General features: G+C 44.4%; 3 protein-coding genes across 4 annotated transcripts; 1 reads left to right on the top strand and 2 right to left on the bottom strand.

The window, feature by feature from the left end:
- Positions 1-14,322: 14,322 nt before the first annotated feature.
- Positions 14,323-29,444, bottom strand: DARS2 (aspartyl-tRNA synthetase 2, mitochondrial). The gene is made up of 17 exons (XM_059477996.1): positions 29,247-29,444; positions 28,093-28,192; positions 27,292-27,358; positions 26,942-27,043; positions 25,754-25,849; positions 24,254-24,377; positions 23,012-23,058; positions 22,222-22,328; positions 21,398-21,467; positions 20,672-20,851; positions 20,215-20,322; positions 18,979-19,041; positions 18,658-18,810; positions 17,590-17,808; positions 16,568-16,678; positions 16,276-16,351; positions 14,323-15,225 (listed from the first exon to the last, which is right to left on the bottom strand). Exons 1-17 carry the CDS (start codon positions 29,314-29,316, stop codon positions 15,038-15,040), a joined length of 1,881 nt encoding a protein of 626 aa, XP_059333979.1. The 5' UTR covers positions 29,317-29,444; the 3' UTR covers positions 14,323-15,037.
- Positions 29,445-29,585: 141 nt separating this feature from the next.
- CENPL (centromere protein L) lies at positions 29,586-33,475 on the top strand. The gene is made up of 4 exons (XM_059477995.1): positions 29,586-29,729; positions 29,848-30,099; positions 31,056-31,598; positions 32,434-33,475. The coding sequence occupies exons 1-4, from the start codon at positions 29,607-29,609 to the stop codon at positions 32,503-32,505; spliced, it is 990 nt and encodes a 329-aa protein (XP_059333978.1). The 5' UTR covers positions 29,586-29,606; the 3' UTR covers positions 32,506-33,475.
- A 796-nt stretch (positions 33,476-34,271) lies between these two features.
- Positions 34,272-60,707, bottom strand: KLHL20 (kelch like family member 20). Of its 2 annotated transcripts, XM_059477994.1 has the most exons (12): positions 60,620-60,707; positions 58,641-58,701; positions 51,362-51,935; positions 47,202-47,360; positions 46,054-46,148; positions 44,754-44,869; positions 43,735-43,918; positions 42,338-42,481; positions 41,963-42,096; positions 40,899-41,107; positions 38,276-38,382; positions 34,272-36,724 (listed from the first exon to the last, which is right to left on the bottom strand). In XM_059477994.1, the coding sequence occupies exons 2-12, from the start codon at positions 58,661-58,663 to the stop codon at positions 36,640-36,642; spliced, it is 1,830 nt and encodes a 609-aa protein (XP_059333977.1). In that variant the 5' UTR covers positions 58,664-58,701; positions 60,620-60,707; the 3' UTR covers positions 34,272-36,639. The 2 variants fall into 2 exon arrangements, with proteins under 2 accessions (XP_059333977.1, XP_059333976.1); XM_059477993.1 differs by lacking the exons at positions 58,641-58,701; positions 60,620-60,707 and having other exon boundaries at positions 51,362-51,967.
- Positions 60,708-61,036: the final 329 nt, after the last annotated feature.

Raw genomic sequence — 61,036 nt, 5'->3', positions numbered from 1 at the left:
ATTCATTCCCAGCCACACAGGATGGCATTAGTGCTGGCCCTCTGCTCCCAGAGACACCCCCCGTGGTGGATGGGGCACCCACAGAACACGACTCCCTTGTGCACAAACAAAAACCCGAGCAGGGCAGCTGGGGCAGTGCCACCACTGAAATTAGCAGCTCGTCCTGGCTGTGAAGCTGATGGCTTGGAGCCACCTCGGGTCCCTGCAGGGACAGACAGCTCCCTGCCAGCCATTTCTGTGACATTTCTGTCTCTTTCCACTCACATTCTCTGTCCTACTTAAACCAGGTTGGGAATCCAGCAATGCCCAGGCTGGGAAATGGGAACTCCAGGGATTTTCAGACAGCCCTGCACTTCAGGGGTCTTTCAGCTCCAGAAATCATCATGTGGCACTGCTGGGAAGTAGCACAACACTTCTCCCTGTTTGGCTTTGAATTTGTCACCCTGGGGCTCTGGGAAAGCTCCTTAAGGGCTGAACTGGGCTCACAAATGGCAGCAAAGTCGTTCCTGTAGGGAAACCAAGAGGAAAAGGAATTCTAGAGGCTCCTGTGGCCTCTGACTCCACTATTCCCTGAGCCTAGGGCCATATTCCTGGACACACATCCTAAAGCAGCAAGGGATGAGACTTCCAGAAAGGATGGTGACCCAGGGCTTGGGTACCTGTAGCCAAGTGAGAGGAATGGTGGATTTGTCTTTACAAACAAGCTGTGGGTCTGCTGGGAGATAAAACCAGCACTGGGAGAGAAAAGAAACAATGGGAAGGATTCCACTGATTGATGAATGGATAAAGATATTTGCTTTTGCAAATGAACTTGAGGTTTGCTGATAAGTGAAATTAGACACTGAAAGATGAAAGAAACAATGGGGAAGAAAAAAACCCCTAAATTCCATGAGAATTAAAGATTAAAAGGGAGGGTTGGAAATTAGAGGGGAATCTTTGGTATCAGGCATTCTGGGAAGTCTGAACCTCTCAAGTACCTCAGAAATGGGGAAAGAGAGAAGGGAAATGCAGTTGGGAAATTGGGATAAAAAGGAGGCTGCGTCCTCCAAAAATTGGAGAGACCCCAGGGGAATGCCCCATGTCCTCTCCCTTTATTGGAATAAAGTAAAAGGACTCCTCTGTCTCCTTTTTGGACATAAACCTCTGGTGTTTGTGGGTTAATTTTCCTGACATAAGGGCAGCACTGAGCACAGGCACTGGCTGCAGACAGCAGGATGACTCCTGTCCACCAGAACTCCAGCCTGGGAGGTGAGAGAGGCCACCACAGCACAGACTGAAGGCTATGACTGATATGAGGTGGTGTTTTCAAATACATGGGGACAGAAATTGGTTTTTTGAAACATGCAAGGAAATGCTCTGCAAAACATGAATCCCCTGAGAGCACGCACAGTCTCTGGAGAAGGCCTTTCTTGCTAAAACATAACAGAGAAGTCTCTTGGGAAAAGACTCTCTCCTAAAATAAATGCCCCTGGGAGCAACTGTCTCAGAAAAAAAAAAAAAAAAAAAATAGAAAAAGAAGTGTTCTAAAAGCTGCTATTGATTCTGTATTTACCCTCTCTGCAGCAGCAGCACACAGAGCTCAGAGGTGAGCCATCATCTCCCATGCTCCTTCCTAATCAGAGCTGAGAAGGATCCAGCAGTGATCCTGCTGCTCTCTCATTTCCTCCCCATCACTCAGACCTGCTCACTGTGAGCAGCAGCTCCACAAAATCTGTCCTGGGCTCGTCTGTGCAGCACCACAACAGGGCCATCCCATCTGCTGCTGTTTGTTCAGCCCTTGCATTGCCAGAGGAACATCTGGGAATGCTGCTGAGCCTCTGCTCAAAGCACAGGGACACGTGGGTTTCTCCCCATGGGCTGTGTGACCCCAGCACCGTTTGGCAATGAAGGAGAGGCCAAGAACCAAGTGGTGCCTGCTGGAATTAGCCACTCTCGTGATGCTGGCTGTGAAAAATGTGTATTTTATTATTGGCTTTTCGCAAATATTAAAATGAATATTATATGTGTTGTGTTGGAAAGTGATGCTGTATTAATTCTCTTAAGTAGTGTGTTAAATGTAGTTTTAGGTTCTAAAAATTGTTAAAATAGAAACGATGCTATGTAGGATACTTTTTGTAAAGAAAGGACTTGCACTGAGATAGCAGCCACAGGACACCTAAATCTTTCAGAGAAAAAGAATTTATTGCCCTCTTATCAGAAGAAACAAACTTCGTCCTGCCTCGAAGGCGCTGTTAGAATTCAGAAGAAGAAGTTGACGATGACCAGACAGAATCCTGTGTTTGAATGGAATTTATGCATCATGTATGAGGTGTATGAATATGCAACAGGCTGTTGCTTTTAAGGGTTAATCCTCTGTTAACGTGGGTCCTTTTTCGGGCTGGTGCTGCCCAGAAAAGGTACCTGGATGTCTGTAACTCTTTGTATTTGTTGTCTCATATTGTCCTAATTCAAATTATCCAAATTATTATTACCCTAATTGTATTACTATTTTTATAACCATTTTATTACTATTAAACTTTTAAAATTTTAAAAACAAGTGATTGGCATTTTTCACACTGGCCACCATCCAGGCACTTGGCCAAACACAATCCAGACACTCTGACCCTGAGGATTGGCTGCCATGCCTGGAAAACCACATGCCAGCTCTGACTAAGCACTTGCAGGTTAATTTATCTTTCACATTTCCATTGGTGTAGCTCAGCAAAACCCAGAGCCACACTGGCAGGCAGCAGAAAATTCCTAATGAACAGCCATGAGTGGGGAAGGCCTGAAAATTCTCCAGGAAATATTCATGGAGCAACTGAACACTGAGGATCTGCTGTAGGGGGCATTGGACACCAACCCTTCTGCTGCTGGCAGGAAAGATTCTTTGGATGTCTTTAGGAGAGGAAGGCAGAAGCATTCTAAAGCCTGGTCTAGCAGCCTGTTAAAACCTACCTGCCCTCACTGTGGTTTAAGGCATAAATCTGTATTTATTGCCCAAATTCTGCATGTCCTGCAGTCCCCTTTTCCATGAGCAGATGTGTGCAAACAAGGTGACGACCAGAGAGGGGGTTATATTTCAGGGTGTTCCATCACCAGCAGGAAAATGAGGTGTTCCTGAGACAACAGGAGTTGATGCAGATCCATTCTGAGCTCAGACTGATTGCAAAGACAGCGTGGATGCAATTCCCAGGACTTCAGGCAACACCCACAGAACACAACAAGGTACTGTGTGAATAACATCTCCCTAAAAATCCAGTTCTGGGGACATGGTCATCCTCTGGGACTGTATGGTTAAAACCAAAAGAAACAGGCAATGAGATCAAGGAAAAAAAAATACTGGACTTCCACAGCCACCTAAGCATGAGCATCTCTCTGCCTGGGAAAATAGATGGACAGAAATGGAACAGAAATGGACTAAAGAAGCTGGAGTGGTCACAGAGTGTCACAGCACCTCTGAGTGGCCCAGGGCATCACCATGCACAGCACCCAAAGAAAACCCCATTTATTCACCCACATCAGTCTCTGCCTGCCCTGCTGGCAGGAGGAAGTGTCACCACGTTTCTCTTCGCAGAGAAAAGCAAGGCACAACTTCCCAAGAAATTCCTGAGATTCACATTCTCTGAACCTCAGAGAAAGAAAAACCAGTTCTTGTCTCATTTACTGCTTCTGTGTTTGTTCACAAGTAAAATACATTGTAGAAGATTGTTTACCTAAAAATAATTAGTAATTAGGTTCTGGTGTGAGTATTTTGATTCAGTGACCAATTGAATCCATGTGTGCATGCTGGGACTGTCACTGACAGTCACGAGATGCTGTGCATTGTACAATTAAGTGCTTGGCAGATTCAGTTTAGATATAATATAATACAAAATAATGTAGTATAATAAAGTAATTAATTAACCTTCTAATAAGATGGAGTCCTTCTCATCATTTCTCCCTGCCACAGAGGTCAGCTTGTTCCGATAATGTGAAAAATGCCAATCACTTGTTTTTAAATTTTTAAAAATGTAACAGTAATAAAATTGTTATAAAAATTGTGATACAATTAGAGTAATAATAATTTGGACAATTTGGATTAGGACAATATGAGACAACAAATACAAAGAGTTACAGACATCCAGGTACCTTTTCTGGGCAGCATGAGCCCAAAAAAGGACCCACGTTAACAGAGGATTAACCCTTAAAAACAATAACCTGTTGCATATTCCTACACCTCATACATGATGCATAAATTCCATTCAAACACAGGATTCTGTCTGGTCATCAGATTCTGTCAATCCTAACAGTGCCTTCAAGGCAGGAAGAAGTTAATTTCTCCTGATAATGGAGCAATAAATTCTCTTTCTCTGAAAGATTTAGGTGTCCTGTGGCTGCTATCTCACTGCAAGTCCTTTCTTTTAGAAAAAAAGTATCCTACATAGCATAGTTTCTATTTTAACATTTTTTATAACTTAAAACTATATTTAACACACTAATTAAGAGAATTAATACAGTATGACTTTCTAACACAACACATATAATATTCATCTGAATATTTGCAAAAAGCCAATCATAAAACACGTGCATTTTTTCACAGATAAGAAAGCAGCTTTTCTGTTCCAGGCTGCAGCCAGGCACAAGGCAGCAGTGAGCAGCTCTGCTCCGGCCCAGCAGGGACTGGGATCAGGGCAGTGTGCAGGGTCTCCTCAGGACAACAGCCCCAAAATGGGGAATTTTGGCTGAGAGCAACAGGAGGAGCCAGCAGTGTGTGTGTTTTGCTGTCTGCAGGGCAGCTCACACCCAGCGTGGTGTTTGCCTTTGCACAATGGGCTCAGTTTGTTGACTCGTGTTCAGCTTGTGACCCAGCAGCAGCAGCAGCAGCAGCGTCTGCTGGCACAGCAGCTGATCCTGCTGGGCTGCTCCCTCTAAACCCAGCATCTCACACTCACTGAGAGCTTTCCATCACCATTCCTCAATTTATCAAAGCTCAAAACATTTCCTTAGGTTTTAGGAGAAAACCTACCTTTAGGAGGAAACCTACTTTTAGGAGGAAACTTACCTTTAGGAGGAAACCTGCCTTTAGGAGAAAACTTACCTTTAGGAGGAAACCTAGCTTTAGGAAGAATCCTACCTTAGGTTTTTAGTTTTTCTGTTCTGCTTTTAGCTTTATATTCAATGTTACTGGGATCTTTTCACAGGGTGGTGAAGACAAAACAATCCTGTTCTAGCTGGAGACTCAAGGACAATCTCTTCAAACTTCAGGCCCAGAGCATAAACAATGTGAAAAGAGGAGGGTGGGCAAGCAAGCAAGGAGGGTGAAACTTCGTAATTTGAAGCTGTTAATTGGACAGTTAACTCCTATATGCAAATGGATTAAAACTTATAAAAATGTGAGATCTTGTGACCCATCTTGGAGCCATCTGGGCAGAGCCACAACCAGAGCCAGTGGCTCTGGTACTGCCAGGGTGTGACCTTTGAAGGCACTATATATATATTTATATTTATATTTACATATATATTTATATAAATATATTAAAATTTATACTGTATATTTGTATATTAGGTAAATATATACGTATATAATTATTTTATAAAAATATATATAAATAAAGTTGAAATAGAAATTTTAAAATATACAACAAATATATCAATATAATAGATATAAAATAGTATAATATGTAAATAAAATCTATTATTTCTATATACTGTATAAATATAATTATACTTATAAATATAAATATATTTTAAAATATACTATAAATATATTATATAAATATAACATATAAATATATCTAAAATTATATGTTACATATAAAAATATATATTATTTTTATATTATATAGATATAAATCTGTAAATATTAATTAATATTTATATATAAATATATAAATGAAGAGACAGCACTTGAATAAATATCCACTTTATTCCTCTTAACTCCATCTAGCCTTTGTTCCAGCTCCTTAAGGCATCACACTAGCCTATAGATTCTCAAATTTGTACTAGTTTGCTCACAAATATAGGAAACAACATTTTCTATTCACCATCTCAAACTCAATTAAAGGACCTGAAAATACTAATTTAATTTTCCTTATAGCAGCCTTCCAGTACCTAAAAGGGGTTTACAAGGAGCCTGGAGAGGGACTTCTCACACCAGCACTTTCCCAAAACAACCACATGGTTTTACCTGCCCAGCACCTTCCAGACCTGTGCTTTTTTTTTCAGTTTTTTTGTCCTCCTGCAAGTGAAAATTAAACTGATCTGTAATTACCCAGGTCCTCTTTTTTCCTATTAGAGCCAGGTACTGAGCGAGGTTTAGAGCAGCCAGGTTCCTCACCTATCCACCCAAATTTATCAGAAAGCACCACAAATTATTCTGAAATCACTTCAAAGCTCTTTATTGAAATTCCTGCCACCCAGGCAGCCTGATTTCCCAAGAGCCCCCTTGAATGTAATTTTTTTCCCCTCTATTCCAAGCAAAGCCCTCACTATTTGTCATTATCACCAGCAGTGCTACTCAGCACTTCTTTCTCTTGAACTTTCTAACAATGACAACTATGAAAAATAACCATTTTGGCCTTCCTGACATTTTTTGATAGTTCTTCGTGTCCCCAAGATTATCCCACATGGACATTAACAGCCCGAGGAGGACCAAGGGAAATGCTGACCTCGTTTGTTGTGATTAGCAGGACCACAGAAAGGAAGGGCTGTCACAGTCAGAACAAGTATTTCTTACATTAATGGACCATGATGAAGCAAAATGCATTTTTCCTGCAGGTTTAGAGAATAAAGCAAGCCCAGGGTTGCAAAGGGGAAGTGTTTTTATTCACTGAGTAGTGGCACCTTTAGGTCAGTGTCACAAAAAGCTCATTCCCAACAGCCCAACACTCCATCTATCATGAAATGTTATATGGCAAATTTATCCAGCTCCAAGGAGGGAGAAAAACCTCCAAACAAACCTGCATCAGTTCAAAAGCAAAGCCAAGTGAAATGCAAGAGTTGCCAGAGAGGTCATAATTCAAATTGAGCTCAATTAGAAGCATCCCAGTGTTTTTACAGTGTTAGGTTCTAGTCCTGACTGTGGACAGCAAGGTGAGTGAAGCACCTCGCCCTCCTGAGCACCTAAATCCTCTTTTATGACGGACACAGCCCCCAGCAGAATTCTCCTCCTCAATTTTCCCTATCCTCCTGGTATACTTAATAAATAAATGAGCACCATACATCCACTACTACATAAAATGACGTTTCCTGATTATGAATTTGTTAAAATTACTACAGTTTTCTATAACTGCATATTACATGGTGCCTATTCTTCACTATAGGATGCATAGTAACACAGAATTTATATATTTACACACAATTTGTGTAGATTTGTAGCTTTTAGTTCCCACTTCTGTGAAAGACTAAGGAAAAAAAGCAGCAACCTCTTTTAGGATTTCAAAAGGAACAGTAACCCCCAGGAAAGCACACAAAAACCTTCTGTGTCACTGGCTATTTAAAGAACAGCTTCAGTATTTCCTACTGTTGCATAATAGATTCTGATTATTTTGACACTTTTCAGTATTTTTAAATCTTTTTTAAGCTGGAGCCATGGGGAGGCAGCACGAATTAGCTGAACCTTATTTTATTCCTGTCAGCTAATTTCTAGATCCTCCAAAGCTCAGTTATTTAGTCCTGTTCCTCACCCGAACTGCAGCAGCTGCTTTGGGAAGCCATGCAGTGTTCTGGGTCCAAAATCTGCTCCTGGATGAAATAATGAAAGGCTGCTCATCAGGCACCCCTCAGATGCTTTGATCAGTACTGCCAAAGAAGCAGTGAGGAGCAGAAAAAAGGCATGGAAATGACCTTGATGTGAAGAAAAATATGTCTGCAGGCTCCCAGCTTCAACAGCAGGTTTTTTAGGTAGCATTAACCAAATTATAAACTCACAGAAATTGCCTTTTCAGAAAGCATCATTCCAGCAGAACATTCCTGACTACAAAGCACATTAATTCAGTCAGCACAGTTATTTAACTGGTGAGTCTACATTTAATAGGTGTTTATATTCATTAATATTTATCTCATCTTCCACAAATGAAATTAGTAACAGCATGCCAGAGATTTTCTCCACATGGCTCCTGCAAATGCATTAAACCCAGCTATCTCCAGAGGCAACTGTGGGCAGAGCTTGGCCCTGTGTGTTTCTGTGGCAGCTGTGCTAAAATTATGCTCCTCCCATTAAAAGAATCCTTTTTTTTTTTGCTGGATCTGGCTTTAGTTATACAATATTAACAGTGAAAATAGGAGCTGAGAATTCATGGCTTCATATGCTTTCAGTTTAAATTCTATTTAGAGAATTCTCAGTATTTTATGAGACATCTTAAACATCCAAATCAAGCTCTCACCTTCCATAATTGCTTTGCTGTGAATCTTTTAATAATTATTTTGTTGTTGTTATTATTAATTTATTATTTTAATAATATAATCCTTTACTATGAATATGACAGGGTAGCTTTTATATAAACTCTTGCCTTGCAAAGAAGCATGGGAGGTTAGAGATGAGTGAGATTTAAAGTACTCAGAGAAGGAAATGTATGGGTTGGGAGGGATCTTAAACATCTAATCCCACCCCCTGCCATGGGCAGGAGAACTTCCACTACCCCAGGTTGCTCCAATCCCCATCCAGCCTGGCCTTGGACACTTCCAGGGATCCAGGGGCAGCCTCACAGTGCCTCCTCACATGGAAGAAAGTTCTGGAAGGCCACAATGAGGTCTCCTCCCCAGGCTGTTTCTGGGATGCTCCCTCTGGGACAATGCCTGTGGCACCTCGAGCTGCTCAGCCTGTCATCCACCCACATCTCCTCATGGCTCTCTGGCAGCTTTGTACAAAGATGCAAAAAAGGCAATTCCTCAGTTAGCAGGGCTGTGTCATCCTCCAGAGAACTCCTGGCTCTGGGCAGTGTTTGGCTCTGGCTAATGCCTCTGGTTTTGGGTTTTATATTTTTAAAATTCTGTGCTGTTTTAGTGTGTGGGTCTGGGCTTCATATCAGGGGATGGTGAAGGGATGGGAAACAAAACAATTCCTTCTCTAGCTGGGGACCAAGGACAAATGATCCAAATCTCAGGCCCAAGAGCACAAACAACGTGAACTGAAGAGAGAAAAACAAGAAGGATGGGACTGCATGGGCTAAAGCAGGAATTGGACAATTAACTCCAATATGCAAATGGAGCAGAAATTATAAAGGTGAGAGACCCTATGACCAGTGATCCATTTTTGGGTTCATCTTGGGTGTAGCCCTGGTTAGGCTGTTGTGCAGCCCAAGGTAGATCTAATAAATACCTAATAAATCTCTACTTTAGCTCTGTCCAGCCTCAGTTCTAGGTCTGCCTTCCCAAGGCATCCTGGCCATTGTTGTTGTGCCACTCAGAGTGAAGTGATGCTGCGTGAAAGGATGGGACTCACTCAGTCCTTCTCCTCAGAGCCCTGCTGCTGTAATTGCTGTCAAATTAGTTCTGTTCATGCTGCAGGAAAAAAATCTATTGAAGGCTTTTCTTTCCCAGAATCAGCCTGGATGTCTTTTCTCTTTACATATAAATAAAAATAATGGCAAGGAAAATTGAATAGATGACAAACAAGGAGGCTGCATTTCAAGGGACAACATCAAGGAGCTGAGGACTTCATCTCCAATTCCCTTCAAATTGCTCAAATAAACAATAAAATTCTCAGGACTGAGACAGGGTAATATTAAAAATCCAAGAGTACACTGTGATTGCTGTTTCAGAGAAAACTGCCACCAAACAGGCCCCTTGTACCAACTGTTCTCAGAAATGTTTTTATACTGTTCACTTGGGCAATTAGAAAGTGTTGTCCAAATCTGCTTCTTGTTTTTTTCAGATAGAGTGGAGTGGGATCTTTCTGAGTACTTAATATTATATATATATATATATATATATATATATATGTGATTTAATGCTAGTTTTTGCACTAAAAAATATCTAATCACTGGAACTGAAGGTTGGTAAATACTAACAGCAGGATGTTGGGGAAAAAACCTACAAAAACAACCAATAAGAGCATTCAGCTTTGGCCATCCAGCTGTCCGTGGGTATATGAAAAGTCACTGCACTGAAGTCATGCAGGGATTTCCTCAGGAAAGTAGGTGAAATTACCTAAAACTGTACAGCTTAAAATAAATGTGAATAATAAAAAAAAGAGAAGATATTAATTCATGAAGTTATAAGCAGAACAGAAAACACATAAGAAATTTGAATATCATTACTTCTATAAGCTGCATGGGAAAGTGCAATGATCAGGTGAGAGGTTTAAATTAAGCATGAGGAAGTAGTTTTTAGAATAACACATAATTTAACAGAACTCAAGGCTATAAAAATGCAGAAGGGAGTCTGCAAGAAAGAGGGGGAGGTACTTTTTGCAAGGGCACGTAGTGACAGGACAAGGGGATAGAAGTTTAAAGTGACAGAGAGCAGGTTTAGATGGGATATTGGGAAGAAATTCTGCACTGTGAGGGTGGTGAGGCCCTGGCACAGGGTGCCCAGAGAAGCTGTGGCTGCCCCTGGATCCCTGCAAGTGTCCAAGGCCAGGCTGGATGGGGCTTGGAGCAGCCTGGGATAGTGGAAAATGTCCCAGGGTGGAACTAGAGGGTCTTTAAGACCCAACCCAAATAAATTCTTGGATTCTATGACTCTATAAAATACAAATATTGTTAAAATATAACCAAATTTATGGTGGAACCATCCACAATGCTTTTCTTCTGCTCTGCAGTGAACACCAAGGCTATCAAAACATAACAAGCAAGCTGGCTCCTGATGGGTTATTAGAGAAAAATGTGACCAAGCCATCTGAACAGATCTGTCACGGAGCTCTGCTCGCTGAGAACTGTGCCTGGCACAGCTGGTGACTGCATGGAATCATCATTTTTTAATTACTGAAAACAAAGCTTCCAAAGGAACACAACAAACTGGAGCACAAGCCTGGAATCAGAGCCCAAATATTGAGATGTGAAGTCATGTGAAGCTGACATGGGGGATTTGCATCTGGCACTGTTTAGGTGGCTGTGGTTGTCTCTGCCTGTTCTGTGAGCACAGAGGCTCAAAATGCACCAAGAATGCTCCAAACACACCCCAGGGCAAGCAAAGTTAAGAAATAACTGGGGGGAAAATAAAAATCCATACATCTGAGAGCATAAATTCTCTTGATCCTTCTGCTTGTAGCAATAGAGACTCATTTCTTTGGGCTGCCTGCATTCAGTGCAGCATCATTGCTCCTTTCCTCACAGTGGGAGAGGTGGAATCCAGAGCAGCAGAGGCATTCCTGGGATTGGGAATGTACAAAGCCACACCTCCTGCTCACACCCAGGATAAAAGAGCAGGTACAAATCCAGCTGCAAACAGCTGAAACCATTCTTCGAATATTTCTGACTTTTTACAAATACTAATACTTTCTGTTTTCAGCAGAATTGGGAATTCATCAGCACTCTGAACCTCTGGGTATCTGCAGCACAGGATTACACAAAGCTGCTGTGATACATTGCAATTTGGTAAATTATATTGTAATTTAGCTAAACTAAAGAGAGATACCAGGACAATACAGGATTAAACTCCATATTAAATTCTGGGAACACTTTCTGTCTTTGTGGCACTTTATACAAATAAATTTACCCAAACCACCTGGGATGGCTGAAATCAAGGGCTGCAATTTCTCCCCAGGCTTGGAAACTTTTAAGAAACAAAAAAAAATTAAAGTAACAACTCACACTTTGGCTGCTGAGAATCCCCCCCTGTTCTGGAGAGGGAGGGAAATATCAGCAGAAATTGATCTCTGCTTCCACAAAAGGGTAGTATAAATTTACTAGAGGGTTGTTCTGGTCAAATCTGTTGAAACATCCAGAGTAGGTTCTTCTAGAGGTGAGGAACAATCATTTTACCAGTGTTTTGTTCAGATCCAACAGAAGAAAATCAGTAAGAGGTGGAGTCAAAGAGTGCAGAGGCTCCACAGGCAACCCTGGCTCCTTCTGGAGCACTCCTTGTATAAACCCATTGCCCACCCTGATCTTCACATCCCATCTGTGCCACTTGTGAAGTTGTCTGGAGAGGAGAGGATCATGTCAGGGAACATTCAACCTCACATTCTTACCTAAAGAATAATTCTTAACAGATGAGGATTTGGCATCTTCTAGCACAGCTGACAGAGCAGCATTTCTCCACAGGTTTGTCTGACACACAAGGAAAATAACAAAGAGCAGAAGCAACAAGGGGTCTGTGATGGTTTCAACATCTCTTTTCAAGATCACAGGCTGGCATCTTCTCTCCAGCAAGCAGGAGATTCTGGTCTGCAAGAGAACCAGCCCTGATTTCCATGGATTTCTTTGTACTGCCTGTCTACTCTTGCTCCTACCAAAATATGCAGTGTGCCAAGCAGATTGTGGTTTCAGGGATTTTCTGTAGATTTGGCTTGCACAAGCCCAAGCACAATCTTACACAATGCTCCATAAAACAAAAAAAAAAATCCCCTTAGTATCTTCTCTGTGGCAACATTCACACAAACTTGGCAAACTCACACTTGGAGAGCCTTGGGAGCCTCCTTCATTCACCAATCCAATCACAAATGGTTTTCCTGCATTTGGGACACACCTTTTCATATTTAACCTAATTGTGGCAGGACAGCAGCAGCTCAGACAAGGTGTTTGGCTGCACTTTTGATTTCTACCTGCAGTGATTCCCTCATCTAGCAGTGGGTAAACAACCAGCAGCCAAAGCTGCTTGCACAACAGGGATGTGTATGGCCGGGAGACAGCTCACTCACATGTTTTAACAAGTGCTCTCAAAAAGAATGTTCCAGGCAGGGTTACATTTCTGCCTGAGCCTCCCAGAGCACCAGCTTCCCCTTGAACACTTGATAATCCTAATTTGGGACTCAGCAGAGGTAAACAGCATTTGCCTTTGCAAGCAGGTGCTAAGCAAGCAATATGCTACTCCTGATTTCACAATTAAAAAGCAAAGTTCAGCACATTTTGTTTAGAGTTACTATAAATAATAGCCTGGGGGGAGTGAAGAACTTTTGAGAGTAACTTATTTCCATGACCTCAAACAAGCCTATGACATCCCTGCTTTGGGAACACAGATGATCCTCAAGCAAATTCCATGCAAATCTTAATCACAGTACCAGTAAAGAAACGAAATCAGAAAATCCAGCATCCCATAAAGCAGCAATCTGAATACAACACATAGCCTGCAGTGGCTGCACTTTGCATCACCACTGACAAGGCAGGAGAACAAAAATATCTGTTCTAACTGCCCCAGGGTGACTCTCCTCCCTGCAAAAGCAACAACAAAAATTAAATAATTGTTTTTGAAGTCACAGGATGTCCTCAGCTAGACAGGACCCACAAAGATCATAAAGTTTCAATTGAATCTGCTTAGGGATCTGTTTTTCAGGTCAGCTTCTCTCTGAAAACTGATCCTCACTCCATTACTGACAGCTTCTGCTCAAAGAAAGAAAGAAAAAAGGTTAACTCAAGATGAATTGATTTCAAATAGAAATGAATACCCTATATGAAGAAAAAATGAAGGAATTCAGTGTTTGGCTAAAATAAACGTGAATACAAATCCAGGATTGTTCTGGTTTGTTTAAAGTAATATTTAACCAGCTCTGAGACTGAAATAACAATCATGCCAGAAATAAAGTAATTTCGTTTTACACATGTAACTCCATCATTTTATAATCTGCAAAGCAGCAGCAAGTCAGCTCTAGTGCCACTTTCTATGGATGGTATTCAAAAAAACCCAAAAACCACCCTTAAGGAGAGGAGCTGCCTGCATTACTGATTCTCATCAGCAGGACAGCTCAGTATTTAAATAATAACTGTGAACACCACCACGTAGTGTTACCCCATGATGTGGAGACTGAGAGAGCGGCCAAGCCTTGGAGCAGACCAGGATCTGACAATCTGCAGGACAGGCTGGAGTTCAGTATCAGCTCAGACAAGAACTGAAATCTTCCTTCTGTCCTCCAGCACCTCCTCTGGCATGTGCCTCCTGCTGTCCTTCCCAGCTGGGACACAGGAACTCTCCCTCTTCTTCCTTTGCACCAGCTTCATCAAGGAAACTCTTTTCCTCAGTTTCTTTACCTCCACCTCTCCTCAGAACAGTCACTGTGGATGTTCTAGTGTGGGACAGGGATGATCAGTTCCCTGGGAGGAAATTGCTGCTGCCTCACCACCACTGCAGCAGCAGGTTTGCAGAGCTCACAGAAGCTCATGCTGTGCTCCCACAGATTTCTTGTCATCTCCTGGAAGGGCCAGGGGTCACAAAGCCAAACTGACAGCTTGCTGTTGTAGAGAAAACCCAAAGCTACACTCAGGCAAAACCACACTGCCAGGTAAACTTTATTTATAAACATACAAACTCCTGAATGACTGTGCTGAAAGCACCAGGACCACAGGCCCCAAAGACAGATCAACACATCTTCAATGAGTATTACAAGGACAACTGTTGCAAACATCATCCATGCTTCTCTCCCTCTCCTTTAAAGGGAAAACACAGCTGAGTGAGAATTCCCCATGGCAAAGTTCTGCATGATCTGTATCCTCCATCAGGAGACAAGTTGCTGGCTGAGCTGAAAGTTTGGCTGTGCAGTGTTCAGAGCTCCTGGTCCAGCAGTTTTATTGTCACAGTGCTCAGCTGATGTAATTTAATGAGGATCATGATTTAATTCCTGCCAGGGAAGCTGACTATCTCCTCCAGATTGTAGGAGGAATACTTTACAAGGGACATGTAAAAACTGGGAAAAACCAGAACCCATCTTCCTTCCAATATGACACACTAAAGCAAACAGTCTCAATATCCTATGCTAAAATTACATTCTTTGCTATTGCTTTTTGGCATGTCCTTCCCATTACCTCCCAAAGATAATTCCTATCAGGAAGATCCCTTATCTACCTCCCACTCCATCCAGCCCAGTGGAGTTGGACTGTCCCCACCCTGCCACAGCAGCTGATATTTCCTGCACTGAATCCTGGCCTTTAGAAGCTGTAACCACCTCTGGCTGATCAGATCAGCTTACACCACTGGTGTGAAGTCAGTTTTTCTTTGCTTCTTTCTCCTCAAGAGGCCAGGAAACCTGAATGTGATATGGCTCCAGCTCTTCTGGAGTGACATAGTCTGGAGCATTGCCCATCAGGTCTCGTCCCCTGAAGGATTTTGGAAAGGCAATCACATCCCGGATACTTGGAGCGTCAACAATGAGAGAGATCAGCCTGTCAAGTCCTACAAGCAGAAAACAAATTGGTCAAACATTTGAGTTATGGCTCTGTATTACCTCCCCTGAGTCAGAAAAATCAGAAAGATTGAGGAGGTAATATCACTGAGCTTGAAGAAAAAGAGTGAAGCAAGAAGCAAGTAAGGGAGGAAAAAAATTAATCTCAGCTGGTAGCAGAGAAAGAGATTTGCCTCGAGAGCAGAAATGTCTACCAAAATAAAGCTTTTCAATATTGCAGGAAGCTCTGTAACACACTAAGGGCTTACAAACACAGCATAACAAAACTTGGGCAGCTGAATGGCAGAACACTGGCAGGGCTCTGCTTTACAACTCAGGGCTCTGCATCAAGCAGTTTGGAAGGATTACAACTACTGAGAATTCAAGAGGAACAAAAGGCTCTGGGTGACTGGATGGAGGAAGTCAAACTGCAAGACCCCAGGTTAAAAAGATAACTTCATTCTTTGTAGGCTTTTTTATTTTGGTGAGTGTAGGGAGGGTGTTGTTGGTTGGTTGGGTTTTTTCCCCCTCTTTCTTTAAAGCATGAACTTGCATTGTTCTAGGGAAAAAACCAAACCCCTACATTTTCTAAACTAATGAGCAAAACAGGTGAGGAGAGAAGGGAAGTGAGATGGCAGCAGAGGGGAAGGGTGTGAAACACAAAGTGCCATTTCTGTCCCATGTCTCCAGGCAGGCAGCACAGGGATCCTGCTCTGGCTGCACAGGAGTGGGAACAAAGCTGACTCAACCTCACTGAATACAGGGTTTGCAGATCAGCAGGTAAGGACCATCCTTAGAGCCACCAATGTCCTTGCTTAAGACCTAAACCCCACTGTGACTCTGGAGAGGAACAGCCCAACTTTCTGCTCTTGGTGACCAGACCTCTGTTTCTTTTCACAAAGCTGCTGCAGAGATGGAAGCAGCAAGGCTTTTCCTAACAACCATGAGCCTTGTTCCCTGGATCTAGTATTAAAAAAACCCACCAAACAAACAAAAAAAAAAAAAAAAAAAAAAAAAAATCCCACTGAAGACCTGCATCTGTAGAACTACAGATCACTTACCTAAAGCAATTCCTCCATGAGGTGGAGCTCCAAATTCCAAAGCCTCAATCAGATGGGAAAGCACCTCAGAGTCCTCCTGCAAAATCACATTAAGAGGTGTCACTGGACAAGCAATGCTCCTCCTGTTAGCAACACAAGATGAAGTTACAATGAAAGCATCCATTGCTCAGGGCTAGGAGTTATGTCTTTATCTGAGAAGATGAGTGTTTCTTTCAAACTATGTAATTAATATTTCAATTAATCTGTGCTTTTAAATCTCCAAGAGATCCTTAGAGGCATCTGTAGGTGTTACCTTCAGCACTTTCTCCAGCACAAAACGCTGCTGTTCTGCACTGTGAATTCTGATGGAGCCACCTCCAACCTCATTGCCATTTAGCACAAGGTCGTAGTGCTGGCTACGGACCTGCAGAGAGACAGGGACAGGCACTCTGTGAGGCTGGCCCACAGCTGCACCTAGAAACAACCTGCACAGAGATTCAAAGACACTGGGAATGAAGCCCTGGAAGGTGTAAAACTGCTCTCTCAGGGGTACATTGCAGTTCAGGTGTCAGTCCTGCTGGAGGTATGGGGTGCCTCTGACTGATGTGGGAGGAGAACAAATCCTTTTGAAAGGTTTATCAAACCTGAAGCAAATGAGATAGGTCAGAATATAAGATTTTGGTTTTCTGTCAGCTCCTTTTGCTGGGGCACATGTGAATATTTGCTATTTGCAGTAATCAGGAAGCCATCTCTTCCAGACACATACAAGATCATAGAATCACACTAGGTTGGGAGGGACCTTAAAGATCCTCTAGTTCCAACCCTCTGCCATGGGCAGGGACCCCTTCCTCTACCCCAGGTTGCCCCAAGCCCTGCCAGCCTGGCCTTGAACACTGCCAGGGATGGGGCAGCCACAGCTGCTCTTGGCAATCTGTGCCAGTGCCTCACAGGGAAGATTTTTATCCTGATACCAATCTAAGTCTACCCTCTTTCAGTTTAAAACCATTTCCACTTGTCCTATCACTGCTTGCCCCTGCAAAATATCCCTCTCCAGCTCTCTTGTAGCCTCTTTAGGCACTGGAAAGGACTCCAATGTTGCTCCTGAGCCTTCTCTTCTCCAGGATGAACAACCTCAGCTCCTTCAGCCTTAACTCACAGCAGAAGTGCTCCAACCCCTTGATCATCTTAGCAGTCACCTCTGGACTCATTCCAACATATCTACATCTTCCTTGTGCAGTCAGTCCCATGAAACATCTCTTTTTACACTAAACCCAGCTGCTGCTACCCTGGTTTTCCATGTAAAAGAGCCAGCACGGCAGGCATGAAGCTGGTTACCTTTGTGGGATCAGAATACAGGAGGCTGACATCTGAAGGATGAGGGGCAGTGAAGGGGTGATGAGCAGATTCCAGCTCAGTGGGATTCTCAGCCTTGGGGAGGAAGAGGGGGAAATCCACCACCCAGAGGAAGTGAAAGGCTGTGGGATCACGGAGTGCCAGCCCAGCTGCCTCCAGGAGGCTGGCACTCAACAAGCGCAAGGCTCCTAAGGCAGAGCACTGCAACAGAGAGAAGGGAGAGGTCAGCCAGGGTGGTTTCACCATCAGGAATTCACTCAAACACCCACCAGGCAGAGTGTTCCATGAAGGAAGTACCACAGACAGCATCAGCTGGAATGCATTGCTGCCTTGAACACTTTAGCCTCATATTCTGAAACGTATCACCTTCCTACCAAGGCAGCAGCAACACCAGGGTTTGATAGACACCAAGTAAGGAGCTTGGAAGTTCGTGTTTTTCCAGCTATTTCATCTTCAGAACTTTCTCAGACTAACCTGGATTAACTGGGGGACCACATGTAAGATCCACACTTTGCAGACTGAGAAATGAAGGCACAGAAGTGAATACAACAAAATGTTGGCTATTGAGCAAAGCGTGACACTTTATAATAAAACAATGCTTTGTTTTATTGTTTTATTTCTCTCTGCTCTTGCCAGTAACATCTGCTGGCAAGAATAGAGAGAAGGGTGGAAACAGAATCTCTCACCATTGCTGCTAATAAGTCATGCACTTGTGGGAGACACAATTACCTAGTTGACCTCATTTTCCAATCTGTTTGATGCTTCAAAAATGAAGTTAAAAAAAAAGAAGGCACTGATTTGTTGCAGGGTTTTTTACATTTCAGGCTTCATTTAAGTTACAAGTCCTGCCTAGAATTTGACTGGGGGCCATGAAAGTAATAGGCACATTTCATGCTTTATCTGCTGTTGCTATAGCTGCCGTTCCAGAGAAAGAGAAAATTAAACGATGACCTATTTTAATAATAAGAAGAATCAGACTGAGGTGAGATAACATCAAAACCATCATCAGCAACATTCAACTCACAGAGCCACCCAAGAAAAGCCTCCTACCACTTGCTTGTGCTCTCCAGCTGCCAGCAGCACCACATCACCCTCCTGTATCTTCAGTGCTTGGATGAGCTCTGACTGCTCCTTCTCACTGAGGAACTTGGTAAGCAGAGATTTCAAGCTTCCATCAGGTCTGCAGATAATTTCCATGATTTCCTGGAGAAAGGTTAAGGGTATGTTCAGTGCAGTGCTGCCCTCTCTTGACTTGAAGCATTACATGCTCAGGCTCTCTCAGCTATTAAAAACTGCTCTCCTACCTCCCTCTGCCTTTATCACACTTTGTCACTCACCATTCTCAAAGCCTCAGGAGAGTTTCTGTCTCACCTGGTTAAACTGGGATTTTGCAGACTCCTTCAATGATCCCAAGTCTTTATTTGTGAGATACCTCTAGGGAAAGAGCAAGAGAAGACACAGCAAAGATCAGCTTGGACAACTTGACTAGATATCAAATCTACTGATTAAGCTGTTGCAAACATCTCAATTCTTTTGTTTCCAGTTCAAGTTCTTATGAAGGCTGTGGAACAGGACAGGGTCCTTAGCACTGGGCTGGGTGTCTGCTCTGAGGGCTTCTTTCAGGAAAAGACCCCTCCAGATCTACACATTTTTTCCCCCTCTCACAAATAAATGTATCTGGTCAGCAGGGTCAGGTCACTGCCTCCAGCCTGAAGAAACAAGGCTACACCATCACACTGTGGATGGGGAATGCAGAGCTCAAACTGGAGGAAGAACAGAGAAAAAACAACTGGGCTGACTCTTGCATGCAAAGCCATGCAGTAAATGAGGAGCTGCATCACGATCTTGATTATTTTTCAGCTACTCCAGTGTTTAGGGTGGGTCTAGATGACACTTTTGTGTTGCTCTAACAAACACATCTGTGCCCTCTCGTGGGAAGCCACTAACTTGCACTTTGTGCCAAACTGAAAGGAATCCCAAAGGAAACCATGGCCACAAAGCCCTGCTCCCCAGATAAAACTCAGTTTTTAGAGGACTTGTTTTTTCCATACTACCCAAGCTACAAAGATGTCTACAGCCAGAATTAAATCTGTTTCCTTGCCAAAATGCAGGACTGTGTCAAAAGTCTTCCACATCTATTATAAACTTTGATTTTGGTCCATGACAAGACACAAATTGTACCCAAAAATGCAGCTAAAGCAAACAAGAGAAGGACATGGAACCATCTGATCCTTCTCTGCCTATCCCAGAGCTGTGCCATGCCCAGCCCCTACCCAGGACAAATCTCCTGTCACAAGGCATAATTTATTATTGAGATGCACATCAAAAAGCTGACAGAAAGCAAGGTGATACCTGAGAGGGTTCCCTATCCTCATGAGATCTTGCAGCTCTGTTGTTTTCCTCCTCTTCCTAAGAATAAAATACTCTTCCTGTTCCCTTTTTATTCTAACACCACTCAGCCCCACCTAACACGGAATACAACCAATCCCAAGCTCCCTTAAGAACACCAGAAATAGCAAGGAACATTTCCATACCAACAAAGGAATTCAAATTAGCATTTTATTTATTCCACACAAACCATAAACAGGATGTAAGAGCATCACTTACCACTCCCTGAGGGATACAAATGGCTCTGATGGAGCCATGTGGGTAACTGAGGGCATTCTGCACAAAATGAATGTTTGATCCTCGTAAAACCTCACTGACATCCACAATCTGACAAAGGAGAGAGCACAGGAAAAAGCACTGCTGGTAGGAATACAAAGCAAAAATTCCTGCATCCGTGTCTTAACACCTTCAACACTATTCCCTTTTTGAAGATTTTGCTTTTAAAATAGTCAAGATACGTTGCTCCCTACATCACCTTTAAAATCAAGTTTTATTAGAACATATATTTTTCAGTCAACTGATTAAATCCTCACTTTTACAGCAGCAACAACGGAACAGGCACCTTGGGTAAATTACAGCACTCAAAACTCCAGCCAACCATGTGTCCATGATCCAAAGGTTATTAAAACACTGACTGAAAGGAAAAGCTGCAAGCTTTCAATGGGCAAATCCTCACCTTCATCCCAAAGCGAGTGTCTGGTTTATCAGTCCCATATTCAGCCAGTGCCTCCTCATAAGTCATGGAAGGGAAAGGAGTCACAATGGAGCCTCTTTCCTCAGGCCAGGAATGTTGCAGGAGGCCCTCTATGAGCCTCTGGATCCCAGCTTGATCTATAAATGACATCTCTATATCTATCTTAAAACAGAGAACAAGGGGGGGAATTCCACATTAGCTACAGGTTGTGCTTTCACGGTGCTTCTTGTGAGTACATAGCCAGCAGAACAAGAAACAATACACAAAATGACATCACAGCATGACTGCATTAGGCCAGGAATGTGTTTAGGATCACCCTCCAGGCTGATGACTCAGCCAACAACCTCCTCAGAGAGTGAATGAGGTAAGGATGACAAGGACATAGAAGCGGCCTTGAGTGAACCAGGCTAACTCAGCCTGGGATTTCAAGGCTGAGGAATGGGATGTCTGCCCTAGCAGGACAGGAGGAGATTGTATCATCATAGTAAAATCACTGCTGCAGCGCAATTCCCACATCTGCACCTGAGGCACTGCAGCAGCCAAGGACAGGAACCACGCACTCATCCCACACCAATTTCCAAGGCTGTGCCAGTGAAACACACACCAAAGCAGCACCAGACTGGCACAGAATAAGCCTGCAGAAGGGAAAACAGCTCTGAGCCACTTGGGGTGAGAAGCAGCAGCAAGGCAGCAGAGGCTGGTGATTACCTGGGTGAATTCTGGCTGCCTGTCAGGCCGTGACCCCTCGTCCCGGTAGCAGCGAGCGACCTGGAAGTACCTGCAGTGACACTGTGACTTAGACCATGATTTAAAGTATCCTCAACTCAACTGTGGCTATAGAACTGAGCACACAAAGAGAAGGAAAAAAAGAAGTAAACCAGAAAGAGAGGGCTTTGCTCCCACAGCAGATGATCTTTGTTCCCATCCCTTCAAAAGAATGGAATCATAACAAGCAGTATCCATCTCCATATCTTCCAGAGGCACTGGAGACTGCCAGGTGAGCTGTCCCCCAAGGGCAGCACACTCAGCTCTTTATTCCACCTTCACTCCACTCCAGGACTCTCATAACAGCCATGCAAAGCTCTCAGACAAACCTGGCCTGCAGTTCACTGTGTGAACAATTGTCTGTCTCCCCGTTCATCCATTTGATTTGGAGAAGTAAGCCCAATTAAAAGCTTTGCACTTGGGCACCCTGACATGCTTTTCCTTGTCGCAGTCATGCTCAGCTGCCCAGCCTCACCTCAATTAATTCTGTAGGTTACTCCTGGAGCAGCTTTCATCACACATTAAATCTTCTGCCCTTCAGGAAGGCTCTGCTTCAGATCAGGTTTGCATTTAACACAGCAGTAAAGATTTCAGCTTTCCAGAAGGATACATTTCATCTGACTGTAAAGTCTTAAATACTTAAGGATCTCTCTTCAAGACACAAATCCTTGCCAGTGAGGTTTTTTGGAAAGTTTCTAAACTTCAAAGATAAAGCAATCAAACCCTAGACAGAACATGCAGAGAACAGGAGTTCAAGAAACTCTTACCTGTCCAGGCCTCCAACCATGAGGAGCTGCTTGAACTGCTGAGGACTCTGTGGCAGAGAGTAGAACTTGCCTGCTTCCCTCGAGGGCACAAGGAATTCTTTGGCTCCCTGGCATCAGAAAGAAAATTTACAGAGTTCAGCAAGTAAGTGGCCCCAATTCCTAACAGAGCAAGGGGAAAGGACCTACTTCTCCCATTATGAAATCCCACATGTGAGGAAATGGTTGTTTACACATTACACTTCATATCTGTTAAGCAACTTGGTCCAAAATATCTGAAAGGAGAATTCTCTACCTTCTTCTCTGAGAGCCTAATGCATAATAGACCATCCAAGACTGGGGTTTAAATGCAAGAACTCCAGGGTAGCTGCATCAACAATTCCTCAGCTACAGCTCTCTTCTCTCTGACTATTTTTGAAATGAAAGAAATGAATATAAGATCAGAAATTTAATTTACTTGAGTATGATCTCTACAATAACCTACTGGTTAAGAGATAAATGCTGAAAAGACAGTGCTTTCAAATTTTTTGGGTTTATAATCCCAGGGTAGACTTGCATTCAACATGTGCTCTACAAGGCAGAAGCTTATCTTGTTTGAAGGTTCAAAATTAAGACATGAATTATCATCTCTCCCCTTTATCTCCCTCTACGTTTAAAAGAATTTGGGGAGGATATCAGAAGTTTCACAAGCTGTTATTTAGCAAGGGAAAAGCAACAAATACTGAGTGGCAACTGGAAATGATTCAGCCCTGACTGTGCAGCTGTAGGAGGCCAAAAAGCATCACATACATACCCCTGGCGTTCTTTTAAACAGAGTTGGAGTTTCTACATCCACGAACCCTGGGGAACAAACACAGAATATGCTGAGAGGAGGGAGAACTAACATGACAGAGTAGGCTAGAGTAGGGTTAGTCAGCAAAATATCAGGTCGTGCAGCACACCATGGAGCCTCTCCAAAACCAGCACACTTTACTACTTCTAATAATTATTCCTGTAATGACAGATCTAAAGGCTCTGAGCTACTCTGATGTCCTGCCAGAACTGTTGATGACAGGACTCCAAACAGGCTGAAAATGTGTTAATTCTCTATCTATTCTAAACCAAGCACTGATTTTCCAAAATGCACATCCTGATTTTAAGAGAAGCAAAAGCCCTAAACAAAATCCATCCCTCTGACATGCCTCAACTGGGTGACCAAAAGAGGGCAACTACCTGCAAAGTGTATTTTCTCATTGGAAACAGCTAATTTGAAACAGGCTGCTCAGAGCTTCATCCAGCCTAGCCTTGAACACTTCCAGGGATGGGGCAGCCACAACTTTTGTGGGCAGCTTCTTCAGGCCTGATGAAGAAGTAGCACCCACCCCACCATAAGCAGACATTTTCTTATTAAGTGTGACCAGTTTGGAGCAGCAAGTTGGTTAGGAATCTCTGCCAGCACAAGGAAAAAGCAGCAGGGAGAGCTGGAATGTCTTGAATTTGTGAGGGTCCCAAGGACGAGGTGAGAGATGAGAATCTGACCCCATGTTCTCAGAAGGCATATTATTGTATTATATTATATTATATTATATTATATTATATTATATTATATTATATTATATTATATTATATTATATTATATTATATTATATTATATTATATTATACTAAAACTATACTAAAAAAAGGATATAGACAGAAGGCTTAACAAGAATGAGAATGAAAAACTCATGACTGACTCCTCAGAGTCAGTTGATGACAGAGGACTCCAAACAGGCTGAAAATGTAATTCTCCATCTGAAATGTTAATTCTCTTGACACAGATGATGGTGATTGGTCATTAATTAAAAACAATTCACATGAAACCAATCAAACATACACCTGTTGCATAAACGATCTCCAGCCAAATTCCAAAGCAGCAAAACAGGGAGAAGCAAATGAGATAATATTGTTTTTTCTCTGAGGCTTCCATTTTCCCAGGAGAAGCAATCCTGGTGAGGGGATTTTTCAGAAGACATGACAGTGGCAGGAATGTTTGCTGCTCCAAGCAGCTCCCTCACCATGCAGGTTGCAGAGGTACTCGCGCATCCTCATCACCACGCGGGAGCGCAGCCGCAGCACCCACTGCAGCCGGGAGCTGCGCAGGTCCAGGTACCGATACTGCATCCGCAGCGCCTCCGACTTCTGGGGACGAGAGAGGGGCGGGGTTAAGGACAAAATTCAAACTGCATGGCCAGTGAAGGGATCCTAAAGCCACAGAGAAAAAGGAGAAGATAAATAAACGGTGATGCTCGGTTGCCGCAATGCGCCCGTTACGCACAACCTACACAAATATGGCAATTGCTTGGAAAAAAACCCAAAGTGCCCACAGAAGCTGGGGCTGCCCCATCCCTGGAAGCGTTCAAGGCCAGGCTGGGTGAAGCTCTGAGCAACCCGACCCATGGCAGTGGGTTTGGAAAAGGATGATCTGTAAGGTTCCTTCAAACCCAAAACATTCTGGGGTTCCACGAATCAAATAAAACAGCCCCATTTCAAACTCAAAAACCCAGCATAGCCCTATGTTGAAGATGGCAATGCAAGATGTTTTCAGTTACCATCTATATGGTAATTGAAAACATTTGTCTTTGTCAAGTGGGCAGTTTGCTTTATCTCTCTCTTTGAGTGACCACATTCACACCTCCCTGGGGAGGGGACATTGCTGATAACAGACTATTGAATGTCACTGCATGGCTGATAAGAACTACAGTATCCCATTGGGAGATATGAGCCCAGAGGGAGGAGCCAAGCATTCCTGCCTGGATACAATCTGAGGTTTCAAACATTCCTACGTGGATACAATCTGAGGTTTCAAGCACTGCTACCCAGATATAATCCAGAGGTTTTTGAGACACCAGCACGGCTTCTCCACTGGATTCCCCAGAGGAACAGCAGCTGTCTCTCCTTCCCCTGGATCTTCAGAGGAAGAATCCATCCTTCTCTACAGATCCCTGCTCCACCAGAACCACCCCTGACACTGCAGGAGGACTGCAGCCACATTTCCAATGGGACTGCCACCAACACCCTGACCCACAGGGTGTCAGGCTGGGTTCTGACTCTGTCAGTGTTGTTCTGGTGTACTGCATTGTTTATTTTATTCTTTATTTTTTCTTCTCTATTAAAGAACTGTTATTTCCTGCTCACATATTTTTGCCTGAGAGCCCCTTAATTTAAAATTTATAGCAATTGGGAGATGTGGGGAGGGTTTACATTCTCCATTTCAGGGGAGGCTCCTGCCTTCCTTAGCAGATTCCTATCTTTCCAAACCAAGACACCCCATTTCTTTCACTCTTTCCTTTGCCATCAGTGCTTCCAGAAATCTGGAATCATTCAAGCCCTGTTTTCTGCTTAGCTCTAATTGGAAATAAATCCTCCCAGCAAACAAACACCACCTCTGTTTTAAATACCATCATTCCTCCCAAGTGAAGTGGGAAGAACCAGACACAGCTCTCAGATGTTTTACTATCACCCTGGGCAAATTCCCAATTTAGTGAAAAGCCGCCACTTTGATAAGAAAAACACACCTTGATAAAATCCTTGATTTCAAAAGGCAGCTTCTTGCAGGAGTTTAGGATCTCTGCAGTCTCTGCCTTCACTTCAATATCCCCTGTTGGCATTTTCTAGAACAAAAAGGCAAAAAAATTAAAACTCAAAACAGTTCGACAAAGGTATTTCACAGATGCTCAAAGGGGAAAAAAAAAAACAATGTGATTACCCTCCCTGCCTTCTAACACAGAGTATAAATCAGAGAGTTTCTCCCAAGGACAGATTTCTTCTAGGTTTCCCTTCTGTTCAGAGAAACACAAGCCACCTCACCAAAGATGGCAGCTTCTTTCCCAGTAGCATACTGGTCAATAAACAGCAAAACCACACAGTGTAGGTTTCATTGAACATGAGCAAAAGCAGCCCTTAATATGAGTCAAAAAAAGGCAAATTAGAGGAACTTCTCAGAACTTCCAGTTCTAAACACCAATTCTCAGAACTGGTCTTCTTTTGACTCCATCCCCAGGGAGGACAGGCAGCTCCCCTCACGTAGCACTGAGGCACAGCAAAGTTCACTTGATCCTGCAGGACTTCCACTATTTAGCAAGGGAAAGGACACACAACCTTCCCAAAACAAAGAAATTAATAAAAGAAATAAAGGCATTGCTTGAAGCCTGCATTTTAAGTGGATATCTAAAAGATAGAGCTATAAGGAGCTATGATCATAAATACAATCCTCTTTTTAGACCTGCCAGTTATATGCACAGTCCTGAAAGATCAGTCTATAGCTGATTACAATGACAGCTGAGGAATGCAGAACATTAAAAAATTATTCAACCTCTGTTCCCTATACAGAGGATTTTCCTACAGTAGAATATTCCTATTCTGCTGGGAGACCAGCAGAATCAATAAACAGGTGGAACTCGACACGACAATATTTATTTTCAAGCAAAAGCAATTCCCACCACACTCTGAAAGCCTGGAAAAGCCAGCTTTATCCTTGCAAAGGGCTGGGATCCAGTTTAATTTGTGTGTGCCTGTAATGTGCTCTGAGATTCTCCTGTTATCTGACACAGTGTGAGGTGACATCAGTGCTATCTGAGGATGGGCTGTCACACAAGCAGAATCTGTGACAATGCTCTGACACAAAGCCCACCATAATCCCACCATCCAGAGGTGTTTCCTTCAAGGAATAAAAACTCTGGGAGTCCCCCTGACCCCATCCTCACCGGATTCTCCTGCCCCTGGGGCCGGGGGGACACTGTCCCGGTGACTCTGACCACAGACTCCAGTGGGGCATTGGACAGCAGCTCCTTCACGTGGGAATGTGCCTGCAGGGAGAGGATACAACCTCAGAGGAACTCAAAGAACAGCACAAAGGCACTGAGGCCAAGCAATTAAACCCAAAATCATTCTTAAGGCAGGGGGAACTGATGCTTCTGTTGCAGGGTCAGGTCAGGGCTCTCACGACACCGCAATCTATTTGTGACTCAGAGCACTCAGTTTGGCAAAGTGGCTGCTGAAGCCAAGCTACCAAAGGAAAAATAAAAACACAGATTCATGTTTTGGTAGCACTTACCTCATCCTGAGGAATGATGACCTGGGTGAGTCCCTGGAAATCCCTCAAAACCAGAAACAGGCCTTGTCTGATCCATGAAAAGCACAAAAGGAAGAACATTTTATTCACAGATTTGGTAGTTTCTGCTTTTTAAAGCATATGGCAACCGGCTACACTTTCAGTACCTTGCAACTCATCCCAAAGCACTCACAAGTACTGAATGATGGACACCTTTCCCACACCTGAACAATTCATTTCACCTTGTGATCAGCCTCACACAACATACAAATAGCCAGGAGAAGCAGAATTTTAACTTGAGCTTTCATGCATACAGAGCTGGGGTTCTGGACATGTGAACTTTCCTGCTGGGAAACATCATTCAGCTAAAAACAAATGAGCAAAAAACCCTAAAGTTCATGTGGAATAAAAACAACAACAACAAAATCCAATAAGTCAAGAAGGGGAACACTCGTCCCATAAAAAGTTCCACATGAACAATCCACACTGCCAGCCCCAGAGCCATAAACCTTGATTTGTTCAAGCTGCAGCAGGGACAGCTGCCACTGTGCTTTATCCATCAAAAAACTGCCCAATGGGACATGCTCTGCTGTCTTTAAAAACAAGATCACCATGACCACATTACAATAATCCTAACTCCTTTTCCTGGGTCCCCATTCACAACTGCTCAAAGATGAGACACTCAGGACCTCCTAAAACCAAAAAACTTTTTAACCCATCACTGGAGAGCAATGCTGGATGAAACACAGCTCAGAGTGGATGTGACAAATAATCATCTCCATTTTCACCATGGTTTGCACTTACCTTTGATATTGAACCCATCCATACAGGGTCACCTTCTGTCCCACGTGAGCAGCACGCAGCTCTCCACATGTGTTGGTCCGAGTGACAAAACTGTTGAAGTCTTAAATAAATTAAAAAAAATATATATATATTTTATATATATATACATAATCTCTCATAGCTTTTGTAGATGAAACAGAATAAATGGAGTTTTCCCTCCCAATAAAATTTGTACATATATGGAGAAGTTACTTCTTATCTAGATCCGGACTATGTCTATGTCATAAACATGAAATTAAGCTAATCTAAATGTAACTTAAACAGGGATTTTTTTCTGTTTCTCAGTTCATAAAGATACTTGAACATAGCCTTGCTGCAAACTGTTTCCCTGCACATTTTAGGAGCAAGAGAAGCGAAAGTCACAGATCAATCCTAAGGGGTGCTGACAATTCCACATTTAAATCTAGAATCATAGAATAGTTTGGGTTTCCAGGACCTTAAAGCTCATCTCATTCTACCCCCCTGCTATGAGCAGGGACACTTTCCACTATTCCAGGTCGTTCAGAGCCCCATCCAGCCTGGCCTTGGACATTTCCAGGGAATTGGAATTTGCAGCTCCTCTCAGCAGGACCAGGACCTCACCACCCTCACAGGGAAGAATTTCTTCCAATATCCAACCCAAACTTGCCCTCCTTCAGCTCAAAGCCATTCCCCCTTGTCCTGCCACTGCAGTTCCTAGCGGTGACACAGCAGAACAGGGCTTAACAAACCAAGAATTCAACACACACGGAGGACACTCACCATGGAGGTGTAAATTTATTAGCTCCTGCCTGAAACAACTGGAAGAAGGCCTCAACAATGGTTACAGAAAGGTTTGCACAGACCCCCGTGTGCCTGTAATTATGGCCTAACTCATAGATCCATTCACAACCCCTTACACAATGTGCAAGAGGCTCGGTTTGCAAGGAGAAGCCTGAAGGATACCAATACCTGGTCTTATATAAATAATTCTTCATGATCGCTTTTAGAATTAGAAGAGATTTACAAGACACTTAGTAAACTGATACAGGGAAAATAACTTGTGATATTAATCGATTCTGGGGACTATCCTGACCTGTACCCCGGGAGAAAAAGGACCCAAACCTCGAGGGGACGGGACCAGCGCTCCTCCTCACCTGGAGCCGCAGGTGCGGCGGCAGCGGCCGCCCGGTGCAGCGCTCGCACCAGCAGCCGGGGCAGCGCCATCCCCAGCCGCCCCTCAGCCTGAAACACGGGGAGGAGCGCCGCGGATCTGCGCGAAGCGAAAAACGTGAGCTCCGGAGGGGAAAAAAGGGAAACCAGGGCCGCCTCCTTCCCTCAGCGCCGCCCGCCCCAAAGATGGCGGAGGGGCGCGCCCCCGGCGCTGGGGCCGACGGGAAGAAGTTCGAACGGCGGAGGCGGGCGGGTCGAGGCGAGCGGAGGCGCGGGCGGGCCGAGGGGCGCGGGCGGGCGCCGCGGCCGGCGGGTCGAGGCGCGCGGGCGCCGCGGCGGGCGTCATGGCGGAGGAAGCGCCCGAGGACGGCGCGGCGCGGACCCTGCCCAGCCTCAGGCGGCTCTCCCGGGCTCTGCCCTTCGGACGGAGCCATGGCCGCCTCATTGTGCCAGCGCTGTGCTCTCAGGTACGGGGAGGCACGGGTGGTGGCACCTTCGTGTTCCCTCCGTGTCCCCGCAGCCGCGCTGCGTCGCGCGGGAAAGTCAAACTTGAACCTTATTCCTTCTGTTTTGTTTCCCCGCTAGGAAAAGGCTGACCCGCAGAAAACAGCGTTCCTGCTGCGGAAAGCCTGGACGCTGTACAGCGTGACCCCTCTGTACGGCTTCCGCCGCGCCCGCCTCAGGGACTACGCGCGGCTGCTGGGCGCCTTCATCGCCGCCGAGAAGCAGAAGGGGCTGGCGGTGGAGGTGGGCGTCGAGCTGGACATCAAGGTGGCCCTGTCCAGCCTTGCCGACATCAGGGGCAGCGAGCTGGACCAGGCTGCCCTCCTCGTGCAGGTGAGGGCGCTGGTTTTGTTCTGATGGAACGCTCTGTCTTGAAAGGAAGCCCCGAAGTTAAACCCTAGCTGTGTGGAATAGCTAGTGGGGCATCCACTGTGGTTTAATGAAACTGAATCGTGTCTATTTTTAAGTGAAACTGAACATTTATAGGCTTAAGCTGTGCCAGGGCAGGTTTAGGTTGGACATTAGGAAGAATTTCTTTACAGAAAGGATGATTAGACATTGGAATTGGCTGCCCTGGGAGGTGGTGGAGTCACTGTCCCTAGAGGTGTTTAAGTTAAGACTGGATGTGACACAGTCAAAAGCCTGGTCTAATGACAAGGTTGAGCTTGGTCACAGGCTGGACTTGATGGCCTCAGAGGTCTTTTTCAGCCTAATTGATTCTGTGATCTCCTCTAAGCAATGCATACAATAAAGAGCAAGTTTGAGTTCAACTTTTTAATAGCATCTATATAGTTAAACAGCAGCAATATCTATCTATATTATACAGTACAACTATACATAGCAATCTCTGTCTGATGTTTTAGCTCAGCAATTTACTGCCAGGACTTGGATGGGTTATTTTTCTTCCTGGATAAAGCATAATCCCACTTCTTGAGCAGAACTTAATATTTCTGAAATGCTTTGCTTCAAGTGGAATGTGCTACTGAAATGTCAGGTTCATTGTGGCAATGGTTGTAGGATGTACCATGGGAGTTAAGCAGCAGAAACTCAGATCTCAGGACTGTTCCTAAGCAATTTAAAAGTGCTTTTTCTGCTGTTTTCAACATAATTGAATTCAGCTTTTAGAGATGTCATGGATAGACTGAATAATTGTATATGTTTGACGCAAGGCAAAAAAAACCACTTGTAATAAAGTCTTAAAACTTTAAATCACTATCTGTTTTTAGCTGATAAAAAAAAAAAGCCATACTTGCTTTTCAACATTGCAATGCTTCTTCTCCCCATCACAGCTCTCCTCGAGGTCACAAAGCTCCTCCAGGAACTCTGAGGACAAACCCGTGTGGTTGGGCTGGTTCTGCTCCGTGTTTGGAGACGAGCTTTCCGAGAGCGTGCCCGAGCACTTCACCTGCCTGCCCCTGTTCCTGAGCCACGGCGCCGAGAGCTACACGGCCCTGGTGGGCAGCTGGTTCCAGAAGACTTTCGACTGCTGCTTCCGCCGCCTGGCCATCAGCCCCCTGAACCTCAGCTGGATGGTGGCCATGTGGGCTGGCTGCAAGCTGGACAGAGCTGCCTCTGCCGTGGAACTCGTCTTCTCCGTGCCCCGCCTGGCGCAGCCGCTGGATATTTCCTACGCCATCCACCCGGAGGATGCCAAAGCTCTGTGGGACACGGTGCAAAAAACGCCGGGAGAGATCACCCACGAGGAGGTGGATGTCTTCATGGACTGCCTCTATGCTCACTTCCACAGGCACTTCAAGATCCACTTGTCAGCTGCAAAGCTGGTGAAGATTTCCACAGCCATTGCCTCGGCACACTGTGATGGGATTGTAAAGGTGAGGCCCTTAGTTGTTCTAATGCTGGCCAAATTAAACAGCTGTACCTGAAAGTCTCATGGTTCTTTTGCATGATTTCCTACAAGGAATTGTTAAACCCTCAGCTTTTACTAGTCATACTTATCTTTAGAGGTGGGGCAGCTGCCAGTATAGTATTATATTACTGTGTTGCAGCAGAAGATATGTGCCTGGGGCAGAAATAGGTGTATTAGCTGTGGTATGAACAGGAAAGTTTCTTAGGCCATAAAAAAAGTCATTTTGGACTTAAAAAGATCTCAAACTTCACAAAAAGTTCCTAGCTTTCTAGTATTGTAGTTATTAAGACATAGGCAGAAGACTCCTTCACATGTAAACCTTTTCATAAAGGTGCTGGTCTTTCTACAGAGGTTATCTCCAATATCCTTCAAACCTCAGAATATTAATTCTTCAAGCAATACAGTATTTTCTTCTGGGTTAAAGGACAGTTTGTGTAAATGCAGTTGTTTAAATTTACCCTATGATGAGGAGCACATTGCTTGCTTTTATCTGCAATAGCTTAAAATTGCCTGAAACAACTTTTCCTGTTGCAGTTAAGTACACAGAGATATCTCAGGCTTTCTGAAGGGTGCTCCTGTGGAATGTGTGCTGTGTAAATTCAGATATGGCTTTTCATAATGGGACAGGATTCAAGTATTCAAGTCATATTCAGTATGGGAGAAGTAAAGCAACAACAGAGCAGCTGAATAAACACACAGAACACTTGGTAGTTTCCTTCCAAGCAGGGCTTCAGGGTGTGGAAATCTGGCAAATGCAATTGTTGCTTTGACAGGCTTTTTTCTCTTTTTTTTTTTTGCAGATTCTACACAGCCAGTACCTGCCTGGAGTGCTGATGCTACTGACTGAACTTGCAATCTCTCAGATACAGTGAGAGCCATTTCAGTAGCTCTTCATACTCAAAAGGCTTTCTGTTTGGACAGTCTGTGCTGAGAAACCCCCAGGAAACTCACTCCTGCAGCATCTTCTTTCCTCTCATTCTGGCTGACTTTGGACAGACTGTGACTCCAGCACTTGGCTGTGTAATTCCATGCACAGCCAAGTCAAGCAGACATTTGGCCCTGAAGAAGGGCTGCAATGCAAACTTGTGGCAGCTTCCTGAGCAGCTTTGTTTTCTCAGAGTCACTAATTTCATTTATGAGCAGGTATCAGCTCAGAGACAAACAGTGCAAGTTCTTGGTGCAACTCCCTGGCAGGTATTTCTGTTGTTTCTGAGTTGGTTTTCACTGGACAGCATAAGCTATGCAGACCTTGCCTAAACTGTGACTACTCTTGGGCTACCCTAAATGCAAAGTTCAGCACACCTGAGAAAGGATGCATGCTGTACAATCCAGGGCAGAAAAATCCAGGTTTCTAACTCCTTTTTTAGCTTGTTAAGGGTACTTGGTAATGGTGATAATGTTCATTTATGTTCCAATTGGGCATGAAATTGGAGATGAGGCACTTGTCAGCCTGCTGGTCCTCCCAGGCACATTGACAGATAGAAAAGTGTGGATAAACTTGATAGTTAATGGGCTTTGTCCTGATGTTTGTAATCTTGGATGTAATCCTGTAGGCCAGAGAGCTCTCGGTTGGAGCTGTGTGCTAGAATTTGATGTTGGATTCCCTCCCTTCTGAAGCAGGTAAGAGGTCAGAGGGACATTTAAGGAACAGAAAGTAGCACCTGCTGAGAGATTTTTGTAATACAGTACTAAATAAAGAAAATATTTTCCATCTATTTTTTCTTAAGGAAAGACCACCACTGTCTAATTAAATATATCCTTGCATGGAGCTTATTTCCAATTACAGCTTACCTGATCAAACCACCCCTTGTTACTTATTAAATGTTTCTCTGAGCAACAAAATTCCAAGTCTAATTTCTTGCTTCACACTTGTGCAGCACCTCTGGGAGCTGATTTGTACCATGACCTTCTCCTAAAATAGGGGTGCAAGTTTCCTTTCTCTTCCCAGTGTAAAACTGCCTAACACATGACATAACTGCATGCCTAGTTCCCAACCTGTTTCCAGAATTAAGCAAAGAAACATGCACATGGTTTCAGATTCTTTACTAATTGAAGATGGATTTTTTTTGCATGTTAAGGCTGAAGTCTGTAATTCTTACCCTGGTAAAAGCAGCTAAGTGATCTTCTGAAGGTCCTGACAGCTCAGCAGCTACTTAAACTATCACCTCTGGTGCTTTAGTTTCCTTATTAGAAATATCTCAGACAAAGTTTGCTCTCTGGGGTCAGAAGAGCACTGGACAAAGGAGTAGAAGGTCTGGAAATAACTGGCACCTGTATTTGGTTTGAAAATAGGACTGTTAAACCCAGGGCTAAGTTTTAAATCTAATGCTCAGCTCTTTCCAACAAATTTGCATAAATAATCTCTAAAAACCTAAATTCTTACAGCCTCTTTTAACCCCTTCCTTGAGCTGTCCTCATTGTTAAATGAGCAGAGATGAGATTTAGCAGACAGCACAGATACTTCCTTCCACAAAAAGCTGGCTCAGAGTGATGTGAAGGGTAACAAGAAACAGCAGAGTTTTAAGCCTGTCTTACTGGAATTTATCTAGGGAAAAAAACCTCCTCCAGCATCTTTGTCCATATAAACCACAGAAAAACACCTCCCACTGCTTTCATTCACCCCAAGGAACAAACCAAGAACAGCGTAGAAGAAATTTATTAAGATAGCACTATTTATACAAGTTACTCATGCTAGAAAAAAGCATAAATGATACATGTAAACATTTGTTTACAGAATACTTGTTTTCCTTGTAAAGGTGCAAATGATCTTCATATGTAAACACAAGAATACCGACCTTTAGGGGGGAAGGGGTTTTTATAAAAGTTTTAATGTCCCATTTATGACTGTAGTGTATTTTTTACTATATTCAAGCACATTAAAGTCTGAGTTACATGAATCAAACGATGAAGTTAAAGAACTTAAGGTGTCAGCACTGCCTTTTTCATCTCAAGAATTTACAGTCCTCTTTTTCAAAATGAAATTTAGTAAAGGTCCACAGTTAGATCAGGTGCAAAAGGTCATTCTTCCATACTCAATAGAAATTACTGTAAAAACAGAACTGTTGAGTCTTGAGTTCTTCCCTGCTCTCTCCCCACTCCTGGGTGACCCCACAGTTATTCACAGTGCCAGAAAACAGCCCTTCCCCTCCAAACTCTTTAATGATCTTCACACCTTTCCCTGCTCTAACCACACACAGGCAAAGTGCACAAAGACCACTCAAAGAGAGGGCTCCATCCATCAGGATCAGGAATTCTACAGACACAGACAAGAGGGCAGCTGAGCTGAGGCTGGTCTGAGGTTTTTTTTCCCCAGCAGGAAGGAGCTGGCTGTGGGTCTGCCCTTCCAGCAAGAACACAAGAAGTGGTTATCAGAATGAACAGATGATACCTGCACCCTGCTTCAGACAAGAACTGATATCAAACAGGCAACAGGAAGAAAAAGGCTTTTAAAGGTGAGCTAGATTTAAGTTCTGTCAGTGGTTGCAGGATAAAGTACCAGTGTGGGTGTAGCCAAACTGTATTCCACACCCAGCTGCATTATTTCTGACATTATTCCTGGGAGTGGTGGGTCCTTTGTAACAGCTGGGAGCTGAGTGCAATGTTCTCTGTCCTCACAAAGTGACAGCTGCACCCAGCCTAAGGGGGGCTCGTCTGCCAGTGGGCAGAGTCCTATCAGGGACTCCCCAAACAGCCTATGACTCGGGATTCCATCATTTCATTGGGAAATCCCTTGCTCTGGGGGAAGGATTCAACATTCCTGCCTGGATTTGAGGGTCCATGATCTGGGGGTTTGGGGATCTGGACACAACAACCACTACTGGACATCCAAAGAAGGACCAGGCCTTTCCACAGGACCAGAGCTTTTAACAAGACCTCATCCATCACACTAACAGGACTGCAACCACTGTTTGATCAGGACTGGTTTTAAGCCACTCTTTGTGTACTCATTGCATTTATTGTCATCTCTCTATTGAATTGCAACTCTGACTTGAAATCTCTCACAAGGTCTTTCTGTGGGGTTAATTCCTCCCCTGCTAGTTTACCTTCAAACCAGCACAAGTTCACACACAGGAGAGAGAAGAGGAGAGAAAAGCTCAATTTTTGTACAGTAAAAAGGCATTGCTTGAAATCCTTTTCCTCTCACCCTTTTTGGGCACTTCACTGATTCAGCTGAGCGATGCGAGTTCCAGTTCTGAAAAGATACTCAGGACAGCCATCTCACAGCTCTCCTGTCCTCTAAGAGACCCCAAATCATACCACAAGGGTTGGAACCACAGTAGGTGGCAGGACACAGCCCTGCCCAAACCACCAGCTGGTCGAAATGCAAGTCACACATATACATATATATATATAAAATACATATATATATGCACAGACAGATGTATATAAAAAGCTGGAATCATCGCTGTGAGCGATACAAAGGAAATACATGATACAAGTCAAATGAAAAAATAAATATACTCTGTGCACAGAAAAGCTTCTGTGCAAAGGTGGCACCTTGCAGGTCAAGTACTTTTTTTTTTTTTTTGAAGCTCTCTGTAAATAAGGCAAAAGCAATGTTTTCTGTATCACTTTTTTTCTCTTTCGCCCACCAAACAGCTGCCACATCCACTGCTCCCACAGCAGGAGGGAAAGCAGGAATCCCTCCTCCTGGCCAGACTCCCAGTACAGAGTGTATAGGCTCTACATCAGCATCCTTTTAAGCTACAAGAACTGTTACAGTTTGGTTTATTCCAAAAATGTAGAACTATTTAGAAAAAATACGGACATAAGCAACACTTCTACTTTTGTCCAGTGGTTCTCTGGAGTCTGACAACGTGGTCTCCTGCGGGGCACACTCTCACAGAAGTCAGTTTTTATAATTCCATAGAAAGAGTTCACCGACAAAGAGTTACATTGGAGCTAGACCGTGCATACTAGAGCTGCAAAGAGGTCCAGTGTCAACAAGTCTCTTCAGTTTGTTTTTCTAGGAATGAGAAGGCAGGGGACTCCCTCCCTCTGGAAGCTTACCATATATGAGATTCACAGTGTGTCATTTTGATAACCCCCACGCCTCCGCCCAGCCGCCGGTAGTTCATCCCGCCATACAACCTGCAGAGACAACATTCCAGAGTCACACATCCTGCTCCATGGGGACACCAACCTCTGGGAGCTGCCATGGCAAACACTGAACCATCTTTAATGTCTGCTTAAAGTGAAGAAGAGCTTGTGGAAGCACCCATCTTACACACTTTGTAAGTAAACAGCTGTATTTGCTCGTGCCTTCCTCTCAGAACAGAAACTGCTGCTTGATTTGACACCAAATTTCTGTTAAATAAATACTTCCTGCTCCCTGTCTGGTAAGAAAAAGAAATTTGTAAACTGTAGCTGACCTTAAGCTAGGTTTTGGGTGTCATAGGACTAGGCTTAGTCCTCCTAATTCAACTAATTTAATTTGTATGTTTAAACCCCTACATTCAGCTGAGCCAACTGAGATATAACACATCCCAAGCACCATCTGCTGACTGCAATGGTGTCTGCATTTCACAGGGATATCAGACCCCTACAGATTGCAGCTGCCTGTCCCCCTCTAGGCCACTGGAGTCTGCTGGCAGGAACAGGAGAAGCAAGTTCTCCAAACAGCTTTGTTAAAGCCAAATTGTAGCAGAATTGTTTCTCAGTCAAGCAGCACAAATAAAAAATATCTTCAAGATACAAAAGAAAGGGGAGACCACAGAAGCTGGTCACCTATATTGAGTTCAGTGGAGGAAAAAACTGATAGTTTTTTCAAGCTAATAATACCTTGAATAATCTCCCAAGCTGTGTGAATGCCTGCCAGGCAGTCACTCCTAACTCTGGGCTGTCACAGGGAGTAGCTGAAACCATTCCACCAAGGAATCTGATGTATGTACCACTTTCTCTCTCTGGCTTCCTCAGCAGTTCAAAAAGTACTGTGGATCCATGGTTCACCAAACCAAGGGAAATTCCTCCACTGCTGCTCATGACAGCCATTCTTATCAGTGAAGGGTTAAACTACTGCTATCACTAGTAAGAATAAGGACATGAATTTCTTTCTATTCCCCACTCTTGCCAGATCACCACAGCAGCAAAAATAGCCACAGGTGCTTGATACTTTATGCTAATTACATTTGGGAATAAATACACAAGCAATTGTTTTCAAGTATAGTTATGACTAGAAAGGCTATTTTTCCTCTTTCTTTTCTGCTCAGCATATATTTTGATCAGTAATTTCATATTATTTGCCTCAGCTTGGAGATTCTTCCAGTGGCTGAATCCTGCTGATTTAAAGGGGAATAACATCATGTGCTTGAAGTATTTCAGCTCCTCCAGAAGGATTCAGAAATCACTGCCTCACACTGAAAGTAAGAAGTGATCAGGCCAAATTCTACATGGTGGCTGTGAGTTCCTTCTGCTAAGGACAAGCTCAGTTTTACTGGGATGCAGGAGAGACTCAACCCAAAATGAACAGAAGGGGCATGGTGAGATATTTTTCAAAATGTGGTTCTTTCTTGCAAGAATGGGAATGTTGTGATGGCTCTACCCCACACAAGTTCTCTGTTATGGTGTGTACCACATTCCTAATTTTCCTGGGACAGCTCCAGCTGGATTTCACTGCCTGATTGTCACACAAACTCAAGTTACCTCCACGTGTTGGCATCTGGATCAAACACCTCAATGGTCTTCAGGTACGTTGTGCCATCAAAGCCTCCCACTGCCATCAGCTGTCCATTCACCACAGCCAGGCCAACCTGCAAAACAGCCATCAGACAGCAGCTACTTAGCTGGGATGTACTCAAAAGAAGGTTTAAAATGAAAATATTAATGAAACTATTTAATAACCGTGTTTGGTGAAAGGCAGTCTGCAGGAGAGGGTTGGGGTTTTTTTCTTTAGGGCACAGCACAAATTAAATACCCTAAAAAATGAGACATGGAAAGTTAAATGTGTATCTCAGATTAGAGAATCTCTCAAAGAAAACGCAGAGGGTTCCCCTTATTGCCAGCTACAAGAAGTAGAACCATCTGAGTGATGATAAATACACGAGAATCTAAACCTTTTCCATACAAAACTTATGTTCTGGACTGAAATTTTTCCCCAACAAAGAATATCTACCAGCCCACAACACTTGGTTAAAGTAGCAGAATCACAGGAAAGCCCCTGGTCCCAAACCTCTCAGGTTAGGGCTTGGACCACCTGTAAGCACTTCGGCCTCCAAACTTCTATTTAATCTTTGAAATCACTGAAACATCAAAACATGGAGTATAACAAAGTGGAAAATGTGGAGTATAACAGCAAAAAGGGAAGGTACACATTGTAAAATGGTCCCTGTTTGGCTTTGAGGAAGTCAGGTGAGCTGCAGATACAGCTGCATGTGTTTAGCAGTTTCTATAGAAAGCAAATACAGAAGCAGCTGATAAAAAGTCACTGTCTAATGAGAAACTGAAGTGGACAGTGTTGGACAGCTCACTCTGTGCTTGGAGAACAGAAATAAATATGTATTCTCTGCCCCCAGAACCAGTGGTTACTCAAACTGTGATTCATACTTGCCTCACCAGACACTGAACACTAACTCACAGACAGAACTCATCCTCTCTTTACCACACAATCCAATATCTAATGATAAACACCCAGACCATTTCCATCTCCCAGCCATGATGGCTGCTGAAAACACTGCATAACCTGTTGTTCACAAGAAATCACCACGATCAGCAGTGGATGGGAACTTGCTGTCACTCACAGCACTGAGGAGGAGAGGCACAGCCCAAGTGAAAGCCCAGGAGCCCTGTTCCCACACATGCCTCAAGGCAATGAGAGTCTGCTGGGAATGTGTATCTGAAACATGCTAACCCAGTTTCCCAGCTTTTTCCTCTCAGCAAGTGGGTGTTTTCACCTCCTAATTCATCCAGAGAGATGCAGGTACTAATTTGATAGTGTTCTTTGATGGTATTTCATACCAGGTACAGCTATGTCACCTAAAAGCTCCTCTGCTTCAGGCTTAGCTGACTGCATACAAGCCCCAAAAATATTTAAAAACACCCTCAAATGTCTCATTTCCCCATCTAAACAGCTGTGTGTGGCATGACTTGGCTATCTATGCACCCTCTAGAGAGTTTTTTACAAACTTTTTCCCTCACAGAAAAGAGGTAAAGATGCAGAGGAGGAAGCAGGAGAGTCTCATGAGAAGACTGACGCTTCACCGTGTGCTCTCCCCACAACAAGAGTGACAATGACACTCTGCCCTGTGCCCTCTGTCCCCACATGGTGACAGGTGGCAAGGATGAGCCCACCAAGCCCCACCTGATGCCTGGAGGGGCTGCCTAGAACAGAGGGTAGGCAGTGTTAAAGGAATAAAGTAGGGGTTTATTAAAGGCCTTTAAAGGATTCACCTTGGGCAGTACAAGAGCCCAAAAGTGGCTCTACCAAAGATGGACCCTGGGTCATCAGTTTTCCCACTTTTATAAGTTCTGGTCCATTTCCATATTAGGGTTAATTGTCCAATTCTAGCTCCAGGTGATGCAGTCCCATCCTCCCAGTTTGCTCTCCTCAATTTGCTGTTTACACTTTTTGGGCCTGCAATGGTATCCTTGGTTCTGGGGCTGGAAAATGATTGTTTTGTGTGACTTAACTGTGAGGAGAACTTGCCAACACTTTATATGGAGTTCAGAGTTATAAACTAACATAGTGCAGAATCTGGAAAATGTGTGTGAGAAAAACAGAACTTCCACAGACACTGAAGGATCTGATCTGCAGCCTTGGAAGAAGCTTGGATTGATGTAAAAGTACAATACACAGACATTAAGCAGAAAAATCATAAACTTATGTTTCTATAGTTGTAAGAGTATGCTTTAAATAAATGAGAAACTGTATTGATAAGATGGTGAAGGGTTTGTAATCTAAGGGTGTGGTTGTATAGAATAAACTAGGAGCTTAGAAGTTATGAGAATGTGCAAGTGAGACAAAAGCTCTCGGATAAAAGTATCTACAGTGCAGCAGAAGTAAATAAAGGTGATAGGTTAGAAAAGCAAAATAAATTCTGTGGCAACTGTCTGTTGGATTAGAAAGTTCTATACTGCCTTGTAACAAAGAACCTGTGACTATTCTTGGCACATGGCAAATGCTTCCTCCTCTAAAACCTCATGCGCTCTGAGACTGATGTTTATCTGAGCAATAAATAGTTCTTAGCTTGAAAATAGCCCCATCCCTTCATTTCTAAAGGCAACAATGACAGGAAAACATGAAATGTAAAACCTGAGGCATCACACTCACCCCGCTGCGCCGGGACGTCATGGCCACCACGGGGGACCACTGGTTGGTGCGCGGGTTGTACCTCTCAGCACTGCTGAGCTCTGTGGTGTCATCCCTGCCTCCCACAGCATAGATCATGTCCTGGTACACAGCACAGCCCAGGTGCTTCCTCCTGGTGCCCATGGGGGCTATGGTGTGCCAGCGGTTCTCCTGGGGGTTGTAGCGTTCCACTGCCGAGGGAGGGAAGGAGTGCAGTCAGCAGGGTTGGCAGGCAGTGGGGAGAGCACTTTGGACCTGATTTCCACACACCAAAAATGCCATAAACCCATTTGTTCTCTCTTTTCCAAAGCCATGAACCCCTTCGTTCTCTCTTTTCCAAAGCTATGAACCCCTTTGGTTTCTCTTTCCTTTCAAAGCCATGAACCCATTTGTGTTCTCTTTTCCTCCAAAGCCATGAACCCCTTTGTTCTCTCTTTTCCAAAGCCATGAACCCATTTGTTCTCTGTTCCAAAGCCATGAACCCATTTGTTCCCTCTTTTCCAAAACCATGAACCCATTTGTTCTCTATTCCAAAGCCATGAACCCATTTGTTCTCTCTTTTCCAAAGCCATGAACCCATTTGTTCTCTCTTTCCTTCCAAAGCCATGAACCCCTTTTTTCTCTCTTTTCTTCCCAAAAACTCTTGCTAGTATCTCTCCTGTCTCCACACTCGAGAGGGAGCTGGCAGTGCTACAAACTGACCTGCAGCAGTTTTACCTTTGGCACCTTCTTTCCTACAGCAAAAATGGCTGCTGCAGGAATTCAAAAGAAAAAAAACTGCTTGCAACTCCTATGCAAATGATCAAATCATTGTATTAAGGACATACTGCCAAATGAAGCACTGAGAAAGTAAAAATATGACACACAACTAGGTAATAGGGCCTCACAAGTCTGGAGAGTGAGCTATTGTATGGTACAATAATATTTAAAGAAGAAAAACCTCCACAAACTGATCACTGAGATATTCAACAGCTATCTGGGGACATGACAGGCTCCCAGGACCAGGACAAGCAGTGACTGGGATGAAGGGACAGCAAAAGGCATACCAGTATTGAGAGGAGATGTGCCATCAGAGCCTCCCACAGCATAGAGGAAGCCTCCCAGCACAGCCACGGCCACTCCCAGGCGCCTGGTGCTCATGGAAGCCACTCGAGTCCATTTGTTTTCTTTGGGATCATACCTGGCACAAGAATAAACAGCAGAGCTGAGGGAAGTGCTTGACACCTTCACAAAGAAGCAGGAAGACTGACTTTATTCTCCCCAAACAAAAATCCCTGTAAGATTTGTACAGTTCCTATCTCCTCTCTCTCACCCTCACACTCTCAGAGGGTGCAGCTTTTCTGCATCAGCTGCACCCTCTAAGAGATCCTCTTTCTTGCTGTGCCCCACTTTTTTGGGGTTTTTTTGTAATTAAAAAGTACCTCTCCACAATGTTGAGACAAGAGACACCATCCTGGCCACCCACAGCATAGAGGTAACCTCCAAGAACTGCTACTCCAACACTGGTCCTGCAGGTGCTGGTGGGAGCCACATCACTGCTCCACTGATTGGTCTTCGGATCATACCTAGAAAAAAAAAAAAAAAACACAGCAAAATTTATCTGCCTAGGTTTGTTTCAGACTCTCCCATGCTTGGGAGCTCTACAAGGCTGTGAAACTTGCCTATCCTGAGCTTCAACTGCATCACAGCTCTTTGTAAGCTGGATAAAAGCCCTGAAGTGATACAATGCATCCCCTACATGTTATTCCAGGCATGTTCAAACTGCAGGTTGGGATGAATCAAGCTGGAGATCAAAGGTTTAGGCTCCTGAGAGAGACTGGCTGGCGTGTGGAAACTTGCAGCAGAGTTAACTCTGCTCTGCTCCCTGCAGTTCACACAGGAACTCAGCCAGCACTGGGACTTCCAGATAAAACATGGATAGACTTGGGAATCCGGAGAAAAAGAAATACAGTGCATAGCAAGGAAGTGCAGGATGTGGGAGATACAATGATTTGGGAATTTGGGAGCATTCAAAGAGATAGGTGGGAAGAAGGGGAGGCTCAGGGTGGGAGGAGGTATTTTTACAGCTCATTGGGTTTGTTACAGGGTCAAGATTTAGAGTAGTAGGAGAGCTTGACTCATGCATCTTTCAGGCATGGGAATTGCCCTATGCAGCTCCCAGAAACAGGAAGCTTGGTAAAAACTTGTTTGACTTTAATCTTTCACAAGCCCAAAACTGACCTATTTTCCTTCTTCTGCCTATGTGCCAAGGTTCCTTAACTCTCAAGTTGCCACTTGACAAAAAAAAAAAATCCAGGATCTTTCCCTCAGCATCTAAGAAATGCTCACTGTAACCCCACCTTCCCCAACAACACTAAAAACAAACCCTCAATTGCAAGGAAAGTCAACCAGGATCACCACTCCTTCCAACAACACACCCAGACCCATCTCCTACAGATTCCTTCCTTATGCAGAGGCTTTGGTTTGTCCCGTTAAGCTGGGGATAATGTGGCACAGTGTTTTGCACCAGGGGTATGCAAGGCAGGAGGAAATGGCAAAATGAACAGAATTCCTAAAAGGCTGCACCCAGGGTGCAGGTGAGCTGCAGACACAGCTGCATGTGTTTAGCTGTTTCTACAGAAAGCAAATACAGAAGCAGCTGCTAAAACGTCACTGTGTAATGAGAAATTAAAGTGGACAGTGTTGGGCAGCTCACCCTGTGCTTGGAGAACAGAAATAAATACGTCCTCTGCCTTCAAAAGCAGTGGTTGCTCAAACTGTGATTCATACATGAACATTCACAGCTGAAATTCTGCACAGGGGCCTTATGGACACCTACCTTTCCACACTGTTCAGATAAGAGGAGCCATCATGGCCTCCCACAGCATAGAGGAGGTCGTCCAGGACGCTGACCCCAACTCCACAGCGCCTCTTGCTCATGGAAGCCACCATCCTCCACTCGTTGGTCTGGGGGTCGTAGCGCTCCACACTGGAAATGGCATCCCCACTGCACCAGCCCCCCACTGCAGCAAACACCAAAAACAGGGTCACAAAACACTCACTGAGCTCACACACTGCCTGTGCTCCCAGCACAAATCCCCCCTTTGGACTCGTCTCTAAGTCACTCCTGAGGTTTGTAGCTGCTCACACACTGCCTGTGGTCCTGGCACAAATGCCCCTTTGGACTCGTCTCTAAGTTGCTCCTTCTGAGGTTTGTAGTTATAAAATAGAAGGAGATTTTCAAGAGCCTGAACTGAAGTGTGGAGATGCTGTGGTTTGCACAGCACCAAATAAATCATGTGAGTAAGAAACATAAGTTAACTCAAACTTTCAAATATTAATGCACAGGTCACATCAGAAATAGGTTGTGAAGACTTTATGGGAACACCACCACCAGAAAATCCTGCCTGGAGTCTCCTGGCCTAAGCCAGTGGGAAAATGCATTGATTCAGAAAATCCTGAGTTGGAAGGATCAAAGTCCAACTCCTGGCCTGGCACAGGATAGCCCCAAGAATCCCACCACATGCCTGGGTGTGTTGTCCAAATGCTTCTTGAGCTCCATCAGGCCTGGTGCTGTGACCACTGCCTTGGGAAGTCAATTCCAGTGCCAGACTCTACTGTGGGTGTAAGAACCTCCTCTGACACAGCCCCAGGCCTTTCCCTTGAGTTCTGCTGCTGGTTACACAGAGCCCAGAGCAGTGCCAGCCTCTCCTCTCCCGTCACAAGGAAACCATGTAAACCACGATGAGCTCTCCTCTCAAGGCAGAACAGACCAAGTGACCTCAGCCACTCAGATGGCCCCTCTAGCCCCTCCAGCACGTCCTGCTGACACACAGACACAGCTGCAGGGACACACACCTGCAAAGAGCACCTCTCCACAGCGGATGGGTTTGCGCGGCCTCGTCCGCGGTCCCTGCATCAGCGGCCGCTCCTGGGGCAGCAGCAGGTAGTTCTTGGCTTCATCCACCAGATCCCTGTGCAAGACAAGAAAACATTAACCCCCAGAGGTCAGGCTTGGGAGAAGGGCCCAATCAGAAGTGATGGGAAGAGCAGGCAGCACTAGTCATGCACCTCAGGTATTGCCAAGTCACAGGAGAAGAGCGTGAGCAGCTCGGGTTAAACGCGCGCTGTCACCTCAATGCTCATCGGTTGTTTACGAGCCACTGACACAGTGACAGCAGCAAGCCAGCACCAGTGCTTGGCCACAGTTCATAATAGATACAGTTTGCTATAAAAAGACTGATTAAAAAAAGATATACGACAAGAGATTTGTCAGGCTTACTGTGCAGAAAAGAAAAATCCAGCCTGCCTCAAGCTAAACTGAACAGTCAGTGGTTTTGCCTCAGAAGAGAACAGGAGTTGGAAAGCACACAAATACATAATTCACACATGACCAATAGATGGAGATAGTACCCTTCTGATGAGTATTTTCTCCAGCTCACACTGTCCATCCATTCATGACTTGCCACCTGGACTAATCCTAATATTCCAAACCCTTGAATAAAACAAAAAAGAACAAAAAGTCCTCCTTCCCTCTACAAATGTGGAATTCCCCCAGTATGAATGCTTATTCAGGAAGAGAATAATTTAGCCTATGCCCTGAACTTCTTTACAATATGAACAGGATAGATCATGTGCTTTGAGGATGATACAGAACTCTGCAGAACCAGAAAGGTGAGACTCATACCATAAAAAGAGGAAATGAAAACTTCCCTGCATTATCCTTGTGGGAAAGAGCAGACTCTAATCCCAGAGTTCAATTCTGCTATCAAAGTGCAGACATTCTACACAGAAAAACTACTTTAGATCCCACAGAGATCATCATGAAAGCCATGCAAGAGCTAAGCTGCAATAAGAGGCCATGACTAGAGGAGGTGAAAAAAAAAAGGCAAAATGAAAACCAATACAGTGAAAGGTCTTTTACCTACATCAAACTGCACACTCAAATTTGCCATTTCACTGAAAACCTGAAAGAACAAAACCACTTCTAGGGTACACCACTAACTATTATGCAAATAGAAAACAATTTTTCCTGCTTCTCCTATCCTGCCAGTTGCCAAAGACGAAATTGTGAGGCATCACCCATTTACCAGTGACAAACGAGCACAGTTTCAGAGGACAACAGAATTCAATCCTGTAAATGGCTGAGGAGATTTACCTGCATTCCTCATCACTCTTAATGAGTGGATCAGAGCCCACTGTACCCACAAGAAACTTGGGACTCAGCAGGGGCAGGCGGACGTGCTGCAGCACCTGAAACATAAACCAGAACACCTATGGTGAAACCACAGTTACCCACAGAGATGCAAAAAGCCAAATGGAAAACAAGAGAATTTTAGCTGAATGCAGCTTGTCTCACAACACATTTGCCTTTTCAATATCCCAGTTTAGATACCCAGCAGAAAATCAGTTTTCAGAAAGGGACAATCCACTGGATGCATCAACAGCTGAAAGATGACAGCTGGAAACCTTTAGAAAATTACAGATGTCAAGACATTTGCCTGAACACTAGTTAAGTTAGTGGTTTTATCAAGGATTTAGCTCTCTTAAACCTGAGTGGTATTGCAGAGTAAATGAACAATGAGAAACAACACATCTTTCAGAAGAGTTGAGAATTTGAAGGCCCAAGCACATATAGACAGAGGCAAACAGTTATAAAAGCATTAAAAGCTGCCTTGAGAAGAGCAGCTTTTTCCAGTTTGGTTTGTTTACTTAAAACCATTTTCAAAAGCTTTCCAGTAAATAAAGTTGCATTTAACATCTCTTTCCAAAGCAGAAACAGTGAGGCAGGCAGATGCTCACCTCTTTTGATCATCCAGCCCAGACTTCAGAGGCTTTGGGCTGACAGCTTTGTCAGAATGGGTTCTGCTCTGTGAAATGCCTTGGCTTAGATGAAGCATCACATTCCAACAAAACCATTCTGACAAGCTCCACTGTAACATCATGAGGGCTGAGGCGCAAATCAAGCAGCAGAGCTTAAAGAAGCACTGCAAAGCAAGACAAGGCTTCCCCTCTCCACTGTGGTGTTGATATGACTCTCCAAGCAGTGCAGGCAGGTTTGTCTGGACAGACTGCTGGAGTGAGCTCGTTTGGCAAGTCCTAGCTGGGAACAATCCAACAAATCCCCTAATGAAGGCTCTGGCCAGCCTAGATGAAGGGACAGTGCAAGCCACCTAACACAGGTGGGAGTCAGAGAGAATTTTGGTGGCTTTACAACATTCAGAAGCGCTCTGGCACCACCCTACCATCCCTCCTTCCTCTCTCCCTGGATAAAGCAGCCTGGAATGTCTCTGTGCCCAAGATTACCTGTGGCAGCTGGGGTCTCCTCTCCTGGATGCTGTACTTCACCCAGGCCATCACAGCGTTGAACACCTGCTCCTCGCTGCGCACGTTTAACTCGTCACTGGATATGATGTCTATGAGCTGGTTGGCAGGAAGCAGCATGAACTCCTCGCTCTCCATCACCTGGGAAAGGCAGAGGAAAAAAGGAAGGGAGTAAGGACAAAGCATCAGAGCCATTCACCACTCCAGCACTTCATGAACCGAGCCAGTAAAAAGCCAAATCCCCATCAGTTCCAAGAACAACACACATAAAGGGTTTGCTGCACTGGGCAGAACACAGCCCCCAGCAACACAACAAGACACTTATGGATGGGCATGCCTTTTACACCCTTTAACAATTTTAAAGGGTTAAACCACACTGATCAGGTTTGAAAATTCAAGAAAAACAAAGCCTTTCTTTAAAATCAGCCTCCTCATTTGCCGTGTCTAATACATAAAGCAGAAATGAAACCACAATAAATACGTGACTAAAAAGCAGCACTGGAGCACAGAGATTTCCACAAGGAAAGCAAAACAGAGCACAAAAATAAGAGTCTCAAACAAGTTACCAGAGGCATTGCAGAGAACACAGAAAGCCTGATTTGTGGCAGAACAGAAAATATTTCAGGAGACTCATCTGATCCTGCCTCTTTCATTTGCTCTAAATATACACATGGAGTGTGCAGTAGTCGAGATGCACTAAAGAGGAAATCAGAGCCTCCAGAGCCCCTAAGGACTGATCTCCTGTGAAAGTCAAGCCACTGACAAACACATTAATTCCTCCAGCATCCAAGATAGCAACCAAGTTTCTCAGGAGGCCTTGGCTGCTGCTGGGGGACTGCTCACACAGCATGAGTCACTCAGACTGCCCTGGGAGCTCACACACCACCACAGCTCCTGCACAGACAGCAGATAGGTGGGGAAAGGTACAAGAATCAAAATTCAAACTGCAGAAATGGCCTGACTGATAACTGCCAGCTCACTTTCCCTGCAAGCACTCCCAGTCTGCAGCTGGGAATTTCCAAAAGGTTCAGGGACAGAAAATAACTGAATGCTGGCTTGCCCTTATCATCTGTGACCACATTAGAATTCCGTGACTTATTTCACAATTTGCTGCATAAATTAAAGAAAAACACTCTTTGACACAATCATCTCAAGAGCAGTCAGCTGTGCAGTCCTTCTAATTACCTGAAGAAGTTATTTAAGGGCACTGAAAAAATATCCAGTTACTGACAACAGAAAATATTGTTAAAAAAAGAACAAAGAGGATAATGAGATCAGTTACCACACTTGGTTCTTGGGCACCCTGAGCTTTTGGGGACAGTAAAGGCCACAGAAAGGTTGGCCCAGAGACTCCTTCAGACTTTAAGTAGGAACTGGGTTGGTCATTAAAGATCTTTATCAGCTTTTTTCCATAGTCTCCCTTCCTCCTACAAAGCTTATGTGTAAACTTTACTCTGATGGTTTTAAATGCAGCTTCTGCAGAGTCTGGAAACAGCAGCTGTGGAAATTCCTGAGTTAAAGATGCTCATCCAGCCTCTCCCTTTGACCCTCAGGACATCCAGTTGCATTGATGGCCTCACAAAATTCAAAGCATTTCTTTAAACCAAATTATTACTACTGTGCAACTTGTTAGTTTACACAGTAAAACAAATCATTATTTTAAATGCTTTGGCTTTTTTTTGGCTTAATTATAAGGACACTCATAATTATCTGACTAATAGTAATGATCTATTTCACTGACTTGCTTAGTGGACAAGAATTGGCTGGATTTCATTTCCTCTGCAGCATTCCTGAACAACAGTGCTTTTATAAACAGAGAGAATTCATGTCAGACTATGCAATATGGAGTGCAATTTTTGTCTGTTGATAAAAGTGCAACTTGTCCACCCATAAATATATTTTTTCCCTACACACAAATGTCAAGAGAAAAAAAAAAAAAGGCTGTTCTTGTACAGTGGAGTTGCTAATAGAACCATTTCACATTAGATGCACAAAATCCACTAGGGGTTATAGGCAACAAATTAAATTGGGAGGAATGGAAAAAACATTTTACCAAGAAGTTAATGATGTAATGCAGCAACACACATAAAAATTTAATAGAAGCAGAGGTTAGCACAGCAGAGGACATGAAGCAATTCAAACTGCATTCAAAGTAACTGCAAGGGTTGGCCTGGTGCCTGCTGCTTAATATTTCACCTTGGCACCCAGGAAATTCCCAGCTCACATTCCTTTCTGCCAGCTTGGAGGAACAATGACCACACAGCCTCTGCACAGGAAGGCAATTTTTTTTTTTATCAGCTTTTTATTTCTTTTTTATCAGTTTTCAACCTCCACAGTGGATGATGGTTAAACAGACAAGTGCCTGGCTTCCCCCAGGGATCACCAAGCCACTCCCCAGATGGGAAATGCTGCCAGAATGGAATGCAATCCCAAGGAGCAGCACCACTCACACTGTCTGCAGAGAAACAGTGGAAGCAAAAGAAGTGATGATTAAGGATGAAGAGCTGCAGAACTCCTGGGGCACTGAACTGGACACCAAAACCTGCCCAGGCCAAAGAAACAGTGCTCTAATCTAAGCCTCACTTTTCCAGAGGCTGTGTTTAAGTCAAGTCAATTATAATTTGCATCATCTTCGAGGAAGAGTGCTCTCTTCTCTTTTTCCTCCTTGTGCTTTAACAGGGATAAGGAAGACAGAAAGTTGTCTTCAAGGGACTGCAAAAGAAAAGAAGCCCATAGCAAGCAGCTCCTAACAGCCAGCTGCATGTATTAATACTAAACACTTTAAAACAAAACTGTCAAGCTGTTAAAATGTTATTTAGAGGCTTGTAAGCATGCCCTACTCATGTAATAACAAGATCTAATAGCCAGTAAAACAACCAAGCACTGAAAATAAACAACCATCTGGATAGCATCTTGCTCCCCCACCTCCCAAAAATAAAAAACAAAACCAAACAAATCCAGAAGAAAAGAAGTGCAGAGCAAGCACAGAGGATATGAAGTGGCCAGCTAAAATGTAGGGCTTTGGGAAACCACCTAGTTCTACAAAAAAAAAAACCTCTCATCTTACCAGCAAATTCTGTTTGGTTAGAAAAGATGTATTTAATTGCAGCTTTTATAGTAAACTGATGTTTTGGATACCAAGAATTGTCTTCACTGTGTCCAACAGTTGTGTTCTGTTGTGTTGGTCCTGCTCAGATTTTGAAGTACTACCTGACTAAAATTAACAAATTCCAACCTGCTCCTTGCATGTTAGAAGGGAAAAAAAGAGACAAGCTGCCATCACTCACAGCACTTCCATACTGCTGCTTCTCTGGGGAAACTAAATTAGCACCAGGAGTTCCTGGAGTTCCTCCCTTTGGAAAGGATCTCCCTGTGAAGCTGGTGGGAAGAGGAGATTTTTCTGCAGCAGTTCAGTAAAGACCCACTTTTCTCTATTGCTCACACAATCCTTAATTATGATGTTGATCCTTCTCTGAACCAGCTGCTGGCATTTTTTTTTTCACCAAAAAATTATCTAGGCAGAATTAACAAAGGATGAGAAACTTGAGTTTATAAAGGTCAGCTACAATATTACACATCTGAATTACTTTCAGACAGCTTCTGCTGAATAATAGATACAAAACTCTAGTTCTGCTACAACCAGGGATTTGGAGACTCCCCTGAGGCAGCCTCATGCTCCCTCAAACACCCACTTTGTCAATTCCAGAGCTCAACATCAAATTCCTTGGGTTCTATTGATGTGTTGTCCTTACTTTTAACACCTTCCCCCTCTCCAACCATGTAGAATCCAGAATATTTCTGAAAGAGGAGTGGAATATGCAAGCAGGACAGATTCCATGCCAAATCCACCTGCACCCACAGCCTTGCCACCCACATAGCACACACCACACACCTTTCAGGGAAGAAATGTTGTGCATCAACCACTGGTACAAGACAGTCCTGCTACCTCTCTCCTCTTTCCTCCCCACTTAACATCTGGCACCCATCACTATGGGTCCCATCACTGACACCCATCACTATCAGGGCACAGAGCAGGTGTAAAGACAGGATTTGGAAAAAATGGCAAAATGAGAGTTGCTGAAAGCTCTCACAGGCCACATTGATGCATTTTACAGCACAATTCCAGCACACCAGCTCCTTACCTCCTGGAAGTTGTGCTGTGTGAATTTGTCGGCGATCCTCAGCAGCTCACGGCACGAGTGAGTGTCAGCAAAAGCCCGGATGCCCAGGCAATTGGAAGGGTCCAACTGTCTCTTGAGGAACTCACAGCAAGCCTCCTGGATCTCGGCCAGCTGGAGAAGACAAGCAGCTGGCAGCAAGGTCTGGACATTCCCCTCTTCCACGGTGATCTGCGAGGTGTAGGCGAAGTCGATGAGCAGCTCCATGGCGCGCTCGTCGATGTCCCTGATCACCACCTCGGTCTGCCGCGACTCCGCCAGCTCCCCGGTGAACATGGCTCGGAAATAGGGGCTGCAGGCCGACAGGATCACCCTGTGGGCGTAGATCTTCTTGGCCCCCACTACCAGCACCACATCACAGAGCTCCCTGTGCTTCCTGAGCAGGTTGATGACCTCCAGGGTCTGCCGGGGGTGCTTGTCGGAGATGTAGGGCATGCGCGCGGGCTGCGGCACCCCCTCGGGCAGCTTGTTGGGGTCTCCGAGGGTGCAGCGGCTGGTCACGTCCATTCCGGTCTCTCCTGGACGAGTGCTGGCACACCTGCAGTGCAGGAGATACAGATACAGCACCATGGTCAGGGATCCCAGAGCCAGCTGGGAGCTGGAGCTCCACAGCTTGCACCGAGCACGAGCCTGAGGGACACAGACACGAGCCGTGCCCATAAGTCCCCGGCGGGACACGAAAACAAGCACGTGACCACATGAAAGAGGAATCCATCTCCAAGCAAAGCTAGCTTAGAAGTAAACAAATGCCAACTTGCAGCAGGCTTCTATTTATTGCTATTTTTATAGGCTTTGGATGACACACGGCTGTAATATCCAGCTACACGCACATATTTATGAGCTGAACCTCGCCGTAGCCTCGTGTGGTAAAGGCACATTACCTCATTTCACAGAGTGACTCAAAGCACAGATTAGCTGGCTTGCCCACTGTCAAATGCGGGAGTTTTCTTTGACAGAGGTGGAGATGGATTTCCAGCTCTGCGATTTAACCAAACTTCTCTGTTCTACCTATGTTTTTAATGGGGTCACTCATCACTGTAATGTCTGAACACACTCAACTGTCACACAGACTTTAGGAGCTCGAGATGGCCTGCAGAGTACCATGAGCATCTTTCAGGTTCACAGAATACCCGTTCTAATCATCACCTCTTCAATTATCTTTGAGCTGTGGAGTCTCCTGACTCAACCCACCCTCCCTGACACGTGTCAAAAGAAGGTTAATCTTCCTCAAGAATGGCAGAAGGCAGGCAAAACCAAATCAAATCAAACAGGAAAAAGATAAAACAAGTATCCACCACTATCAACCAGCCAAAAAAGGAAGAATAGGAAATCAGGATGGTAACTTTAGAGGTGAAGAATCACTTAAGAACACATAAACTAAGTTACTGGCACAGAGAAGAAACACTGTGTCTTCCCAGTTTCAGAGGCAATTAGGAAAAGCCAGGAAACTGCTGCTTGTTCCCACATCAAAGGAAAAGCATCACTTAGAGCAATTAAAGGACATTGAGCAAAATATCAGAGTATTTATGGTTTATCACCACTGAAGATGTACTGAAAGACCCAAAACATGCTGGCCACTACCAGTTTTTCCCTGATCCACTGGCATTTGTGAGCTGTCACTACCCCACTGCTCATATTAAGAGTTGAAATTAAATCAAGCTTGGCTTTGCCATGGCTCAACGTAATTTGCAGCAGGCTTGAAGGAAAGAATTAAAAAAAAACACCTCACATGTTTTCCCCTCATTATTATGTCAAATGCACTTTCTAAGCACTGGGAAACCAGTCTCTGCAGCAGTTCAAATTATTTACTTGCATCTTAGCCTGTTTCCCATTCCCTCCACACCCTCTCCTTGATCATCATATTCATATGTTTTAGACCATTACCTCCTCCTCCTCCTATCTTGGTTACACAGATCCAGCTGGGGCTCCCCTCTGGGTTTTGCTGCTTGCTCCTGCTCAGCCTCTGCACCTTAAATGCCTTGGGTTTTTATCCCTGCTGCATCTTTTTTACATCCATCACCGTTCTGCTTCCCTGACACCTCTGACAAATCCTCCTGCTCTTACACTGCTTCTCCACCAGTCTCCTCCACCCACTCCTGTCCCTCACAACCCAAATTCACCTTTGGGGGCCTTGACAATCATTCTCAAAGCTCTGCCAAGTTCCTCACAAACAACGCATAAACTAAATTGCCCTTGCAGCAACACACACCAACCATAATTAATGGTACCCCTGCAAAAACCCCAAGAAACCTGGGCTGAAGATTAATTTACCTAATTGGCTTATTTTCCCAGTCCTTAGCAGTCAAGGCCAGAAGGTAAGTAATTTAATCCCTCTACCAAAAGATGGAGAAAGGTGGTGACAAACATTCCTCTGTAGAGTTTGGCTCTTGCTAAGCAAGCTGAGTTGATTTTATTGTGCATTAAGTGTTTTGAACTATGTCAAACCAACCCTTGGAAGGAAAAAAAGAACACAATAAGAGCTCTTTTAAGACACATGCTACTACAGTTCTGGACAGTTTGTCTTGACCAGGCTGTCAGTCAAAGAACAGAAGAAGCATTTTTCAAATAAAAACCCATTTCATGTAACTACAGCACACAGGAGATGGTGCACATCCAGGACAGGGCATCCTTTTGGAAAGCACACAACCCCTCTGTAACAGATTTACGCAGTAAACCTTGTCTTTCCTAGCCAGGACAGAACAGGATTTTTCTGCCCAAATGAGGCCCTGCTGAACACATCTTTAACTCACTGAAAAGGTGTCTGGTTAGCAAGAACTGCAGTCATTCCTGCATTGTTCCCACCAGCATTTATCTGAGAGCCTGCATTGTACTCAGCCTCCTTACTCCTGGGGAGAAAGTGCTGGTTAATGATTAAAGAAGATTGAATAGATGGAAAAAAGAGTAACAACCAAACATTCCTGATTCACCCACAACTTATCTCTGGGTGGTACAGAAGCCAGTGATCAATTGGCTTAAGAATTTCCAAGCTAGATCAACCCAGATGCTTGATGTGAAGCTCGATGGGTTGCTGCTACACACAGGCACAAAAGTGTGAATTTAAAGGACACCTCTGCTGGCTTGTATCTCCACAAAGCTTGTAATTCCACTGCATTCTGTGTGCATTATGCATAAATATGCACAGAGAATGAAATGATGAGTCAGTAGCTTAGAGGTGTGAAAGACAGAAGGCAGTACTTGATTCTCACATGGCAGGGGAGCTGCCTCCCCCCACACAGAACTCAGAGCTGCTCCTGAATAGCCAGGGTGATTAAGGAGGGCTGAGGATCCAGAGGAAATGTGTGTGTGCCTGGATAAAAACATTCACACCCAGCTATGCAGATATTCTGGGATTAGCTTCCATCAAAATGCAGGGCTGGGGAAATCAGCAAATACAATGGGATTAAGAAAGGGCTGACAAAGGATCAGTTTTTGTAGCACACTGCTGAGAAGTACAAATGGGAACACAGGCAGTCTGCAACACTAAGTCAGCTAAATAAACAGGCTGCTCTGCCTCCATTTTATTCCACTAATGCCCAAAATTTCATTCATTAACAGGGGCATGTATGAGACATCCATCTTTACAGCAGCTCCTCCCAAAGTTAAAAAAATACCTAATAACACACACCTAGGGAAAATTCCCTCCCATGCTGTCATAAGGGCACCTTAACTTTCAAACCTGCAATTTTTTAAGATAATATGTGTTTTAGCACAAGATTACAAAAAGGCTTTAACACAGTTCAGCAGAAAACAACAGGCTGACCTAAAGCTTATGAAACACACGTTTCAGGCTAAAAACATCAATTGAAATCCAAAAATCATGTGTTGCTGGAGTGTATTTCAGTGGCAAGAGATTTTAGTAGCAAATAAAAATAACAAAGCAAACTGGTAGTGATTTCTGTCAATGCCTTGATTTGAAATTAAGAAATATTTCCTATACTCATTACAGAGCTGCAAGAACAAGGGTCATTGACTTGGCCCAGCCTTTGGCAAGAAAAGTCACCACCACAACATGCCAACCAAGTAAATGGAAATGCTTTATTGTGGCATCAGTACCCTAGGCATCAAGTTAGCTACAAGTCTGATTATCAGGAAAAACACCACTGATTCATTTTCTTGCCCAGCTAGCAAGGTTCCAGTAAGTTTCCTCAACAAAGTTATGCAAACAAGCAGATAAACATGACTGAAATACTATTTGACATTACACAAAAGGAAACCAACAAGGATCTGGTGTATTTGCCTCTATTTATATTGCTTGGTTTGAATTTTACTGACCAAGAACAGAAAATTCAATTTCACTCTGACTGAGGGAAAATGTGACATGGTGCTGAACTACTGTGACATCCCAGTTAGGGTGAAACTGAGGATGCCCATACTCTGGAAGAAGAGATCATTACTTGAGCCTTCCAAAACCTTCCTGAGCCTTTTGTAGCTTGTTTTGGGCAAGAGCTATGTCCACGTAGTTGGATAACTCCTGAGTGCATGACCAGGATCTGAAGCCTCCTTCCTCCTGCTGGGTCTGGCTGCTCTGATCCAGCACTGCTGTAAGCTGGGAAAAGGCTGCCAGGAAAAAGCTGAGTGAGGAAGAGCTGGGAGAGCTTCCCCAGTTTGTTTGGGAACTGCTCAAGCCCTTGTGCCTGAGCTGTGTTGAAGATATGTCTGCAGCTGACTGTGCACCCACGCATCCTGAGCTGATTTCCCTGCTTCCTTCCTCACCCCTGCTTGCCCAAGGGGTCCAGGACTCCTGTCTGGCCCTGGCCATCAGATCTGCTCTGCCCTCCAAGTCTGGGTGCTGTGGGACCATGCCCTTCACTCAGAGGTCCCTGCTGCCTTGTTTTTCCCCTCAGCAAAGCCACATTCTCTTGCTGAGAGTGAGCAAGAACAGCCTGCCCCAGCCACCCCTTCATTCCTAATGCAGGGTAAATCCTGTTTGCAGCAGCAATTCTGTGTTCCCTGCTATAATCTTGACAGGAATAGCTGGAATTCCTTGTCTGTTCAAGCTGTTCCTCCTCCCCTCTGAATGCTGTACACATCTGATACCATCTCACTGTGTTTATTAACCCATTACTGGCCAAGCCCCACTCCCCTCTTTGACACAGGGTCTCTCACTTTTATAAGTTTTGGTCTATTAGTGTATTGGAGTTAATGGCTTAATTACAGCTTTAGTCCATGAAGTCCCACTTTTCTTGTTTTTCTCTCTTCAGCCCATGTTGTTTATACTCTTGGGCCTGAGATTTGGATCATCTGTCCTTGGTCCCCAGCTAGAGCAGGAATTGTTTTCTCTCCCTACTGTGTGCAGAGAGCTCATAGGAAGCCCAGACTCACACACTAAAGCAGCCCAGAATCTAAAAAACATTAAAAGCTCAAACCTGAGGCACCACCTGGGCAGGCAGAGCTGTGGATCATTATTTCTCCTTTCTGCCCCACCTCACGTGGGGGTGTTAAATTGGCTTCAGAGCCCTGAGTTAAAGGATAAAAGAAAGTGCTCTGCCATCTGCATAGCTGGAGTTCATAGGAAGATCTGTGCTCAAAATCCAGTCAGGAACATTTTATCATTTTCTGCTAAGACAGGCAATAGGAGGAGAACAAACAGATTTCAACAAGCCACACTGAAGCCCTTAAAACAGGCAAGTGTACTCCAGAACTGGAGTCCACAGCTCACAGCAGAGATGTGCTTGTCAGGCCAGGCTGCAGCAATAATAAAAAACCTCCACTTCTTCACCTCTGTGCTGCTGCCCACCACAAAAATTAAAATTGACTGGCAGCCAGAACTTCCACAATAGCAAATCCAAGGCCACAAACCCACAAACAGACACACCAACTCCAGCATGTGAATTCTCTGCCTCAGTGTGACACAGAAAAGAGCAGGCACAGAAACAACTTTAGAACCTCAATTTCCCCATCAGGAACACAAAAAGGAGGGAGAAAGCAAGAACACAAGCCAAGCCAGTTATCAATTTTATGTCATTCTGCAAAAATATCTTGATAAATGGAGCACAACATCAAAACCTAAAAAACTGGTTAAGATTTAAACAATCCCTACTGAAGAGGGCTACAATGAAAGAAAGCTCATCTGCTATTTAATCCATCCTGGAGGAAAAGGAATTCACTGCAAAAGTCACATACAGCTCCTCACTGAACAAACCACATTTCTTATCTTGGCAAAAATGCAGCACAATACCCAGGCTCAGCCTCTGTCATGTCCCAGGTTTACTCACTGCTGAACTGCAGCAGCGGCACAGCAAATTAAATTCATTAAAATGCATTTAATTAAAACGGCATTGTGCCATTCTTCAAGGGTTTAAGTGGCTCCTTCCTTCTTGCCTCCTTACACAGAACCCAGGCTAATGGTTTCTGTGGCTAAGAATGCTCTATAGATTCATCTATGGTTAAAAGCCTTGCCTTCCCTTACATGAATGTTTATAGATTTACCCACAATAAAGTTCTCCTCCTTTCAACATCCCAAAGAGCACAAACAGACCAAGCAAGCTGCCTGAGCTCTCTTCAATCCATTTAGAGCTGAAGAACTTCAGGCAACTTTGCTTCCACACAGCCTGCATCATGCACAGAAATGTATCTGCTGCTAAATTTTGCTGTGGGATTGCCATCAAGCAAGGAAAATCAACAAGAACTAGCAGGGAACCATGTTTGCAAACCTGTCATTGTGCTGAACTACTGTGACAACTCTTCCCTCTATGAGAGAGAATGTTTTTGACACAACCACAGCAAGAACTCCCCTGAATTAAACTTCAGCTGCATCTCCAGCTCATTAGAACTGAGGCAGCTGGCATCCATAATTAGAAAAGGAAATCTCCTTTTCACCCAAGACCTCACCAAACTCCCTTCCTTAAGGGAAAAATAATACCCCTTGGAAATCAAGTTTAAATTTATTCCTGGCAGTTTATTTTTTCTATTTTCCACAGCTTTGATGCCTAAGTAATTAAATACTGAATTTTAAAGATTATAGTAAATGGGGAAGTGGAAAAGGGGATGGAGAATTACAGAATTAGAGTAACTTGTCTTCCATACTCTTCCTTAAAGACATCTGGCCTTGTAAATACTGAAAACTAAATACATTTAAGAAAGGACTAAAGAGGAATGATTTATTTCCCAATTCCCCATAGCCAGGCTTAAAAAAAAAAAAATCCAAAACCACAAAAGATTTTACAGTCCAGGCACACAGCAAACCAACTCACATGATTTATCCTGTTTGGGGAACAGAAGAACAATTGTTTTTGTGTCTTACCTGCGCATTGGCTTTCCGTCCATGCACCGTGAAGAGAAACCTTCACCCTACACTTCAAGACCTGATCCAACAGGGAAACAGAAAAAGAGAAAAAAATGTGATTTCCTATGGGTTACTTTTAATTTTTGAAGGAATGCTTTGCTAGGCTGTGTCTCTACAAATGAGCTGATATCTTTTTGGTATTCTGATAGAATGGCTTGAAGTTTTACATCTCTTGTGTCTCACTATTCATAGAGACTGAAAACAGAATAAAATCTTTTAAAACATCTCTCAGTTACCCTGTCTCTGTAAAAACTAAGGAAACCAACAATTTCCAAGTGAAAATAACCTTCCTTCCCCTCTTCAGTCCTAATGTGCCTTTGAGCTCTTGTCCAGTTATAAATTCACATCCCAGATTAACAACACCTGGACCACAGAAAATAAAGCAGAAGAAAACATCACCAGCATTAAAAACATTTCCACCACGGCTGCACAAAGATTCCTCACCAAACAGAACACGCACATTATAAAGTCAGCACACTGCCTGCCTCCCTGAATCCTTAAAACTGTTCTACCAAAGGGAAAAATATCTGAAGTGACAGGGTGCTCACTGTCACTCCTTGCTCGGAGCCAGGAGGTATCTCTCCCTCACACATTTAGCAGAGATTTAAGGCAGGCTGGCACCTAATAAACAGCACAGCGCTGCTCACCAGCTACACTGCAGAGCCAGGATTTGATAGAAGATAAAACTTGTGTCTGGAAATTGAAGATAACTGTGCCCCAGAGGTAAGAGGGATGCTAATAATGCTACTACATCTGCAAAGATGAATGATGCTGCCTGATGTTCGCTACACTTCCACTCCAAATATTCATTTTTTGAGAGTAATAACAGTTGCAAACTGCACAGGCCTTTCATATTCAGCCACTAACTTCTAATTCTAATGTAAATTAACCCTTTTTACAAGGGCATCGCTTCACCCAATTTCATTTTTGATAGCTATTCACTTAGGAATACATTTAATTCAATTATTATTCGAAGCAATAAGCCTAACTTTTTTGTAAAAATCTATTAAAAGAACAGAAAGGTGTTCTGCCTCCACACTGATAGTCACAGGCTTCTACCTCTCCAGAAATGAGCAACCACTGAACTATGGGAAAAGCAATGACAGAATGAGAATGAATTAAAACTTAAAATAAACACAAGTAGCATTCACAAGAGGGAAAAAAAAATATAATTAAATTTAGGAAAAAAAAAGGTCATTTTTGGAAGACTGAGACTGTCAGACTGGAACCTTATTTCACAGGCAGCACTCTATAGGAGCATTATCCCAGACACACCAGCGGAGCTGGCTAATGAAGAATAAGCTCAGACTTGCTGTCTGCCTCACTTGCAAATTACTCAGGTTCGCAGCTCCCTGCAAATAAAGACAGGCGATTCCTCACGGTTAGGGCACCGCATAGCGATTCCGAGGTGAGATCGGGGCTGCCGGGGCACCGAGCACCGCCTTATCCCGCCGGGGCACCGGGCACGGCCGCGTCCCGCCGGGGCTGTCCCGTGAGCCGGCAGCGCCAAGCGGCCCCCGGAGCACCCCGCACACGCGAGGGAACGTGCGGCAGGCTATTCTTAGCCCCCCGATTGCATCAGATTTAATCCCCTTAAACCCACGTTGAAAGCCGGGGAGGGGGGGAAATCACACACACGCATATACAAGCAAAATAAAGGCATTTAAACCGCGCTGTCGGCGCGGCAGCAACAGGCTCAGGGGCGGCTCTGCCAGCACAGCCCGGCCCTGCAGCCCCCGCGGCACAACTCGGCTCGGCCGGCGGCAGCTCCTGCGGGACGGGCACCGCACCTCTCCGCCGGGCCGGGCCGAAGGGCCACGCCGAGCCCAACCCGGCTGTGCCGAGCCGAACCGCGGAGCCCACGCTGCGCCAGCCCGCCCGGGCAGCGCTGCCCAGCCCACCCCGCACCCCCCGGCCCGCAGAGCCGCCTCACTCACGCCGGGCGCGGGCTCCTCGCCACCGCCGAGCCGCGGTCCCGCAGCGCCGCCCGAGCGCCTCCCCAGCCGCAGGAAGCGGCCCGGCCCCCGCCAACCGCCGCCGAGCCGCGCCCGCCCCTTCCGCCCCCGGAGCCACCGCCTCAGCGCGGCCCGGCCCCCAGGCCGTGAGAGGGAGCCCCCAGCGAGGGGCAGAGCCGCCGCAGGCACCGGGCTCCGCGGGTGCTGGCGGAGAATCAGAACGGGCAGCGCTGGGAGAGGGATTTAAAATGACACCGGGTCCAGGCGTGCGCCCTGCGCGGCCGCTGGAAGCGCTAAAGCAGCGCCAGGTCCAGACGCCTCCTAAACAGCGACTCCAGCACCTCCCTGGGCAGCCTGTTCAATGCCTGACCACCCTGACAGTGATTTTTATTTTCTGAT

This window comes from Ammospiza nelsoni, chromosome 9, assembly GCF_027579445.1.
Source record: "Ammospiza nelsoni isolate bAmmNel1 chromosome 9, bAmmNel1.pri, whole genome shotgun sequence".
NCBI classification, from domain to species: Eukaryota; Metazoa; Chordata; class Aves; order Passeriformes; family Passerellidae; genus Ammospiza; species Ammospiza nelsoni.
This window is presented reverse-complemented; position numbering and strand designations above follow the sequence as displayed.

Bases quoted from the DNA above. Each gene is read 5' to 3' on its own strand.
- KLHL20 (XM_059477993.1), bottom strand. From the start codon at position 51,967: ATGGTGCTGTATCTGTATCTCCTGCACTGCAGGTGTGCCAGCACTCGT. The intron at 44,870-46,053 runs GTAAATCTCCTC...TGTCTTGCACAG, and splicing joins AAGAGTGATGAGGAATGCAG to GGATCTGGTGGATGAAGCCA. The intron at 42,482-43,734 runs GTAGGTGTCCAT...TTTTTTTTCTAG, and splicing joins TATCTGAACAGTGTGGAAAG to GTATGATCCGAAGACCAATC.
- DARS2 (XM_059477996.1), bottom strand. From the start codon at position 29,316: ATGGCGCTGCCCCGGCTGCTGGTGCGAGCGCTGCACCGGGCGGCCGCT. The intron at 23,059-24,253 runs GTGAGGGAGCTG...TTTGTTCCCCAG, and splicing joins GTACCTCTGCAACCTGCATG to GGTTCGTGGATGTAGAAACT. The intron at 19,042-20,214 runs GTAAGTGATGCT...CTCTTTCCCTAG, and splicing joins TTTGTATCCCTCAGGGAGTG to AGGTATCTCACAAATAAAGA.
- CENPL (XM_059477995.1), top strand. From the start codon at position 29,607: ATGGCGGAGGAAGCGCCCGAGGACGGCGCGGCGCGGACCCTGCCCAGC. The intron at 30,100-31,055 runs GTGAGGGCGCTG...TCCCCATCACAG, and splicing joins AGGCTGCCCTCCTCGTGCAG to CTCTCCTCGAGGTCACAAAG. The intron at 31,599-32,433 runs GTGAGGCCCTTA...TTTTTTTTGCAG, and splicing joins ACTGTGATGGGATTGTAAAG to ATTCTACACAGCCAGTACCT.